At 39.9% G+C, this 72,089-nt stretch overlaps 2 pseudogenes; both read left to right on the forward strand.

Annotated features, from left to right (window-relative positions):
* Positions 1–7,976: 7,976 nt before the first annotated feature.
* Positions 7,977–38,143, forward strand: LOC149256568 (uncharacterized; annotated as a pseudogene).
* A 2,070-nt stretch (positions 38,144–40,213) lies between these two features.
* Positions 40,214–44,033, forward strand: LOC149256569 (uncharacterized; annotated as a pseudogene).
* The last annotated feature ends 28,056 nt before the right edge of the window (positions 44,034–72,089 follow it).

A 72,089-nucleotide genomic window follows, 5' to 3' on the forward strand; every position in this document is an offset into this window, starting at 1 on the left:
AGGTTGATTAATTGATGCCAACATTATTGGCTTGTTTGGGCCTGACCCAGGTTCAGAAGAGTTATTTAGCCAAAAAAATCCCATAGCTACTGGCCCTTTCGGCAACAGCTTGCAGAGCGCGGACTGATGTCTCACCCGAGGTAGCAGGGGAGGGTCCTAGAACCAGGTTTCCGCACCCTAAGGATGTCTAGATCTGTACTGGAGGGTTCACACATGTTCTATAACTCGACGATGCTTGACCTTTGCGTTGATCCAGGGTGATTATAATTTTCTTATTCATGTGCTATTCTACTTGAAGGAAGCAATTATGATTTAGAACTATTCAATAGGGTCTTTAAGCAAACATTTAATCAATATAATTTATTTGCGCACAAAATGAACCCAAATTCGCATACATTCATCACATTTGCATTAACCAGATATAGAAAGGTAAACTATAAAGATAGATGCGCGATAATACAGAATTACAGAAGAAAATTTTTCTTTATTATTATTCTTCACCAATACATCCAGATCTACCCTGTGCACTTAGCTGTAGGAGTCCGCGCACACAGCTGCGGACTTTCTAGTCCTCTGTGCACACAACTGTAAAGCCTCTACCTCCTACCTAATCCTCGACTCGAACTTACAAACGGTTTCAATATTTCTACTTCAAGTACCCATTACGTTTCATGCCAAAAGAAATGCCTTTCCCTCATAGGGCCGCGCTCTATTTATACCCTTTCCTGGCCCATGATCCCTATGCGGGCCAACTCTATTTACATTACTTTTTATTATTTTTGAGCGAACTACCCTTTGACTCAATCTATTATACTTCGTGCTCAGCATATTGTGGAATTTTTACAATATATAAATCTTACTTCTTAGGCTTTATACCCAAAAAACCTTACGCGGGACCTCCGCTACCTAACAGTCCCCCAACACAATCATGATGACTCGTCCCAAGTCACTTGTCGGTGCAACTAGACACTCTGCATTGGCTTCGCGGTTTGCTCCCAGTGAGTGACGGTCATCATCCTAGTACTCCTTCGTTGTCTCCTGCAACACTTCATCCATCGCCTACTTCAGTGTTTCTACCACATCTTGCAACTGATGATGCTCATTCTACTCTACTGGGTTAACATAGAACACCCCCTCTGAGGATTTTAACACAAGCGAGGGAGCTGCCTACAGGACCGTCCGATACCAATCCAGCCATTTCCGACCTTCGTATCCTCTCTTTGCATCGTCTACTGCAGCCTGGGTTGCTATTTTGCAAGACCCTGGCTACTATCCACAAGATCCCAAACTTCAAGGGACATCAGAGACGACTTATTAAGTGCATATCTACCCGTGGTTCCCATTTTTCTAGCCTTTCATTTTTTTGTTGTAGTGCACTGGCCTGCCCCTGGGCGAGGTGATGGCCTTCGGACCAATTCTGCTTCGTGTTCCCTCTTGTTTGGTACATCTCCTGCTGGTGATGCTACAGTTTTCACCCCCTAATCCTTAGAGAGTCTGAACTCGCCATCAGCATGATTACTACCTTCGGGTGCATGGATAATGAAAAGCTCCATTGGTGTTTTTGAACTATAGGCCACCGAGTGGAGTTCCCTTGGTAATTTATAAGCCCTGTGAAATTAAAATGCAGTGATTGTCACTCGTTTCTGTGTGTGTCACTAGCCCGTGTGGAATCGGTGGCCATTTTTTCCATATCTGGCTCGTACTATATCTCTTAATGTCCCACCACCCACTCCGTTTTGCCATGTTGCCAACATCTTGTCATGAATAGTGATATCAACAGTCATCATTTTGGTCGGCACATTCGCGTGAGCCTCCTCGCGCCACCATGACCCCTGTGTTTGCTGAAATTCTTGCACACCATGGTACTCGCGCATTTGTCCCCCAGGCTGCTTTATCGTCCTGCGCTCTCTTTCAACTGGTTGGAGTGGTGAGACTATCTTCTCCTTGGCTAGTCAAGTGGTCGACCCGCCCGTGTAGAGCTTTAGGAAACTGCCATTCACTCTTCTTGGAAATGGGTCTCCATTGAGTTTAGCCAGTTGAACCATGCCTCCATCGATAACTTCTTTGACAACATAGGGTCCCAACTAGTGAATGCGGAGTTTTCTTGGGAATTTTTCGAACTTACTATCAGATAGTAAGACTAGATCATTCTCCTTGAAGGTGCGCACCTTGATATGGCGATCATGCCATGCTTTCTCACACTGTTTCTATACCTGCTCATGGAATCCAGCAAGAAACTATTCCTCCTCCAATTCTTCTAGCTATGCAAGCCTCTCTTACAATGCCCCACGGTCTGCCATACCTGTGATTGCCGCAATTCGTAGACTAGGCAAAATATATTCCATAGGCATAATGGCCTCTTGGCCATAAACTAACCGAAACGTTGTTTGGCCTGTCAGCTTCTTGCATGTGGTTCTGTATGCCCATAACACAACAGGAATTTGCAAATCCCAGTCATTTCGTCACGCATTGCAAACTTTTGTCAACACAGTTTCCAAAATTTTGTTGAAGGCCTCAATAGTCCCATTTGCTTGTGGATGGTAGGGTGTACTCTGTTGGTGATAGATCTGGAATTCCTCAGTGAGTGTGCTGATCGTTTCATTCAAAAAATGTGTTCCCCTATCGCTCATGAGAATTTTGGGGCAGCCAAACCTAGTCAGTACATTTTCGAACAAGAATTTTGCCGCTATCACTGTCGTACAATCTTTAACTAGCTATTCCTCAGCCCATCGGGTTAAATATTCAGTCACAGTGATGATATAGCGCACGTCCATCTTTCCTCATAGTTCAATAGTCCCGACAAAGTCAATCGCCCATTTCTCAAACGGCTGTAGCATCATCTGTGGCTGAAGTGGCATTTCATCCCTTTGCAACGTCTTGCCCATCCGTTGACATACATTGTAGGCTCGACAGTATGCCTTCGAATCTTGATGTAGAGTGGGGCACCCTAATCCTGCGTGAAGAATCTTCTGGGTTGTGGCATGGCCCACATAATGTTCGCTAGCAACCCCTCCATGTGCTTCGGCCAGGATCTATCCGCGCTCAAATTCAAGTACATATCTCCGCAATATTTCATCATTACCCATCTTGTAGAGGTGGCCTGAAATTACGATAAAATCTGCTATGCGTATCACCAATTCCTTCTTTTGCTGGACATAATACCCTTGTGGCGTAGTGACTGTAGTTAAAAAGTGGATTATATCTTCAAAGTGGCCATCTACAATATGCACAACATATAATTGAGTGTCTGGAAGTCCTTCTTCTAGATTTGTTGGATCTTCACTGGTCTCAATTTGGAATAGATGATTTGGACCTACATTCAGACATCCTGGCTCTACAACAACCTCAAAATCATATTCTTGTAACAACAGCAACCATCGACAAATGCGCCCCCCCAACACAGGCTTATTCACTAGGTACATGAGCGTAGAGTGATCCGTGTACATCTTAAAGTGTCCTCCGAGCAAATAGTGACAGAACTTCTGGAGCGCGTATACCATCGCTAATCTCTTTGGCTCAGTAGTGGAGTAATTCTTCTTTGCCTTGGAAAACCTGCGGCTTGCGAATGCAATCAGATGGTCCAGTCCCTCCACTCCTATTTGAGTGAGTACCACTCCCATTGTGATACAAGATGCGTCCACATGCACATGAAACTCGATGTCCCATTTTAGAAATACCAATATAGGAGTAGAAGCCATTCTCTCCTTAAGTGTCTCTAGGTTTCTGTTGCATTCCTCATTCTAGTAATAAGTAGCATCCTTTTTTAGCAATTGCTCCATCAGAGCCATAATCTAGGCATAGATTTTGATGAACTTCGATAGTAGATTGTGTGTCCTAACATAGCGCGTAGTTGCTTTACATTGTGTGGTGCTTGACGATTCAATATGATAGTGATTTTTGTCAGATCCACCATTAGTCCTTTCTTACAAACCACATGGCCTAGTAAGTTTCCGAAAGGGATGATAAAAGTACACTTCTTTAAGTTGAGTGCAATGTGGTGTCATCGGTAGGTATCCAACATTAATTGTAAGCTCGCGACATGCTTCTTAACCAAGCCAAAGATGGTCCAGTTATCCAGGTAGACTTCTAAGAAGTTGTGGATAAACTCCTTGAATGCGGTTACCACAATACGGGAAAATATCGTGGGCACATTCTTCAGTCCAAAGGGCATTACTGTATACTAAAAACAACCCCATTCAGTAGCGAATGTTATCTTGCTCCAATATTTGGGCGCAATCTTGATCTGATGGTACCCAGAGAACTCATCTATGAAGGAGTATGCTTCCTACTCGCCCACATTTTCTAGTACCTCATCTGTAATGGGTGTTGGAACGAATCATTAACACAAGAATCATTGAGCTTTCGTAGAGCCACACAGATACAGATCTCCCCCTTCTCTTTCTTCTCCTGTACAACCATAGGGCTTACCCAATCGGACTCTTCAACCGGTTCAATAAGTCCTGCTGCCAACATCTTATACAATTCCTCACGAAATTTTTCTTTGTATTTTGGATTCAATCGATATGGTTGCTGCTTCACTGGCTTTGCATTTGGCTTCAAAGTTTTCTTCATCATCCCTAGGTCTCTTAGAATCCCTTTTAACTCTGTCATTCTTATAGGAAATAAATTGCAGTATTCACGGAGTAGTTCGATGACCTTTTCCACCGTGTTGTCGTCCTAGTAGTCCCCAAGCATGGCATACTTCGGCTCTTCCTCTGTTCTGATATTTACTTGCCTTGTTTTCAATGGCACCATGATGTCCAGATCTTTTATCTCAGGGCCGTGCACCTTATGATTCCCTTCGGATTCTGGGATATTGATGTTACGCGGGTCATCCTCATCATCTTCTACTTGTACATTATAACATGCTAAGGCCTGGTTCAACTGTCGCGACCAGTCTGATGACCCGACTTCTTCTGGTTGCGGCAGTGTTCTAAATATAGTGGCTTTTACTAGCTATAATGTGTCGTCTAGAGTATCCATCCATTGGTATTCAAAGAGAAAAGTCGACAAAAACCCTTAGCGTAGGATATCCCATTCGCTAGTGCCATGCCGGAGCTCTGTTTCCGTATACCAGTTTCTTGGAATGACATCCAGGGTATGATAAAATAAGTGCACCCATTATGGCTGAGGCTCCACACCATAATCTCAGGTCCAATTGGTCAGGTGCATGTGTGGATCATCTCTTCCATTTTGTTTCACCATTATTCGTAGCTCGGGCTTCCAAAATCTTATCTGCATCATGCGCCTGTAGCTTCGCCAATCTTCGAAGGTTCCTACATGGGTATCCCACCATCGCAAAGGTGTCATGCGCAATGCCCATTTTAGTGCGTCGAACCATTGGTACTCTGGTACTATGCTTTCGAACTTATCCAGGAATTCCTCTACTACTGTCAGCCTCTCATACGTTGGTAGTTCGTGGTTCTGAACTTTAACGGAATACAAGGATTTCATCATCATATTATAGTGTAATGTGGTTGCCTTATTCACCTTGTTGCGCCATTGTTCGTCCTCCTCATCTGAATCATTGGCATAACCCCACGAGAATCTTTGCTCCTCTGTTGCAGCAAGTTTGTAGATACTATCTAATACATCGCCCCTCTCTTCGCTACACGCCGGTTCTATGTAGCACGGTCCATTTGTTGGGTCCAGCAGAACAACGACCCAGAGCAACTTCTTCTTGAATATCATCTTCCTTTGTTTGAGATTAATAACCCCATTCATATCAATGGCCCAGTCTATCCCTAGAAACGCAAGATACGGACTATGTTCGTCCATAATTTCAATAACTTCAAAATCTGTTTGGGTACTTATGCCATCAATGTCTACTGTAACCCCTTGCAGCCTTCCCATGGGCAAGATCTTCTGTTGGTTGGCCAGCCGCAATTGGATAGGAGACCATTGTAGTGTAGGCTTACCCATGCGCTCCCAAGTCTGTTTAGGCAATACGTTTGCATCAGAACCCAGGTCCAGAATGACCTGATCCATCTCGTAGTTGCCAATTTGCACTGTTAGCCGCATTTCCTGATCTATCTGCGATGCATGTCTTCCTATTTTCTGGACTACGTGAGGTTCACCCCACCCTGTGCATCTATTAATCACTTCCTGCAACCCTTTAACTACCCAGTTGTCGTGAAGAAGTTTTAGGCATGTCTCTAAGAAGGTAGTCATCATCGAGGGATCCCGAGTTGGCTCAGGCGGATCCCTACTACCTTGAGTAGAGACGTCCGTGAAGCTTTCCCTAGCTTCCATATTAGTCTTCCCATCAACCTTTCCTGTAGCTGCGCCACGTCATAATATCCTGTTGACCATGGGTTTTTAGTCGCAAGGTTCAGATCTCATCATCTACACATTTTGCATTGTTGTAGGAGGTGCTGCCTTCTTTTCACGAATCTGTGCTATTAGCATGGGGCAATCTAGCAGCCCGTGATCAAATTGCTCATAATATGGACATGATATTTGGGTTGGATTGGTACAATCTTGCACATAATGTCCCAGCCCTCCACAGTTGTAATAGATTAGCTGCCCACGACCCCTTCCTAGTCCCATTCCACCCCGTCCTTGACCCCGTCCTAGGAACCCACCACACCCAATCGTTGCAGCTAGATCCTGACCTCGCCCCTCAGTCTGAATTCTATAGGCAGGTTCCTGGTCCATCAACATTCGATAACTATGGCAATCCCTTTCCTCATGACCCACTGATCTACAAAAGTTGCAAAAGAGCTGCTGGGGGGTCTGGTTGTATTTTGGTAATAGATGACAATTATCCATGTTGTGCTTTCCTCCTACCTGACAGATTGCACACCAGAGCAGGGTGACCACGCTCGGCCCTATTTATGCCTCTGGTCGCAATGGTGTCGGTCCCCCTGTGACCACAAAATTCACCGACACTAGACAATGATCCTTATCGTGTCCCTGGCCTCTGCACTTGATGCACCATACTTCCTCCCGGATTTCTGAACACGGTGTCTGGTCATGTTTTAACTTTTGTATCTCCAAACACAAATTTTGGACCTACGCTTGGATTTTCTGAACTCCCAACCCTGGGTCTTGTACTGGGGTTTTGTGCAGCCGCATTGCTGCTTCCAGCGCTTCCGCTTGGGTTGAGATCTTTTGTTATGACAAAGCCGTCTTTAGATATGGCATTAACGATGTGACGAACCAAGTACAGTGTTGTGCATCTGTCAGGGTCATGTTGTCCTCGTGAATGGTGCTTTTCAACCTTTGATCTAGATCCCATAGAGTCTCACCAGGCATCATCGTGATCTCTTTGAATCCTGTGACCGACTTTGCTTCTGTCTTTGGCTGGCTACTTCTTTTTCAATTCAGTATGGATATCTACTATCCCTGTTGTTGGGTTGGTGCTTGAATACTTCATGTACCATGTTAGTGCCTGATCCTACAGTGTGATGACTAAGATGGATTTATTGATGTTATCATCCATGACTTACTGCACGTTCCATACTGATGTTAGCACAAACCAAAATTGTTTCAGGTCTTCGCCTACAGCTTCCTTAAATAGAGGTAACTGAATTGCATTCACCATTGCTACTCTTAATATATCATCATCCCTAGTTCTCTCAAAATTTTCAACATGCATTCTCTGTTGGGTCCCCACGTTCCACACCTAAACACCGTTTAGGCAGATCCTGGTCCTAGCAATGGAACCATTTGTTGGCTTGTTTGGGCCTAACCCAGGTTCGGAAGAGTTATTTAGCCAAACAAATCCCGCAGCTACTAGTCCTTTCGGCAATAGCATGTGGAGCATGGACTAAGTTCTCAACCAAGCTAGCAGGGGAGGGTGCTGGTACCAGGTTTCCACACCCTAGGGATGTCTAGATGTGTATTGGAGGGTTCACGCACTGTTCTATAATTCCATGCTGCTTGACGTTCGCGCTGATCCAGGGTGATTATAATTTTATTATTCATGCACTATTCTACTTGAAGGAAGCAATTATGATTCAGAACTATTCAACATGGTCTTTAAGCAAACATTTAATCAACATAATTTATTTGTGCACAAAATGAACCTAGATTCACATACATTCATCGCATTTGCATTAACCAGATATAGAAAGGTAAACCATAAAGACATATGCGTGATAATACAGAATTACGGAAGCAAAATTTTCTTTATTATTATTCTTCACCAATACATCCAGATCTACCCTGCGCACTCAACTGCAGGGGTCCGCGCACACAGCTACAGACTTTCTAGGTCTTTGCGCACACAGTTATAGAGCCTCTACCTCCTACCTAACCCTCGACTCAGAATTACTGATGCTTTCTATCTTTCTACTTCAAGTACCCATTACGTTTCATGCCAAAAGAACTGCCTTTCCCTCATAGAGTCGCACTCTATTTATACCCTTTCCTAGCTCGCGATCCCTGCGGCAACTGATTCTATTTACATTGCTTTTTATTTTTTTCGGGCGGACTACCCTTTGAATCAAAATATTATACTTCGCGCTCTGCATATTGTGGAATTTTTACAATATCTAAATCTTACTTCTTGGGCTTTCTACCCCAAAACCCTTACGCGGGACCTCCGCTACCCATCAAACACGGCTAACCTGATGAATTAATTTCAACAGTTGTTTTTACAAACTGTTTCTTCTATGCAGGCATCACCGTTTGTAGCTACACCTTCCCAACCAACATCTATAAATGCCATCCAAGCTTCTAATCCAAAAGGAAACAAACAATCCGATGGGAAGAAGAAAAGACGAGGTAGGAAAAAGGGACAGGATGGGAAGGGAACTGCAAACAAACCCGACAATGATGTGAGAGGGGTTAAGAAAGAGTCCAAGAAAAAAATAAAATTTCCATGCAGGTATGCAACTAGGATCATTTGACTCATCTCATCCCTAAGATCCAAGATGCTCAGTGCTTGTTAGTGCAGCAGGGGTCCTCTAGCTCCCATGCTGTCCTCACTAACCCTTTTCCCCAAGGGCAACAATTACTTACTGGTGCAAACTCAAATGTAGATACCTGCACAGGGGGAAACCAGGAAGGGGATAATTCATCAAATGTCTTCATGATGAGCTTGGATATGGACGTCGCTACATGATCGTGTGATTATAGGGAATCAAAATCATCTAAGGCTAAGTTTTCTTTCGATGCCTTAGAGTTGCTCCATATTGATAGGCTGTCTGTTGAGTCTATACCTCAGGTGCCAAAAAGCTCCACAAAGCACTTGACCATTACTCCTAATGCTAGGGTAGCCCAGAAATATTCGATTGAAATATCTCACTCAAAGTCCTTGTGCTATGTCAGTGTTAGAGGTACTCCATTCATGCCCTGCTCAGAGGAGTGTATTACTCTAGGAAATCAGAGCAGTAGGTCCAAAAACTTCTCTTGTGCTCATTTTTGATATGTCAAACATCAAAAAGAGACTTCCCCATCATATGGATTTTTAGATAAAGTATACATACCGAAACACCAACATCTTTTGAACTATTATCGATGAGGGAGATTCCACATGTGTGATGTCGATGTTGGGGGATTATTCTAGCCTTTCCCATTTGTGCTGGGGGAAGGTGGTAAATATTGAGGTAGAAATAGTTGAATTGAATATGGATTACAACCTCCTCTTAGGCAAGAATTGTATTTACGAGATGGATGCCATAGTTTCATCATTATTTCGCATCCTTTGTTTTCCTCATGAGGGGAGGATTGTGAAAGTTGATCAGATGGAGTATTCTCCTTGTGACTCCCACACATCTTATTATTCTACTGTTCCATTAGTTAACAATCCTAGGCAACCTATAGAGAATTTAGGAGTTGGGATGTAATCTTGTTTAATGGGTATTTTTATTCTTCCTTCTCCTATAGCTAGAATCAATTCTATTTCATCCTCCAAGTGGCCTTCTCAAAGAGAGTCCTTTCGAACTCATTATTTTTCGAATCCTTGTCCTTTACCTTCATATAACACCACATTAGATGGAGGGCAGGTAGGTGGAATGGCATGTCCTATGTCTGAAACATAAAATTCTTATCAGTCCATTGTTAACTTTGCCGACTCCCATCCTACTCCTTTCTCACCAGAAGAGTTAAATGGAGATGTGGCTCCAACCTAGACCCTAGATTCAACTTCAGCTCAAGATTACTTAGATACTATCTTACCATCTAAGGAATAAATTATAGAAGCAATGATGGGTTTTGATAGACCATGTGATGATTTACATCATCGTTCATATTTCCTCCCTCATTTGTGAGAAATTGAGTCAAGTTTGGCTAGTCCTTCTACTAGTGATGTTCATATAGTTTTAAACCCTTTGGCCCTAGCACAGTTTTCTGCCAATGGTAACATGTCTGTTATCTCACAAACTTTACCAGTGAACATCTCTAGGAATCCTAACATAATCGAAAATGTCTTCATTGAAGTTGACTGTTCCCTTAAAGAAATTCAAATTTATACCAATCTCTTCAAAGAGTTTCATGATATTTTCACTTGGTCATATGAGGAAATGCCTGAAATAGATCCATCTATAGTCCAGCATGAGATCAAGACATATGAAAATGCTAAACCTATTCATCAAAAACTTCGACTGGTGAATCCTAGAAAATATATAGTTATTAAAGTTGAAGTTGAAAATCTACTAAAGGTGGGTTTTATATACCCCGTTCCTCTAACTGAGTGGATCTCTAATCTAGTCCCCATAGACCAAAGGCAAGGAATGATCTGAGTATGTTTTGACTTTATGGATATAAATAAGGCTTGTCTGAAAGATAATTACCCCAGGCCTATTATTGATCAAATTATTGATGAATGTGTGGGTAATGAAATTTTTTCATTCATGGATGGATTCTCTGGTCACAATAAAATTACTATCCGTCCAGAAGATCAGCACAAGACAACCTTTATTTGTCATTGGGGTACGTTTGCATAAAAAAAGATACCTTTTGGCCTCAAAAATGCTAGAGCCACTTTTCAGTGGGCCATGTCTTATGCTTTTCACAACATCAAGCATGCTATCGAAGCATATTTGGATGATCTAGCTGCTTATTCTCGAAATAGAATTGATCATCCTGAGCACCTTCAGTTGATCTTTGAGTGGTGCCATTTTTATAAAATTTGGTTGAATCTGAATAAGTGCGTTTTTGTAGTCACATCGGGTCGGTTGTTAGGATTCATCACGTCACCAGAGGGCATTCGTGTCAATCCCTTAAAGGTTGAGGCAATACTTCAATTGCCTCCCCCGTCTTCCATACGTCAACTTCAAAGTCTCCAAGGAAAGGCAAATTTCTTGAGGAGATTCATAGCCAATTACACCGAGATCACAACACTATTTATGCGTTTTCTTAAGAAAGGAGTCCCATTTTTATGGGATGATTTCACGCAACGATATTTTGATGCTTTGAAAAAATAATTAACCTCTGCTCCATTGTTGAGTCCACCCAATTATAGCAGAGATTTGCTCTTGTATCTCGCTGCAGCAGAATCAATCATTGGTATGGTTTTGGTTTAGGAAGATGATGCCTTCTATGAGAATGTAATCTACTACCTAAGTCGAGGCTTTTGTAGCTATCCATGCTATCCAGCGTCTTCGGCATTACATTCCGCTTCAAAAAACGTTCGTCTTAGCAACCTTCAATCCATTTCAGTTTGTTCTCAGTAGGCGAGTGATTGGGGGAAAATATAATCGATGGATTGTCATTTTGCAAGAATTCGATCTCGAATTCATGTCGGCTAAATCTAAAAAATATTTAGTATTTGCAGAGTTCATATTATAGCTTCCTTGTGAGGAAGAAATCATTCACGAGGAAACTTTTCCTGATGAATACTTATTTCTTATTTCTTCACAAGATCCTTGGTATGGGGATATCATTATATATCTCTAGACTTTGAAGTTTCCGCCCGATTTTTCCGAAGATGACTTTAGAAAGTTGCATCACCTTGCTAATAATTATGTTATTATAGGTGATACATTATATCTTCATGGGATTGATTCAATCCTTAGGCTTTTCTTAACTCTAGAAAAAACTGAGTCATTTCTTAATGATTACCACAATGGAGCTTGTGGCACTCATCTATCTAGGCTTGCAGCAACCCAAAAAATTTCGCGAGCAGGTTACTTTTGGCCTTTGATATTCAAAGATTGTATTGAAGTGGTCAAAAGATGCCATCCTTATCAAGTCTATACTCGGAAAATGCGTGCACATCCAGCTCTGCTTTTCCCTATTATCACGGTCGATTCTTTCATGAAGTGGGGCCTTCGACAAGAAATCACAAGTATATCATAGTGGCCGTAGACTACTTTACGAATTGGGCTGAGGCCATGCCTAGTTTTAATAATGACAGTGAAACAACAACCTTGTTTCTCTTCAATCAAGTTATTTCCCGATTCGGTATCCCTAAAGAGATTGTCACTAATCATGGCAGTCATTTCCAAAATCAAATGATGTCCAAATTGGCTCTCAAGTTGGGTTTCCGGTAGGAGCATTCATCTCTGTATTATCCTCAAGCCAATGGGCAGGTTGAAGCTGTGAACAAATCCCTTAAAATCATCCTACAAAGGATGATTAATAAAGCTAGATCCAATTGGCACATCATGTTGTATCCGACACTTTGGGCATACCGAATGTCAGTTAAGACTACCACTGGCTTTACTCCTTTTCAACTGGTTTACGAGTTGGAATCTATCTTTCCTATTGAATGTGAAATTCCTTCCCTTAAACTAGTTGTTGAACTTCTTCTAGAGACTTCTAGTCTCGAGGAGTGCCTCGTTCATTTGGAGCATATTGATGAGAAGTGTCGAGACGCCACCACAACAAATAAAGCCCATAAAAAGAGGGTAAAAACTCAATATGGTAAAGCTAACCATTCTAGAATTTTTTTTTGAAGGTGACCTTGTCCTGGTCTAGGATTAAGACAAAGATGCCTTTGGGGCAGGCAAGTTTAAGTCTATGTGGTATGGTCCCTTTATAGTCAAGGGAGTTTTGAAAAAGGGAGCTTATGAATTATTTGACTTTGAAGGAAACAAGTTGGTAGAGCCCAAAAATGGGCTCTACCTTAAGAAGTACTTTGCTTAGGCTTCAGATAAGCACTTACTTGTTTGTATATATTGTATGTTTGTACATATCTATCTATCAGTTTTAGTGATGTTGATATTTTTTATTTGCTTTGGAAGGTATTGACGGACAATTTAGTATATCTAGGATTCACCAATGGTGCGAGTAGGCATACCTAGAACCTTGCATCTGCGGCTTGGGTGATATACTATCCATCTGGTCAATTGATGGTTTCGAGAGGAGTATGTATCGGTCCTGGTTTAAATAATATTGCCAAATATACTGCTATTATTATTTTTTTATCCAAAGCAATATCTCTTGTTATTGATTCGTTAGTGGTTTATTTAGACTCACAACTAGTGGTATCTCAGCCGAATAACATTTATCAGGTACAATATCCTTATTTGTATTGCCAATTTATGAGAGTACGATTGTTGCAATGATCATTTATTTATATCACATATGTTCGCATTCCACGATCAGAAAATTCATCAGCAAATTCTATTACTATTCAAGCATTGGACTGGCATATAAATCATTCATCAAATTAAAAGCATAAAAAATAATCAAAGTATCATTTGTATATATGATCATCATAAAATCGCATGTATATAGATAGACCGTTTGTGTCCAAAATAATATACAGAAATTAGGACAAAATGCCCTACAAAATTTGGGCTTATGCCCATCATCATGTCTAATCATAAAAAGATCTGATCATCTATCTGGTTGGCTTAGGATGAGCAGCTAGAAAATAAACAATGGCCTTGGCTACAAGCTAGAAGACTCACACCCAGTCCCATGTGTTGGATACCTATAGTAATAGGTTTCATATTTCATGATTGATTATCGAAAATCCAAATATGCTCTGCTTTGTTACTACAAAGATCCCATATTTCCGGGAAATCAGAGGTGTGTGAAATTACTTCAGATATTGAGGACCTTATTACATTTTTGTGGATGATTCAACAGTCTAATCTGGATCATGCCATGTTTCAATTTTGAGTTGTAGAATAGAGAAAGAAGTCTGTCCAAACAGCTTAATCTTGGCAGATAAGTAGTTCAGGTAGAGAAACAAAGGTTCCCAAAAGCCTAATCTGGGACCTTGGAAGAGATAAGGGTAGAAACAGATAGAGTAAAAAAAAGGAAAAAGCCAAAGAAAAGAAAAGGCAATTGAGGGTTGCAAGTCTAAGTGCCCCTCCAAGAAAAAACTAAAAAATGTTAGGTGAAATAGTTGGGTAGGCAGTTGTGGTTGCAGAAAGGACAGGTTCACCATTACATAGTTGTCAAAGATATTTTGCCAAGGCAATGGACATATCAGCAGAAAAGGTGGTGAATTTCATGGATTCACAGCAGAAAGCATCACTAACTTCACTTTTTCCCCCTTACTCCATCATTAACATCCCCTTTCTCAAAGATCCCCCTCCTTCACTTCACTAACTCCTAATTCTACTATTTAACTCCCTATTCTACCCCTTGCCCTAATAATAATAACACTAAGGTGTATAAAGCCCTAAATGTTATATATTCCCTCCCCTAGGCATAATAGCCGAGAAATCTGCAAAGAGGGATCATAGTGGCATCTGGCCACCATGGTGAACCTATCTCCGATACTCTCCCTTTGCTGCAGATCATTTCCCCTCAAAAAATACCTTTGCATGGGTAAAAACCCCTCTTTAAACCCCTCTAGCCCACAAAACCCTCTGCAAACCTTACAAAAATCAAATCCCGCTTTCGGCACATTCCCAAAGGCAAGCGCGGGTGGGCAGAAAAAACATTTGAAAAACTATGCCAAAACCCATAAACGTTAAATTTTCCGCCGCCCTATCCGCCGTGCACCTTACACCTCCGCCAGCCGTCGGATCAAGCCCTCCAGATCCGACGGCCCATAACAATATCGGAACGCCGTCCACGTCCGCGCGTTAACTCCCGAGAACATGACGTTGCGCCTCGTCATGCCTCTGCCACGCGTCGCCCGTTAGACCGTCTCGGAGCTCCCTCTGACACCCTGGGCGCCGTACTCTAACCGCCCCGAGAGACCGTGACGGTTAGAGCCTTAACCGTAACCTTCACGGCTTAACCTCCGCCCGTCCGCTATTGACCGTTCTGCCACGTCCAGCTCACCGCTGACTGGACTGCCACCTCACCCCCGTTGACCTGTCGTCTTCAGCCACGTCCTCCCCGATGACGTCAGCTGACGTCACATCACCGTGACCCACCAATGACGTCATGCTGACGTCATCATAAAAAAGCGCCAAATGGGTAAAAAACTCATATTAACCGAATTTTGCGCGTTTTTTACCATTTCACTGTTATTTCGTCTGTACACTCTGCTCAGCCATTTCTGCCTGGATTTCCGCCAACCGGTACGATTAGCCCAAGCGACCACGTCAGCAGCTGCAGTACACCTTGCCACGACCTCTGCACGTCAAATTACAGGTATTTACCCTGCCCTGCCCTCCATACGGCCTGCGTTCTGCTCTAATCTGCTCACAAGCATAATAGGACCGTAAAACAGACTTTTTCACCGCTAGAACCGGGTTATATCTCCACCATTGTCTCTGTGAAGTCCAAAAAATTCCCTGCAGAGTTGTAACAAACTGCAATTCATCTAAAAACCCCTCAGCTCTGCGTTTCCCCGGCAAATTCACTGCTAAATACCTCCGAACTACTACCAGAAGCTCACTTAGGCCCCAAAGAGGCTCTGTTACCAATTACCAGCAGTATTTCAATTTCTAGCTGGTAAATTCCCCTCTGACAATTCAAAAAATCAAGTTATTTTCCCACTGAGGGCAGTCTGCAGTCTGTTTTTGCCAGTCACTTGTCAAATTGCAATATTTGCCCATTCAGAAGCTATGGAGACCCCTATTGCATTAAATATCAAGCCTATCAATGCTCCTCACCGAGAACTAGCATGGCAAGCCCTGGGAGACATGGATTACCAGATGTTGGACTGGTTTCCTATGGGAACTAAGTATAATATCCAAATGTTAAATGAACTGAGAGCCCAGCACATGAGTGGAGCAGATATCCTGGGAATTTGGGAATCAAATTTGCCCATATACAACCTTCCCCAAGTTAATCCCATGCCAGAGCTTATCTACAGTTGCCAAGAGCGCTATGACCCCAGCCAAAGGGCAGTCATTAGCCCCACAGGCCTAGTCCTGTTTCAGATCACTCCAGAGAGTATAAATCAGATGCTGCATTTCCATACAGCCAAGAAGTTGACCCCTCTTTCCATGCAAGATTTGATAAAGAGAGGAAATAACCTGTCTAATGACCAGATTGTGAAGATTAACCAGCTATTTGTCACACCTAGCTCTGAAGCAGTCAGAACCCCTCCCATTGGATACCAATACCTGAATGAGTTGGGCAGGATGATGGTGGACTTGATTGGCTATGTCCTAGGATTCAGAGGACTAGAAGATGTAGATGACTGCATATTGGCAATGCTGTCCATATTTGCCCCAGGTAAGCCTCCAGCTATCCACTATGATTATGCAACTTATATAGCTGAGAAGATTCATGACCAGTTCATGAACTTGAAGAGGGAGAGGCTGTTCAGATACACCTCCTACATATACCATCTGTTCTTGTTCAACCAGCCAGCTACCTTCTCTGTCCCTTTGAGGCCACTCAACGCCCAAGGAACCCCAAGATCAGTTGTTTTTTGGACCCCTGTGTTCCATCGTACCTCACTATCACCTTATACATACTGTGAGTTTATTGATTTATTTGTTCATCCAGCCCTAGCAGTGCTGCAAGGTGCCCCTTCTCTTAGACTGACCGATGACATGAAAAGAATTCTTCATTTGAACAAGCTTTACAACATCGGCAACTGGTACTTCTACCAGAATCACACAGTCATTAGGGTGTATGGATGTGAATTAAATCCATTTAGGCTGCCAAGGTACGTTCCCATGAGACTGTTTGCCTTAGAATATTTCAGGCAATTTGGGAACTCAGATTACCTACACTTTCAGAGTAAAAACAAGAAATCACAGTTGAAAGTGAGAAATCAGCTAGGTCCCTTCTTATACAACAGGAAGGAAGAAGGCTGGAAAGAGGCAGACAGGATCCTGGAAGGACTCCAGTTGAAAACTAGTTTTGAGTGGATTCCATATGACCCTAACCACTCTATTTCCCTCAGGAGGATCAGGTATAAGTTAGGCAACTATGCTCATGCCAGATTACCTGAAATTGAAAAATATGCAAATGCACCAGATTGGGAAGAGGGCACATTAGTAGAGCAAATGACTAATGAAGAAATACTTGAGCAAGAGGCTAGAAATGTCCAAAAACAAGCTGACTTGGAAACTTGTGGACAGGTGCCTATTTCCTACAGGAGGCAAATTGGGGCAGCCACCACAACACCAGCAACACAACAGCGAGCTGCCGAGCAGACAACCCAAGCAGCAAGCAAGGACAAAGGCAAACAGGTGGAACAACCACCTATATTAACAGAAGAACAGGTTGACACCTTGCTACAGCAGCAAGAAGAAATGGAAGAACGGGAGTTGGGGCAGCAACAAGATAAACCACAAACTAGTGGGCAGCAGCCATTACAGCAAAATAAAGAGACAGATTTGCCCGGTTCTACAGAACAGCAGCCCCAAACAGAGTTGCCTCCAAGAACAGACATCAATGTGGACAGCTCAGTCCTCCAAACACCTCAGAAGGAGGACTTAACCAGAAAGAGAGAAAGAGAGACTCCCCAGACTTCATCCTTTATCAGAGGAGAGAAGAGACAAAGATTGAATGACTCCCAAGAGGAGGACATAGCAGTAAGGCAGGCCATGGGCATGGGCCCACCCAGTGGAGAACTCTCGGCCAGCTCATCTCAAAGAGGACCAGATATGACAATGGGAGGAGAGGTCAGCTCTTCTGGTCAGCATAGAGAGGGGCACTCAAGTATAAAGCAGCAGTTCATAGAAATCAAGAGAAGGAGTGATCCCATAAAAGTGCAACTCTATGATCACTTGTTAAAACTAGCTCCCAGCAACCAGCAGAGACTAATGTCTGCTTTTGATGTGAGTGAGGGAAAAATGATAATGAGCCATTTCATGCCCACAACTCTACATCCTCAGTCCACCTCAGACTATTTGAGAACAAATATGGAGGTTCTGGCTAAAGATATTCACCCCATGGATAAGATAGAGTTACACAAACAAACGGGTGAAATGGTGTATGCCTCCCTGGCAGATGAGACACTGGAAAATTACAAGTTAAAGAGCAGCCTAGACAATACATCATCCCAGCTAGAATTGGAACGAGCATCCTCACAGGCCAAGGACAACAGGATCAAATCCTTGGAGGAGGTAATCATAGAGATAGGACATGATCCCAAGGATGTCAAAGGCATCCAAGAACTGCTGAAAATAAGGGATGCAGACATGGCAGCCCTAAGAAAGAAAATCAAACTCCCGGCCACCATCCATCCACAAACAGATGAAGTTGCCCAGCAACGGCAAGAAAAAGATACCACAGACCTGCTGGTATCCTTATACAAAGAGCTGGTTAGGACTCAAGACCAGCTAGGACAAACTGAAGCTGCAAAGGCAGCACTACAAGAAGCCATGAAACAGAAAGGGGAAGGTCAATCCTCCCAGCCTCCTCCATTAATAATAAATCTTGAGGAAACACCTCCGATCATCACTCCTCCTCCTCAGCAAACAGGAGCTACAGCACCATCCACAGCCCCCACAACAACATCAGAGCAAGCTGCTAGCTTAGACATGCAGAAGCTACAAGCAGAGATCCGAGCTATGGAAGCTCAAATGAAAGAGCTGGATGGGCTCAAACAGAACTTGGCTAATGTTAATGAGAAATTTGATAAAAGCAAATAAAATGAGGCAACCAAGGAGAGAGAGGTGAAAACCCTTAAGAGAAGGATTGCTGAGCTGGAAAAAGAGATTGCACTGGAAAGGGTGACAGCTGATATGAAAGCAGTGTTGTGGAGCAACATTGGGAGATCCATTGCCAAACAGTGGCAATACATTGAAACCATGGATGAACAAATGGTGCTCATCACCAAAGCAAACAAGGAAATACAGAGAGCAAGGGCAAGCCTTGGGCACATGCCAGAAGCAGCTACCAGGATGATCAATATCCTGAATTATAAAACCAGCACTCAATTGGCTAGCATGGGAATCAACAACAGGACAGAAACAATTGCCATAGCCAAGAGAGTTGTTACATTGAGAAACTTGATTGGAACCTTGGAGAGAAGAACACAGGACATGCAAACAGAAATTAACAGGTTCCTGGAGAAGTTTGTAACACTGCAGAACAGAGGCCTCCCCAACATTTTGAGCAGCGTGGGAAGACTGCTCACCCTGGACAACTATAACAAGAGAATTGATGCCCATGCAGTAGCAGAGATTGCAAAACCTCCCAGCACTTCAAAGGAGCCAGGGCCAGCTACAGGGCAAATGATGTATGACAGAGTGGAGAACCTGTTTTTTCTCATGAATGAGATAGAGCATCTGTTTGATACACCACCCAATTTCTTCAAGTTCACAGAAGCAGATGAGACTCTAGGGGCAATTTTGGCACATCAACTGCCCACACAGGATGTCTGGAGGCATTTGACCCAGACAATTTTGACAGGCCAGAACCAATAGCGCAGAAGGAAGAAGCAGGTACATACAGTGACAATTTTGGGAATTAATACCCACATGAAAAGGCAGAGGCTGAGCCAACTCAGCCAGACCAGTCACTCGCCACCAGCAGCAGTCAAAGTCACAGCTGACAGGTCCGAGACATAGTGTACCAGCCTACAGTCGGGTTTTCTATGCATTAACTCCAAATATTCAGACCGACTTAGCTATTCTTATAAAGCTAAATATCTTCTGACAGAGCATTAAGATGCCTGTGCTGTGTATTAAATGTGTAATAAATTTTCGACATAATATCTTAGATAGTTGGTGAGAATGTAAAGACTGAGATAACGCAGAACTCAGATATTTCTGTAGACCACCGCTAGTATATATAGACCCTTCACAGATGCTGAAGAGGTTGCTGGAATTTTCTCTTGGATAACTTCCATCTGCTGTAATATTTTCAGAGAATTAATACAAAGGAGGAATGGAACTTCCAGAAGTTTGGTGTGTTTGATATCTTGTGGTGAAGGATGCATGTTACAGGATTCCATGGGTGTTGCATAAAACTATAAGTATTCTCAAATCTCTTTGTCGTGTCTGTTTTGAGTCTTTTGTTCTCTTTACTGTTCTTATGTTTACACTTGATAGCAAGGTGAAAGGATAGTACCAGGATTTAACTATGTTTACCCTGGACTCAAACTGAGCTATTATAAATGTTTTCCTCTTATACAGTAACAGAATTGTAATTCTTAAATGCTGCAATTCAAAACTGTGTTTTTATTATAACAGTCATTCTCAGGGATTCAACTTTGCCCCTAAGACCTCTGTTTTCTCTTCTTAAAGCTATCTGTTGGGAACACATAGATAAATAGTGGAAATTCTTGAATGCTTTCACTATTCGTGCTACCTGTTTCCAGTCTTTTAATCAAAAATCTGTTCTATTAAACTCCCAAATGGCCCTGTAAGTCCCATCTTTCATCTCAAAACTTCAAACACATACAGCTACAGACTCCATTGCCCAATGGTACTCAACTTCTCAGAAAACTACTTCACTAGAACCTAAAAGGAATTTCACCAACCAAACATAAACAAAACACAGTGCATAATAGCTAGCCTAAAACCCTACAACAAACAGTTACAAATCATAAAGAGAGAGCCCTCTCTGATCACTGTTAGGCTAGAAGCGGTGATCCAAAGATTGGTTAGTGGTTACCCCGGCCGTATTCCCTTGGGAGTCATAGGGAACAACCTGGGTGTTAACATAATTGGCGACTCCACTGGGGACTTAAGACTATTCAATCACGATCTATTTTCCAAAGCTTTCATCAAGCCTGAAACTAGCCGAGACATCTTAGGACTGTTTCTCAGTCTCAAGGAAGAGCTAACTAGGGAAACTTATCCTAGCCTTGAAACATATATAGTCATTCCAGAGTTCTTATTTTGCCCTTGTAAATACAAAAGTTCTATATAAAATTCTGAAAGAACACTTAGAAGCTGGCTCCTAAAAGAAACCCAAGGCACACTAGGGCACACCCTGACCCTGACCAACCCATCATTGTTGATAACCCAAATATCATCCCAAAGAACATAAGGAAACAGCACAAGCAGGATAAACCTGCTGATTCAGATATAAGGTCAGACCAACCCATCCTCATTCCCACTCCTTGCAAAGTCCTTTTTCGTTCCACACCCAATTCCCCTAGTTCATCTTCAACCCCTCAAAGTCCTACCTTTCCATCTTCACCATCTGCACATACTCACTCAACCAGTTCTCCACTTGTTACCCATCCTATTAACCCCAGTACACCTGTAATCCCAGTTGTCCCATTTGTTCCTATCAACCCTATTAATCCTATAAACATGGCTAACAGATATGCACCATTGCAGATTCCAGCCAATGCTCCAGCCCTACCCCAAGATTATCAAACCAGACTCTCATTTTTTGATTCCCATGGCCCTTTGACAGCCATCCAGCATGCTAAAAAGATGCAAGACCACTTTGAGACCTATGAAATTGATGATGATAGTGTCAGGATGAGAATTTTTGTCCAAAGCCTAACTGGGGATGTCAGAACTTGGTTTAGATCCTTGAATGCAAATTCCATTGCAACCTCTGAAGTTCTATACCAGGAATTTACCAACAGATGGGAGAAAAAGAGAGATCCACACCATATACTGGGTGAATATAACACTATTAAAAGAGGTCCCCAAGAAACGGTGTTGGAGTATTGTGCTAGGTTTAACAACATATACAATGCTATTCCCCAGAACTTAAGGCCCCCTCCTGATTTGGCCCTTTATAACTTCCCTGATGGTTTTGACTCTGATATGGCCTATCAGTTGAGAGAAAGAGACCCTCCAACCCTTGCAGAAGCCCAAAGACTTGCAGTCACTGTAGAGGCCAACCTAATTGCCAAAAGAAACAGGGCAAAGCTGGAAAAGAAGGTTGGTTTCAAAGAAGAGCCCTCGGGCTTTGATCAGAAGTTGGATGCAATACTAAACAGCATGAAAAGACTAGGTGAGAGAGTGGAATCAGTAGAAAGAAAGTCATCCTGGGAAGCGCCACAAAACAATACTCCTAGAAACCCAAATTTTAGGAGAACACAAAACCCCAATACAGGAAAAACAGGTGCTGACCAAGATATCAGACCACCTTTTCAAGAAAATTATGCAGAAACTTCCTCGGCTAATCAGCTCAATGAAGATCCTGAGATCAATTTAATAGGGCTGGATGGTAAAAGCCATGTTTTCCTAACACAAGAAGACCATGATGAGGATGAAGACAAAACATTCCAAACACAATCAGGAGAATCCTTTGACTTTAAGCAAGGATATGATACTGCTGTCTATGAAGTCCATAAGCAGTACAAACTAAGAAGTCGGACTGTAAATGCAAATCAGCCTGAAAAGGTAAAGGAGAAACAGCAATCTAAAGAAGCCTCAGTCACTGAACCTAATGACAAAACAAACTTGCCTGCAAAGGAAGTAGTGGTTGAGGAGGTCACTGAATTTCTGTCCACACCACAAGAGCCCACAGCAACCTCATCCTCTCACCCAAATCCGAACATCACCCCTCAAGACATGGACATGGGGGGCAGGTTCCAAAATCAAGATGAAATTCAACCAGAAGATTCATTGAACAAGGAAAGGACTGCTGTCCGTGACCCTAAAATTCAGGTGGATAAACCCTTTGACCTAGGAACAGAGATTGGCAAGTTAAAAATAGCAATTCCCCTTTTAGAGCTAGCCAAGCATGACATATATAAGCAACAGATCAAGAAATCCCTTCAGCTCACCAACAACAGAGATGATGTAAATGTGCTAGATGACACTCCAGAATTACTGTTTGGTCCAGAGGTAGATGGAAAAACAGTAGTCACAGGGGTCTTACCTTTTTATGTCAGTTTGCACGTTCATGATAAAATACTGCACAATGCAATGTTTGACTCAGGTGCATCTCATAACCTCATGCCTAAAGCAGTCATGGAAAGATTAAATTTGGATATAACAAGACCATACAAAGACCTGTTTTCTTTTGATTCTAGTCAAGTCAAATGCTTGGGCCTGATTAAGGATTTGTGTGTGTCCTTGGTTCAATTTCCCAACAAAACCATTTTAATGGATGTTGTTGTTGCCGATATCCCACCCAAATATGGAATGCTCTTATCAAGATCATGGGGAGCCAAGCTCCAAGGCTCCCTGCAATTAGACATGTCATATGCAACCATCTCTGTCTTTGGGCAACCCAAGAGACTTTATAGGGAAACACTCATGAAATACATGGTCAGCAGTGAAGAAAAGCCTCAAAATTTTCCAATATATGCTGTCCATTCAGACGTAGACTCTTACATCCTCTTTAATGACAGCATAGGCTTCTCGGGCAGTCACATTAGCACGGAGACATTTAAACCAGAGCAAAACATCCATCAAACAAGTGGCACCTGCAAAAATTTAATCAGCCCAACAATACCCATTCACCCTCCTTTAGTTGTCAAAAATTGTCAAACAACTGATGAAATTATCCTAGGAGACAAATGGGAGAAGAAACCCCAACTCATGCTCACACTGCCATCCCATGAACAGAACCTCAAGTCTCCTGAACAGCAAGATAGTCTGTGGATCCTAGAGTTTGATGGCTCAGTTAACAAGTTAGGGGCAGGAGCTGGAGTATGGATACATAACAAAGAGAAAGCCTGTGCACAAGGCAGAGCATATAGACTGAACTTTAAATGCACTAACAACATGGCAGAATATGAAGCTCTGCTACTAGGTCTCAAGATTGCTAAATCATTACAAGCACATAGCCTCTCAATCATGGGGGACTCTGATCTAGTAATTCAACAAGTAAAAGGGGATTTTGTCACCAATGACAAAAGATTAAGGTCCTACAGGTCTGCTGTAATTGAAATACTAGAAACTTTCTCCGAGTTTGTTCTCACAAAGATTCCAAGGGGCCACAATCTCCATGCTCACAGCTTGGCAACATTTGCCAGCACCTTCAAATTCCCACTACAACCCAACAATTGTTTCACAGCAGAAGTCAAATATAGGCCTTCTATTCCAAACAATGTCAAAGAATGGCAAGTATTTGAGAATGATAGGCAAATAAACAACTTTTTAACTTTGCAACAAGAGTTTACAGGATTAAATATTGACCTTGAGACAGCAAGTCAATCTCAAATTGTTGATGGAGCAAGTCAATCACAATTACAGTTTCAGCAATCTGCTCACCCAATGTCACCTAGGACAGCAAAACAACTACTCAGTCCAACCATTTTCAACAAAGAAAACATTCAGCAAATTCACCAAATTGATTGTGAAGAGCTGGGCAGTGCTGAAGATGAAATCATACAACTCAAAGACAATCTTCTTCCAGCAGGCCTTACCCCACTAGAGGACATTTTTGACTCAAATGATGTCCCCAGGAAACCAAAGATGCAGCCATTAGATGCAACAATTGAAGAATGTAATATTGGCACTATGGAAAAGCCTAAGATAGTCAAGCTGTCCGCCTCTTTGCCCCCCGATCAAAAGCCCAAATATGTTGATCTCTTTAAAGAATTCCAAGATGTCTTTGCCTGGGGATATGAAGACTTGAAGTCTTATGATACCTCTGTTATACAGCACACCATTCCCCTCAAGCCTAATCAAAAACCATTCAAACAAAAATTGAGGAGAATCAATCCTGTACTTCTTCCTTCCATTGAAAAGGAATTACAAAAAATGTTCAAAGCTGGGATCATAGCACCAATCAGGTTTTCTGAGTGGATTTCAAATTTGGTCCCTACAAGAAAGAAAACTGGTGAGATAAGACTCTGTGTAGACTTAAGGAATTTGAACCTAGTGTCACTCAAAGACAACTATCCCTTACCCAAAATGGACCACATCCTTCAAAGAGTAGTGGGAGCCTCAAGAATATCATTGTTGGATGGTTTCTCAGGTTTCAATCAAATCCTGGTACACCCTGACGATCAAGACAAAACTGCATTTACTACCCCATGGGGTACTTTCAAGTATGTGAAAATGCCCTTTGGATTGAAAAATGCAGGGGCAACATTTCAAAGAGCAATGGACATTGCTTTTGCAAAAGAAATTCATGATTTCTTGGTCATTTACTTAGATGATCTTACACCCTTCTCAAAATCTGACCAAGAACATTTGAAACATTTAAGACAGATTTTCATAACATGCAGAAAATATGGCATTTCCTTAAACCCCAAGAAGTCTTTATTTGGTTTGGAAGAAGGGAAACTTTTAGGACACATCATTTCAAAAGATGGCATAAGAATTGATCCAGATAGGATACAAGCGATCCTACAAATGCCTCACCCTAGGAATGTCAAAGAGTTGCAAGGATTCTTAGGAAAACTCAATTTTTTAAGAAGGTTCATCCCAAATTTAGCAGAATTGATCAGACTGCTAAACAATATGCTAAAGAAAGATTCAAAGGTTAAGTGGACTGTGGAAGCAAAGCAAGCCTTTGAAAGCATAAAACTGGCTTTAACCCAAACCCCGGTATTAACTAATCCTCAGTTTGACAAAGACTTTATTATTTTTTCTTTTGCTTCCCAGCATACTATTGCTGCTGTTTTATTGCAGAAAAATGATCAAGGGAATGAAAAGCCCATTGCCTTCTTCAGCAGAGCTCTTAGAGATGCTCCTTTGAAATACCAAATAATGGAAAAACAAGCCTATGCATTAATCAAAGCTATCAAAGATTTTAGGATCTATATCCTTTACTCTCATGTTGTGGCTTATGTACCGAGTCCTATTGTCAAAGACATTCTCACCCAAGAAAATTTAGAGGGTAGAAGAGGAAAATGGATTGCAAACATACTTGAATTTGACATTGAAATAAAGCCTACAAAGTTAATAAAAGGGCAAGGTTTGGCTAAGTTAATGACAGAATCAAATTTCCAAGCCTTAGATATCAACCAACTGGACAGTGAAACAGAGCTGGCGACTCCAAAGATCAACGTAGCCTTTGAACAATCTCCATGGTACTCTGATATCTGTTATGTGTTACAAAACCTGTGTGCTCCCCCAGGACTGTCCAGAACTAAGTCTAGGTTCCTAAAAATGAAAACATCCAAATTTTGTGTGTTAGATGAGAATCTACTCTGGAAAAACCATGAAGGTATTTTGCTGCACTGTCTTCTTGAGAATGAAACTGATAAAATTATGCAAGAATTCCATGCTGGAGACTGTGGTGGACATCTGTACTGGAAATCCACTGTGGACAAGATATTAAGGGCTGGTTATTACTGGCCCACTATGTTCTCAGATATGAAGAAATTCACAACATCATGCCACAAGTGCCAACTGTTTGAAGGCAAAAGACAGCTGCTGCCACTTCCTTTGAGGCCCATTTCAACAGAAAGACCTTTTCAACAATGGGGCTTGGATTTCATTGGAGAAATTCACCCCTCATCTTCAGGACAACACAGATGGATTTTGACTGCAACAGACTACTTCACCAAGTGGATTGAAGCTGCCCCATGCAGACAAGCAAATGATTTAGTAATCATTCAATTTTTGGAAAACAATATACTGGCTAGATTTGGCTGCCCAGAAAAGATAATAACAGACAATGCTGCTGCCTTCAAATCCAAGAAAATGATAAATTTCTGTCATAAATTTCACATTACTTTGGGCCATTCTACAGCTTACTATCCTCAGGGAAATGGTCTTGCTGAATCATCAAACAAAAGTTTGATAAACATCATAAAGAAAGTGCTAGAAGAGAACAAAAAGAACTGGCACAAGAAGCTAGTAAATGCTTTATGGGCAGACAGATTAACCACCAAAAGATCAATTGGGACCAGCCCATATCAGTTAGTTTATGGATTAGAGGCCAGATTTCCTTCATCACTAGGGGTGCCAGTTATGAAACTTCTACAAGAAAGTCAAGCAGAGCCAAATGACATGCAAAGAAGGATCAACCAGATAATCTGTTTACAGCAAACCAGAGAACAAGTTTTCAGCAGAGTGCAAATACTACAGGAAAAACTTAAAAAGGCCTTTGACAGAAGAACCAAAGCAGAAGATTTCAATATGGGAGACAAAGTTCTAAAGTGGGATGCAAGAAGAGAAGACAAAGGGAAACATGGGAAGTTTGATTCTTTATGGAAAGGACCATTTGCTGTCCAAGCAGTGCAAGGTAATAACACTTATTTCCTTAAAAGCTTGACTGTGACTGAACTAGATGAAGGTCCTGTCAATGGCAGGATGCTGAAGCACTATTATGATGGTTCAATATGATAAGGATCCAAAGGTTCATTGTATATATGCAATTGTACATATTCTTTTTTTTTTTTATATATTGTATAAAGAGGTTTTCCCAAGTGCTGCAACTAGCAGCAACAGGCAGATAATATCAGAGGTTCCCCAAGAAAGAAGCACACTATTTTGACAGGTTACATGTATCAGAGCTCAAAGATTAAGATGGACAATCGAGCAACAAGGCAATCTGACCTGCTGTTCTTGGTCTTTCAAAAGAAAAACCATCCCCATATGGAGCCACTGTTGGATACCTATAGTAATAGGTTTCATATTTCATGATTGATTATCGAAAATCCAAATATGCTCTGCTTTGTTACTACAAAGATCCCATATTTCCGGGAAATCAGAGGTGTGTGAAATTACTTCAGATATTGAGGACCTTATTACATTTTTGTGGATGATTCAACAGTCTAATCTGGATCATGCCATGTTTCAATTTTGAGTTGTAGAATAGAGAAAGAAGTCTGTCCAAACAGCTTAATCTTGGCAGATAAGTAGTTCAGGTAGAGAAACAAAGGTTCCCAAAAGCCTAATCTGGGACCTTGGAAGAGATAAGGGTAGAAACAGATAGAGTAAAAAAAAGGAAAAAGCCAAAGAAAAGAAAAGGCAATTGAGGGTTGCAAGTCTAAGTGCCCCTCCAAGAAAAAACTAAAAAATGTTAGGTGAAATAGTTGGGTAGGCAGTTGTGGTTGCAGAAAGGACAGGTTCACCATTACATAGTTGTCAAAGATATTTTGCCAAGGCAATGGACATATCAGCAGAAAAGGTGGTGAATTTCATGGATTCACAGCAGAAAGCATCACTAACTTCACTTTTTCCCCCTTACTCCATCATTAACATCCCCTTTCTCAAAGATTCCCCTCCTTCACTTCACTAACTCCTAATTCTACTATTTAACTCCCTATTCTACCCCTTGCCCTAATAATAATAACACTAAGGTGTATAAAGCCCTAAATGTTATATATTCCCTCCCCTAGGCATAATAGCCGAGAAATCTGCAAAGAGGGATCATAGTGGCATCTGGCCACCATGGTGAACCTATCTCCGATACTCTCCCTTTGCTGCAGATCATTTCCCCTCAAAAAATACCTTTGCATGGGTAAAAACCCCTCTTTAAACCCCTCTAGCCCACAAAACCCTCTGCAAACCTTACAAAAATCAAATCCCGCTTTCGGCACATTCCCAAAGGCAAGCGCGGGTGGGCAGAAAAAACATTTGAAAAACTATGCCAAAACCCATAAACGTTAAATTTTCCGCCGCCCTATCCGCCGTGCACCTTACACCTCCGCCAGCCGTCGGATCAAGCCCTCCAGATCCGACGGCCCATAACAATATCGGAACGCCGTCCACGTCCGCGCGTTAACTCCCGAGAACATGACGTTGCGCCTCGTCATGCCTCTGCCACGCGTCGCCCGTTAGACCGTCTCGGAGCTCCCTCTGACACCCTGGGCGCCGTACTCTAACCGCCCCGAGAGACCGTGACGGTTAGAGCCTTAACCGTAACCTTCACGGCTTAACCTCCGCCCGTCCGCTATTGACCGTTCTGCCACGTCCAGCTCACCGCTGACTGGACTGCCACCTCACCCCCGTTGACCTGTCGTCTTCAGCCACGTCCTCCCCGATGACGTCAGCTGACGTCACATCACCGTGACCCACCAATGACGTCATGCTGACGTCATCATAAAAAAGCGCCAAATGGGTAAAAAACTCATATTAACCGAATTTTGCGCGTTTTTTACCATTTCACTGTTATTTCGTCTGTACACTCTGCTCAGCCATTTCTGCCTGGATTTCCGCCAACCGGTACAATTAGCCCAAGCGACCACGTCAGCAGCTGCAGTACACCTTGCCACGACCTCTGCACGTCGAATTACAGGTATTTACCCTGCCCTGCCCTCCATACGGCCTGCATTCTGCTCTAATCTGCTCACAAGCATAATAGGACCGTAAAACAGACTTTTTCACCGCTAGAACCGGGTTATATCTCCACCATTGTCTCTGTGAAGTCCAAAAATTCCCTGCAGAGTTGTAACAAACTGCAATTCATCTAAAAACCCCTCAGCTCTGCGTTTCCCGGCAAATTCACTGCTAAATACCTCCGAACTACTACCAGAAGCTCACTTAGGCCCCAAAGAGGCTCTGTTACCAATTACCAGCAGTATTTCAATTTCTAGCTGGTAAATTCCCCTCTGACAATTCAAAAAATCAAGTTATTTTCCCACTGAGGGCAGTCTGCAGTCTGTTTTTGCCAGTCACTTGTCAAATTGCAATATTTGCCCATTCAGAAGCTATGGAGACCCCTATTGCATTAAATATCAAGCCTATCAATGCTCCTCACCGAGAACTAGCATGGCAAGCCCTGGGAGACATGGATTACCAGATGTTGGACTGGTTTCCTATGGGAACTAAGTATAATATCCAAATGTTAAATGAACTGAGAGCCCAGCACATGAGTGGAGCAGATATCCTGGGAATTTGGGAATCAAATTTGCCCATATACAACCTTCCCCAAGTTAATCCCATGCCAGAGCTTATCTACAGTTGCCAAGAGCGCTATGACCCCAGCCAAAGGGCAGTCATTAGCCCCACAGGCCTAGTCCTGTTTCAGATCACTCCAGAGAGTATAAATCAGATGCTGCATTTCCATACAGCCAAGAAGTTGACCCCTCTTTCCATGCAAGATTTGATAAAGAGAGGAAATAACCTGTCTAATGACCAGATTGTGAAGATTAACCAGCTATTTGTCACACCTAGCTCTGAAGCAGTCAGAACCCCTCCCATTGGATACCAATACCTGAATGAGTTGGGCAGGATGATGGTGGACTTGATTGGCTATGTCCTAGGATTCAGAGGACTAGAAGATGTAGATGACTGCATATTGGCAATGCTGTCCATATTTGCCCCAGGTAAGCCTCCAGCTATCCACTATGATTATGCAACTTATATAGCTGAGAAGATTCATGACCAGTTCATGAACTTGAAGAGGGAGAGGCTGTTCAGATACACCTCCTACATATACCATCTGTTCTTGTTCAACCAGCCAGCTACCTTCTCTGTCCCTTTGAGGCCACTCAACGCCCAAGGAACCCCAAGATCAGTTGTTTTTTGGACCCCTGTGTTCCATCGTACCTCACTATCACCTTATACATACTGTGAGTTTATTGATTTATTTGTTCATCCAGCCCTAGCAGTGCTGCAAGGTGCCCCTTCTCCTAGACTGACCGATGACATGAAAAGAATTCTTCATTTGAACAAGCTTTACAACATCGGCAACTGGTACTTCTACCAGAATCACACAGTCATTAGGGTGTATGGATGTGAATTAAATCCATTTAGGCTGCCAAGGTACGTTCCCATGAGACTGTTTGCCTTAGAATATTTCAGGCAATTTGGGAACTCAGATTACCTACACTTTCAGAGTAAAAACAAGAAATCACAGTTGAAAGTGAGAAATCAGCTAGGTCCCTTCTTATACAACAGGAAGGAAGAAGGCTGGAAAGAGGCAGACAGGATCCTGGAAGGACTCCAGTTGAAAACTAGTTTTGAGTGGATTCCATATGACCCTAACCACTCTATTTCCCTCAGGAGGATCAGGTATAAGTTAGGCAACTATGCTCATGCCAGATTACCTGAAATTGAAAAATATGCAAATGCACCAGATTGGGAAGAGGGCACATTAGTAGAGCAAATGACTAATGAAGAAATACTTGAGCAAGAGGCTAGAAATGTCCAAAAACAAGCTGACTTGGAAACTTGTGGACAGGTGCCTATTTCCTACAGGAGGCAAATTGGGGCAGCCACCACAACACCAGCAACACAACAGCGAGCTGCCGAGCAGACAACCCAAGCAGCAAGCAAGGACAAAGGCAAACAGGTGGAACAACCACCTATATTAACAGAAGAACAGGTTGACACCTTGCTACAGCAGCAAGAAGAAATGGAAGAACGGGAGTTGGGGCAGCAACAAGATAAACCACAAACTAGTGGGCAGCAGCCATTACAGCAAAATAAAGAGACAGATTTGCCCGGTTCTACAGAACAGCAGCCCCAAACAGAGTTGCCTCCAAGAACAGACATCAATGTGGACAGCTCAGTCCTCCAAACACCTCAGAAGGAGGACTTAACCAGAAAGAGAGAAAGAGAGACTCCCCAGACTTCATCCTTTATCAGAGGAGAGAAGAGACAAAGATTGAATGACTCCCAAGAGGAGGACATAGCAGTAAGGCAGGCCATGGGCATGGGCCCACCCAGTGGAGAACTCTCGGCCAGCTCATCTCAAAGAGGACCAGATATGACAATGGGAGGAGAGGTCAGCTCTTCTGGTCAGCATAGAGAGGGGCACTCAAGTATAAAGCAGCAGTTCATAGAAATCAAGAGAAGGAGTGATCCCATAAAAGTGCAACTCTATGATCACTTGTTAAAACTAGCTCCCAGCAACCAGCAGAGACTAATGTCTGCTTTTGATGTGAGTGAGGGAAAAATGATAATGAGCCATTTCATGCCCACAACTCTACATCCTCAGTCCACCTCAGACTATTTGAGAACAAATATGGAGGTTCTGGCTAAAGATATTCACCCCATGGATAAGATAGAGTTACACAAACAAACGGGTGAAATGGTGTATGCCTCCCTGGCAGATGAGACACTGGAAAATTACAAGTTAAAGAGCAGCCTAGACAATACATCATCCCAGCTAGAATTGGAACGAGCATCCTCACAGGCCAAGGACAACAGGATCAAATCCTTGGAGGAGGTAATCATAGAGATAGGACATGATCCCAAGGATGTCAAAGGCATCCAAGAACTGCTGAAAATAAGGGATGCAGACATGGCAGCCCTAAGAAAGAAAATCAAACTCCCGGCCACCATCCATCCACAAACAGATGAAGTTGCCCAGCAACGGCAAGAAAAAGATACCACAGACCTGCTGGTATCCTTATACAAAGAGCTGGTTAGGACTCAAGACCAGCTAGGACAAACTGAAGCTGCAAAGGCAGCACTACAAGAAGCCATGAAACAGAAAGGGGAAGGTCAATCCTCCCAGCCTCCTCCATTAATAATAAATCTTGAGGAAACACCTCCGATCATCACTCCTCCTCCTCAGCAAACAGGAGCTACAGCACCATCCACAGCCCCCACAACAACATCAGAGCAAGCTGCTAGCTTAGACATGCAGAAGCTACAAGCAGAGATCCGAGCTATGGAAGCTCAAATGAAAGAGCTGGATGGGCTCAAACAGAACTTGGCTAATGTTAATGAGAAATTTGATAAAAGCAAACAAAATGAGGCAGCCAAGGAGAGAGAGGTGAAAACCCTTAAGAGAAGGATTGCTGAGCTGGAAAAAGAGCTTGCACTGGAAAGGGTGACAGCTGATATGAAAGCAGTGTTGTGGAGCAACATTGGGAGATCCATTGCCAAACAGTGGCAATACATTGAAACCATGGATGAACAAATGGTGCTCATCACCAAAGCAAACAAGGAAATACAGAGAGCAAGGGCAAGCCTTGGGCACATGCCAGAAGCAGCTACCAGGATGATCAATATCCTGAATTATAAAACCAGCACTCAATTGGCTAGCATGGGAATCAACAACAGGACAGAAACAATTGCCATAGCCAAGAGAGTTGTTACATTGAGAAACTTGATTGGAACCTTGGAGAGAAGAACACAGGACATGCAAACAGAAATTAACAGGTTCCTGGAGAAGTTTGTAACACTGCAGAACAGAGGCCTCCCCAACATTTTGAGCAGCGTGGGAAGACTGCTCACCCTGGACAACTATAACAAGAGAATTGATGCCCATGCAGTAGCAGAGATTGCAAAACCTCCCAGCACTTCAAAGGAGCCAGGGCCAGCTACAGGGCAAATGATGTATGACAGAGTGGAGAACCTGTTTTTTCTCATGAATGAGATAGAGCATCTGTTTGATACACCACCCAATTTCTTCAAGTTCACAGAAGCAGATGAGACTCTAGGGGCAATTTTGGCACATCAACTGCCCACACAGGATGTCTGGAGGCATTTGACCCAGACAATTTTGACAGGCCAGAACCAATAGCGCAGAAGGAAGAAGCAGGTACATACAGTGACAATTTTGGGAATTAATACCCACATGAAAAGGCAGAGGCTGAGCCAACTCAGCCAGACCAGTCACTCGCCACCAGCAGCAGTCAAAGTCACAGCTGACAGGTCCGAGACATAGTGTACCAGCCTACAGTCGGGTTTTCTATGCATTAACTCCAAATATTCAGACCGACTTAGCTATTCTTATAAAGCTAAATATCTTCTGACAGAGCATTAAGATGCCTGTGCTGTGTATTAAATGTGTAATAAATTTTCGACATAATATCTTAGATAGTTGGTGAGAATGTAAAGACTGAGATAACGCAGAACTCAGATATTTCTGTAGACCACCGCTAGTATATATAGACCCTTCACAGATGCTGAAGAGGTTGCTGGAATTTTCTCTTGGATAACTTCCATCTGCTGTAATATTTTCAGAGAATTAATACAAAGGAGGAATGGAACTTCCAGAAGTTTGGTGTGTTTGATATCTTGTGGTGAAGGATGCATGTTACAGGATCCCATGGGTGTTGCATAAAACTATAAGTATTCTCAAATCTCTTTGTCGTGTCTGTTTTGAGTCTTTTGTTCTCTTTACTGTTCTTATGTTTACACTTGATAGCAAGGTGAAAGGATAGTACCAGGATTTAACTATGTTTACCCTGGACTCAAACTGAGCTATTATAAATGTTTTCCTCTTATACAGTAACAGAATTGTAATTCTTAAATGCTGCAATTCAAAACTGTGTTTTTATTATAACAGTCATTCTCAGGGATTCAACTTTGCCCCTAAGACCTCTGTTTTCTCTTCTTAAAGCTATCTGTTGGGAACACATAGATAAATAGTGGAAATTCTTGAATGCTTTCACTATTCGTGCTACCTGTTTCCAGTCTTTTAATCAAAAATCTGTTCTATTAAACTCCCAAATGGCCCTGTAAGTCCCATCTTTCATCTCAAAACTTCAAACACATACAGCTACAGACTCCATTGCCCAATGGTACTCAACTTCTCAGAAAACTACTTCACTAGAACCTAAAAGGAATTTCACCAACCAAACATAAACAAAACACAGTGCATAATAGCTAGCCTAAAACCCTACAACAAACAGTTACAAATCATAAAGAGAGAGCCCTCTCTGATCACTGTTAGGCTAGAAGCGGTGATCCAAAGATTGGTTAGTGGTTACCCCGGCCGTATTCCCTTGGGAGTCATAGGGAACAACCTGGGTGTTAACACCATGGTACTCCTTCCACGCGGCCCTACAGCGCCTTGAGTAAGTCATCTCTCGATATCATGGGTACTTGGTGAGTCAGCATCACCAAGTTCCTCTAAACAACATGGAGAGCTTTCTTCGTCTGAGCTATGGCCCCTTCGACATCTATTCCATGATGCCTATGTCAGGGAAATCCACTAGGTCTCACTGGCCCCACATATGAAACATGATCATATATTTTGTAAGTGTCTTGTCTCATAAAAAAACATTTTTAAGTTCATTTATAATAAAAATCCAAAAAATCTTAATAAATTCAAAAAAAAAAATTGTTACCTATGGCACCTCATGTTGCATCTCGTGGTAATACTAAATCTGCATCTCCTCGGAAATCCATTCCAGCATAGGGGTAGTGATCGACTGCGATGACTTGTTGATCCCACCATGTGAAAAAATCGTCGGGAAAAGTCATCCTTGGGGACTTCACCACCCCCTAGGCATTTCATCAAGTCAGCCCATCTGCCCATCCAAGGATCGCTCGGGCTGCTGATGGTTGATAGCACTGTGGGTCGAAGCCCAGACACTTTCTCAAAGAAGAACGAGCATAAGCTTGTGTTGTACCCAAAATTCTTTGTCTAACCCTTCTGAATGGAAATCAGTTGGTTCTTCATATTGGTCATTAGAGGTGTTCACCAATCAAACACTATGCTGAGACATTTCACTGCTAGGCTCATGGATACTCGTGAGGCCTGATGTAACGCAACATAACCATTTACCCTTGAAATGGTAAATAGTAGTGTTAGTGCTCCAGGAAACTCTCTTAGGTTGTAGCTCGAAGATTCCTGGTAACATATAATCTTCAATATGGTTCTAGGAACTTATTGGGAAGGGTGATGGTTTGGTTCAAGCCAGATAACCACTTCCACTCTGTTTTCACTCTGTTAGACTCAGTCTTGTCAGTCCTCTGTCAAAGTAAAATTCACCAAGGTTCATTTCTCGTTATTTGCAGTCACCAAATGCCATTTTAGTCAACAAAGAGTCATTTAGCTCCTAGGTCTAGGGTTAGTTGATTTGGTCTTCAACCGTGTCCAACAATGCCAGCAGGGAGGTTCCTAATAAGTTTTCACTTCACAATTTTCATCACCAATAAAACTGAGAATGTTTCTTCTTCAAAACCCTGTTTTGAAGAAGAAAACGTTAAAATGGTTTGTTGTAATAAATATGTAATTTTTCAGTTCTACAGCTCTACATGCGTAGCCTCAACCCTCATTTTGCAATGTGGATTACACTCTTCATAAAGCTTCATCAAATAATGTTGGATAATCCAAGCAGGAGCATAAAATTGCAAGTCATTTTTACAATGAATTCAATTGTAACGAAGAGTCATCCAGGCATAGAACGAGAACAATTTGGTCAAATATTATTTTACAGAAGCTTGTCTGAAATTTTACGGAAGAAAGTTGGTGCAAATGTACAGTTGCAGGCAGTTCACATTTTGTTCCTCCTCTTAAATTGTCCAACGTTGTTTAAGTTATTCTGTGGCTGCAGAGAAGATATTCAAATGCATGTCAACAATAGCAATATCAGCATGAGAAATTTCAGGGATGGAAGGCACATGTGAAATGGTTTTGCAGGCTCTAGTCACCTTGCCAAACTTCATGCTAAACATCCCTGCAAACAAACAAAGAGTTTCATCATTTCAGCTCAAAAGTCCGAGATAAAACAAGAAAAACAGAGTTGAAAATGGCAGATGCATGAATGGACAAGGTAGCGCAATTAGCTTCTCAAATAGAGTCATTATTATGACATCCAATGTTAGAGTAGAGCTCTTGCTTATTGAATTGTATGACCACAAAAATAAAACCACCAAAGACAACGTTATGCAAAAAGATAGAGAGGACAGAGAATATAAACTGTGAAAATTAAAGTGAAGCTGAATTTGGAGTTTGGAGTGAAGTTCAGTGTTGAAGGGCCGAGACAGGGTGTAGAAAGTGCGCGCGGCGCATAAAAAGGAGCGCGTGGCGCATGGGATGCACGCGACGCACCGAGGAGAAATTGGCAGTGTAATTTAACACTGGCGTGGTGCATAGAATGCCTGCGGCGCATTGGACCTCTCGCACGGCGCACAGTTCCAGAACACTAGTTTTTACATTTGGTTCTACAAAAGCTCAATCTTTTATGTTTTAAATGGGTTTGCGCAACAAATGTAGCATGTAGGGACTTTCCTCATCCATGACATTTTTGTGTAATGTTTCCTTTCAATAGTACTCCCCATGAGAAGCACTGCACATTGTGTCACTGTTATGTATGTGATAGGCCTGCTCCATGTTCGCTTTGGGGCAAAGGGACTGCCAGTAATGATCACTGTCATTCTTCAGGTAAAGAAAAGAAGTGGATAAAATTAAGAAATTCCAACAAGATGTGGAAAGCCCCCTGAATGGCTATTCTAAAACTCTTTCAATGCCATACTCTCATTAGCAACACGCGGGTCTTCAATTACAGTCAGTAGAAGCAATCAAGCAGGTACAGGTGCACTTCTGCCTGTTCCTTCAAATCTCAACATTTATGCTAGACAATCATCATTATCTACAAGACCAGATCAATGCAGGTCTTTGTCTTCAAGAAGCACTGGAAACCATACTGCAAGTATAGAAATCCCATCTCGTTATATAAATTACGTGTCTAGCCAAAATAGAAGATTTGGCCAGACTGGAAGTAGATTTGGAAGTTCTGTTCAAAGAAATGCATATTTTCTGCTTGGGAGTGATTCTGATGAAAGCAATAGAAATCAAAATGATTCTTCTAAGGATCCAAATATAAATCACAACATGGAACCTTCAAGCATGCCGGAACTAACAAATATGATTACAACTCAACCTAGCACATCTGGATAGTTATCTTCTCCTTCTATTGCTCCAAAACAGGAATTACAATTATTCCCATAGCTTAGCATTTCTGCAGGGGTTTCTAATGCAATTGATAACCTTGTCCCAATGGCCTGTTGTTCATCAAACCTCAGATTTAATCACTTCAATGCCCATGGAGCAGTGTCCTTATTGTTTAGACTTTCAGAATTTCAATTGCGATTGGTTCAGCGATACTGAATATCCACCATTGCATCCTGGCGCTGAATCTTGGGTACAAACTGAAAGTGAAGTCACAATTGCATGCCAAGATTGGAATTATGTTACTGCCCAGCTTGTAACCCAAAACAATGAATCTATATGCTTGGAGAATATCCCAAAACAGAATCCTGGTAGTGATGATACTGAAACAGTTGTACTTATTACACATGGACAACAGCCAGAGTGGGCAGTGCCTATGGCTCCTCAGGCAGATGTGAGTGATACCAAGGGACAGTTTTGTTCAGAACAAAGCTTTTCTACATCTCCGACATTGGTTGATCCTTTGTGTGTTGAGCTAAGCAGATCATGTGAAACAGTGACAATGGGGAAGAACTGGCTTTATTAAGCCTGGAAAACTTTAACTGCGCATCCTCGAAAGTGGTTCAGACAGCGTTGCAGGCTTTTGCTCATATACCAGATTTGATTGTTTTGTATGGGCCAGATTCATACATGGCGTGAAATAATTCAGCACGAATGCTTTTGAGAAAATAATCCTAAAATCTCATGGAAGAGGGTCTCTTGATGGGCACTTTGCGTGTTGCAGTTCGATGGTTTACTAATTCATGAAAGAAGTTTGAAGAAACTTCCACCATGAAGCTTAAAAAAAAAAAAAATGATCAGTCAAATTCCAGCTCTCTCTTTTTTGAAAAGGATGTTTCAAGAGAAGCAGCTCCAAATGAATTGATGAACCAGTTTCAAGACACGTGGAGGAGCAAGGGATTTCCTTCTATATGTGCATGCTAGCTTATGGTTAGTGTGGTCTGAACAGTTGCAGAGGCTTGATTTTCGAAAGATGGTACTTTCATGAGCGTTTATGTGGCATGCAATGTTTGATCATGCGCCTAGTTGTCATTGAAATGTGTTCGCTGGTGATTGCAGCTAGGACCGACTGTCTATTTTTGGACTCCAATTATGATTCAAAGTATCTATGCTACAGGTGTTGTCTCTTCGTGGACTATCGAACAGTTTTCAAGTGTAACGCTCTTTTTCTTCAGAACATATGGTTCGCTTTTAATTTCTGTCAGCAATGATTAAATAACCCCCCACTTTAGGTCGATCCATTTTCCCACAGTAAATTCTATTTATTGTATGAACATTTATGTGTAAAAGGTTCGGTGTTTCTGAGGAAAGTGTGGGAGGAAAAAACCCAGCGCTTCATTGTACAGATTTGACAGAGAAATAATTGAATGGTACAACTCTGTTTCATGAGATCCTTGCAGTAGGAATTTAGCATGTGTTTCTTCTCCTGTTTTATATGTCTCTTGTTTCTATTTCATATTTCATTCATAAACGTTTTCGGCTGAATGATTTTAAAGTGAGAAAGGTAGAATCCAATTTATTGCTCTGCCTTGGGAAAGTGTTCATATTTAATGTTTTCTTTTGTTTGACAAGGATTCATATTCTATGCCCTTGTCAACCTCTCAACAGTTCACCCACTCCACAGTATTTCGAATTTGATGTTAAATCTCTTACCTATCTTGCCTCAGGAGATAATCTATGTCTTTGATTTAACTTCTCTGTTCATGCTGTCCCTTAATCCCATGCTGCCCAGAAAACCCAGTCATTTATCAAAATACCCTTGTCCTATCTATTTACTAGCCTAAAATTAGTACCCATTTTTAGTCATCTCGCACCCTATTGCTCATTTTATCGAGATTAACTGGAGAGAGCCCTCCCCTATCCTTGTAGGGCTAGCTACGAGGCTGAGCTTGGTTTGATGTTGCCTCGAGTTTTGCCTCTTTCAGCCTAAGGCAAATTCAAGTGCTAACATAGTGGCGACTCCACTGGGGAGAAAAATGGTTTGCTTGAAGACTGTCTTACCCCAACACATCTATCAAGTGCAGAGCGGATTGTTGATGGTGAACAATGATCAGACACAAGAAGACGGCTGAAATCATTCACTTGGCGACTCCATTCACTGAAGAATCTAGCAACCAATCCTTCATGGTGACTCCACTGCAGAGAGATCAGCAGCTTTGACATTTTCAAGATGGATCAGATTGCAAGAAGATACGCTCCCATGAGCCGAGATCACATCCCAGGTTTTCCAAATAAAATGCCCAAAGTAGATTGGTCAAAGAATTTGCTTGTGTTCAGAAATGTGGAATGTAATGACGCTGCTCTTCATTTGGTGAAATTTCACATTCATGTGCATAGATTAAAGATCAATTTTCCTGAAGACTGTTTGATGAAAATGTTTATGGCTACTCTGGAAGACGAAGCCCAATCTTGGTATGAAAATTTGCCCCCTGCTTCCATCTATTGTCTAAAGGATTTTCATTCAATATTCTTTGAGAAGTATAAAGAATCTTATCCATCACTAAATCTAGTTCAGGATTGTTGCAAGCATACTTATGGTTTTATTGAGAACCTTGAAAAATACTATGAGGATGATAATTTTACGGACGAAGAAATCATGGAAGCATTGTATGAAAATCTGTTTCAGCAGGCTACAAAACTCTTAGAGGAAAGTTGGCAGCAGGATCAAAATCAACAGGTTAAAGATTTCCATATGACTGAAAATGATGGAAAAAGAAGTCCTATTCCAGTTCTGGTTGAAATAAATGAGGATACGCAGGAACATGATGTTCCAATCTCCGAAAATGATGATGATAAACCAGATCGAGAGACAGATGGTGATGAGGAAAAATATGTTGTTCCGGATCTCATAGAAGAGAATGGCATGGTTGAGGCTACCTCAAACGAAGAAGGTAGAGTTACAAGCCTAACTGCCCTCATCTCATCAGAACAGAGCCTTCCTACCAAGGTAATCCAGTCAATTCATGAACAGCAAGAGGATACCTTTGTTCAAGTAAGTGAAAAGGTTCCTTTGGATGAATCTTTAGTAGATTGTAGAAATGTCATTTGTGCGCTTCAAGAATCATATGAAGTTTCTCTTCTTATGATTAATGGAAGTAATAAGGAACATGAAAACTTGGCTGTCATATCATATGAAAATGACCTACAGTACATTCACGCCCCAGAAGATCAAAACATTCAGGATTTCCATTCAGATTCTTCTTCATATGTTTCATGTGTCGAAATGTTTTTCTGAGAAGATATCTGCTCATCTACCTGTTCAGAGTTTTTTAAAGCCCAAGAGAATACTTTCACTGAAGTACATGATGAAGGAAGACCAGAATTTGAAACAAAGGACACCTTGTTTTTTCAGCATGAGATGGCAATAGCAAATCTTCACGTTTTTCATGATTCAATGGAAAATCTGTTGCAGCCAGCAGTGAAGGTGACTGTTGCAGTATTCGGTGATGAAGGAGATCATGGTAAATTAGCTTTCTGGAGACCTAGTTACAAGCATCCACTGTTGACCAGAAGATTTGATAGGAAGAATTAGTCAAGAAGCCATCTTCTTGATTGGTTGCATTAGCATTCTGATATAGTTTGAGGATATATTGCCTTGTAAGAAACACGGGTGGCCAGGTACTGCCACCCAGCTTAAAGTTTTAAGTCTAGGTCTTTGCCACTTTTGAGTTAGTTTGTTAGAGTCAAGTTTTTCAGTGATTTCAGTTTGCAGTGAGGCAGTTAAAGTCAAATTTCAGTCAATAAATTGAGTCATGTTGGTTTGTCGGAATAATGGACTCCATAGCCCAATGGACGAAGGCACTGTCTAGCTCTCCCAAAGATCTACAGTTCTTGGCACCTCCACGGAGTGGCAGCTGCCATCCCAATTGGAGCCAATGTTAGACTCAGTCTTGTCAGTCCTTTGTCAAAGTCAAATTCACCAAGGTTCATTTCTCGCCATTTGCAGTCACCAAATGCCATTTTGGTCAACAAAGAGTCATTTAGCTCCTAGGTCTAGGGTTGGTTGATTTGGTCTTCAACCGTGTCCAACAATGCCAGTAGGGAGGTTCCTAATAAGTTTTCACTTCACAATTTTCATCACCAATAAACGTGAGAATGTTTCTTCTTCAAAACCCTGTTTTGAAGAAGAAATCATTAAAATGGTTTGTTGTAATAAATATGTAATTTTTCAGTTCTACAGCTCTGCATGCACAACCTCAACCCTCATTTTGCAATGTGGATTAAACTCTTCAGAAAGCTTCATCAAATAATGTTGGATAATCCAAGCATGAGCATAAAATTGCAAGTCATTTTTACAATGAATTCAATTGTAAGGAAGAGTCATCCAGGCATAGAACGAGAACAATTTGGTCAAATATTATTTTACAGAAGCTTGTCTGAAATTTTACGGAAGAAAGTTGGTGCAAATGTACAGTTGCAGGCAGTTCACATTTTGTTCCTCCTCTTAAATTGTCCAACGTTGTTTAAGTTCTTCTGTGGCTGCAGAGAAGATATTCAAATGCATTTCAACAATAGCAATATCAGCATGAGAAATTTCAGGGATGGAAGGCACATGTGAAATGGTTTTGCAGGCTCTAGTCACCTTGCCAAACTTCATGCTAAACATCCCTGCAAACAAACAAAGAGTTTCATCATTTCAGCTAAAAAGTCTGAGATAAAACAAGTAAAACAGAGTTGAAAATGGCAGACACATGAATGGACAAGGTAGCGCAGTTAGCTTCTCAAATAGAGTCATTATTATGACATCCAATGTTAAAGCAGAGCTCTTGCTTGTTGAATTGTATGACCACAAAAATAAAACCGCCAAAGACAACGTTATGCAAAAAGATAGAGAGGACAGAGAATATAAACTGTGAAAATTCAAGTGAAAGCTGAATTTGGAGTTTGGAGAGAAGTTCAGTGTTGAAGGGCCGAGACAGGGTGTAGAAAGTGTGCGTGATGCATAAAAAGGAGCGCGCGACACATGGGATGCACGCGACGCATCGAGGAGAAATTGGCAGTGTAATTTAACACTGGCGCGGTGCATAGAATGCCCGCGGCGCATTGGGCCTCTCGCGCGGAACATAGTTCCAAAACACTAGTTTTTACATTTGGTTCTACAAAAGCTCGACCTTTTATGTTTTAAATGGGTTTGTGCAACAAATGTAGCATGTAGGTACTTTCCTCATCCATGACATTTTTGTGTAATGTTTCCTTTCAACAGTACTCCCCATGAGAAGCACTGCACACTGTGTCACTGTTATGTATGTGATAGGCCTACTCCATGTTCGCTTTGGGGCAAAGACACTGCCAGTAATGATCACTGTCATTCTTCAGACAAAGAAAAGAAGTGGATAAAATTAAGAAATTCCAACAAGATGTGGAAAGCCCCCTCAATGGCTATTCTAAACTCTTTCAATGCCATACTCTCATTAGCAACACGCGGGTCTTCAATTACATTCAGTAGAAGAAATCAAGTAGGTACAGGGGCACTTCTGCCTGTTCCTTCAAATCTCAACGTTTATGCTAGACAATCATCATTATCTACAAGATCAAATCAATTCTTTGTCTTCAAAAAAAAAAAAAAAAAAACACTGGAAACCATACTGCAAGTATAGAAATACCTTCTAGTTATATAAATTATGTGTCTAGCCAAAATAGAAGATTTGGCCAGACTAGAAGTATATTTGGAAGTTCTGTTCAAAGAAATGCATCTTTTCTGCTTGGGAGTGATTCTGATGAAAGCAATAGAAATCAAAATGATTCTTCTAAGGATCCAACTATAAATCACAACATGGAACCTTCCAGCATGCCGGAACTAACAAATATGATTACAACTCAACCTAGCACATTTGGATAGTTATCTTCTCCTTCTATTGCTCCAAAACAGGAATTACAATTATTCCCACAGCTTAGCATTTCTACAGGGGTTTCTAATGCAGTTGATAACCTTGTCCCAATGGCCTGTTGTTCGTCAAACCTCAGATTTAATCACTTCAATACCCATGGAGCAGTGTCCTTATTCTTTAGACTTTCAGAATTTCAATTGCGATTGGTTCAGCGATACTGAATATCCACCATTGCATCCTGGCGCTGAATCTTGGGTACAAACTGAAAGTGAAGTCACAGTTGCATGCCAAGATTGGAATTATGTTACTGCCTAGCTTGTAACCCAAAAAAATGAATCTATATGCTTGGAGAATATCCCAGAACAAAATCCTGGTAGTGATGATACTGAAACAGTTGTACTTATTACACATGGACAACAGCCAGAGTGGGCAGTGCCTATGGCTCCTCAGGCAAATGTGAGTGATACCAAGGGACAGTTTTGTTCAGAACAAAGCTTTTCTACATCTCTGACATTGGTTGATCCTTTGTGTGTTGAGTTAAGCAGATCATGTGAAACAGTGACAATGGGGAAGAACTGGCTTTATTAAGCCTGGCAAACTTTAACTGCGCATCCTCGAAAGTGGTTCAGCTAGTGTTGCAGGCTTTTGCTCATATACTAGATTTGACTATTTGGTATGGGCCAGATTCATACATGGCATGAAATAATTCAGCACGAATGCTTTTGAGAAAATAATCCTAAAATCTCTTGGAAGAGGGTCGCCTGATGGGCACTTTGCGTGTTGCAGTTCGATGGTTTACTAATTCATGAAAGCAGTTTGAAGAAACTTCCACCATGAAGCTTTAAAAAAAAAAAAAAAAAAACGATCAGTCAAATTCTAGCTCTCTCTTCTTTGAAAAGGATGTTTCAACAGAAGCAGCTCCAAATGAATTGATGAACCAGTTTCAAGACACATGGAGGAGCAAGGGATTCCCTTGTATATGTGCGTGCTAGCTTATGGTTAACGTGGTCTGAACAGTTGCAGAGGCTTGATTTTCGAAAGATGGTACTTTCACAAGCGTTTATGTGGCATGCAATGTTTGATCATGCGCCTAGTTTTCATTGATATGTGTTCGTTGGTGATTGCAGCTGGGACCGATGGTCTATTTTTGGACTCCAGTTATGATTCAAAGTATCTACGCTACAGGTGTTGCCTCTTCGTGGACTATCAAACATTTTTCAAGTGTAACGCTCTTTTTCTTCAGAACAGATGGTTGGCTTTTAATTTCTGTCAGCAATGGTTAAATAACCCCCCACTTTAGGTCGATCCATTTTCCCACAGTAAAGTCTATTTATTGTATGAAAATTTATGTGTAAAAGGTTCAGAGTTTCTGAGGAATGTGTGGGAGGAAAAAACCTAGCGCTTCATTGTACAGATTTGACAGAGAAATAATTGAATGGTACAACTCTATTTCATGAGATCCTTGCAGTAGGAATTTAGTATGTGTTTCTTCTCCTATTTTATACATCTCTTGTTTCTGTTTCATATTTCATTCATAAACGTTTTCAGCTGAATGCTTTTAAAGTGAGAAAGGCAGAATGCAATTTATTGCTCTGCCTTGGGAAAGTGTTCATATTTAATGTTTTCTTCTATTTGACAAGGATTCATCTTCTATGCTCTTGTCAACCTCTCAAGAGTTCACCCACTCCACAGTATTTTGAATTTGATGTTAAATCTCTTGCCTATCTTGCCTTAGGAGATAATCTGTGTCTTTGATTTAACTTCTCTGTTCATGCTGTCCCTTAATCCCACACTGCCTAGAAAACCTACTCATTTATCAAAATACCCTTGTCCTATCTATTTACTAGCCTAAAATCAATACCCATTTTTAGTCATCTCGCACCCTATTGCTCATTTTATCGAGATTGACTGGAGAGAGCCCTCTCCTGTCCTCGTAGGGCTAGCTACGAGGCTGAGCTTGGTTTGATGTTGCCTCGAGTTTTCCCTCTTTCAGCCTGAGGTAGATTCGAGCGCTAACACACTCTAGTAATGCATGAACACCCTTAGAATACAAGGCTTTAGACCACCAATGCTCAACAATTTGGGAATTAGGTGAATATACGAAGAATACTAACCACACCAGCAGATGCATATAGAATGTAAGATGGCCAGTTGCAACTAGTAAAGAAACTTGCAAATCTAATCTATCAATGCAGAGATAAGATGACAGTTATCTTGCATTAGATACAGAAGAAATCTGAGTGACCTACTCATTGATACATTCGATTGTCTAATCCAGAGATAAGATGACAGTTATCTAGCATTAGATGTAGAAGAAATCATGAATACAACACTTCAGGCACAAGCTTACAACAGAGGAGAAATAGGCATTCAACAATTAACAACAAAAGAAGCTTGCATTGCTGAAAATGAAGATGAGATGCAGCAAGTTACAGAATATCTATAGTCTCCAGAAGTTTAACCTAAACACAATTGACAACCTTGATTACATCTTTCTTTCAGCTATTTATAGTCTATCATTACAATGGCCCTCAGCCATTTAGGGATGGAGGGGTCTTAATTGACTACCAACTACCATTAACTGTCTAATAGCGTCTTTGAACGTAGTTGCTTTCTCCACTACGAAAACCTGATCAGTTCTAGTAATGTACTGTCCTGCCAGGTGGTCGGATTAATTATAGCAGTGGAGCTAAATGACTGTTTAATTTGGTTGCTGAGTCGTGTTGTACCCTTTTCTCCTTCGGCCATGTTCTTCTTTTAATTTAGTTTTGTGGTCAGATCATTGCCCGACTGACAGAGTCGGCCATCTTCTTATTCGTGCAATAGACAAGATGTTGGGTATGGAGTGCATGGGCGAATGGATGGTCATGAATAATCACGAATGGTGGTCATCGAATCAAGGGAGATGTACAGTGGAGATCGTTTTTGGAGGCTAGCAGTCATGATGGGAGTGTAATATGTCCGGGCCATTGGATCTTCAAGAAAGCAGATCAGACGGTTATTAGATGGCGGAGATGCATGGTTGATATCACCCGGGGGTCGTTTGATTTGAGTGAAAACATAATTTATCGGGCGGGCATCGGGCAGTAAGCGGAAAGTGTCAGAACTCTGCCGATGCCATTCAGTGGATGACATGTAGCAGCGAAGGAGAGAGAGAAACCCCGCTCATCTGGCGGGTACTCTTCATGCTAGTTGTCCGCATGATATGGGCACTGACCATTAGATCTGGGGGGTTGATCTAACGGTGGAGAGCTGTCAGGCATGTTATGTGTCTCGGATGAGGCGTGGGCCATTGGATCAGTGGGGAAAGATCAATGGTAGAGAGCGGCGAAAGTATGAGGTGTCCTCGGGAATCGTGCTATGGGTGTGCATGGCGGAGGGGTAAGGTTTTATGGGGGGTTTTTGGCTAATTTTCTTGGGGCTAAGGTTAGAGGGGCTTTGTCAGGATTTGAAGGTTAATTTAGGAAACGAAAAGGGTAAAGTGTGAGCGAGGTAAGAGAAGAAGGGGAATAATGGCCCATGTGGGACCCCTTTAAGAACAACAAAGCAGCTTGAATCCTCATTTGACCTTCACAAAGTCAGGACTGCACTTCAGGGCTAACACTGGCTCCTTCTGGGGATGAAATCCTCCCTGTGAGGTTTCAAGAATTGTAGACCATTGCCTTTCCTGTATGCAGCAAAATCATAAATATTACCTAGTGTTCCATTCGGCATGGAGTCTATCTAAGCCTACACTAAAACTTTGAAAAATAACATATTTGCAATACTAAGGCCTGAAAGCCTTAAACAAAATAAACTTTTAAAAACTGCCCATTGACTGGGCCATCAAAAAAAATTTCTCCTTCCAAAATTTGCAGCATGAAAGTATTGTTCTCCTGGACCTGAGAGATGAAAAATGGTCCTGTCCATAGAGCATCGAATTTACCATGATTGCCTTTCTTTTCCTTCAGTGCATCCCATTTTAGCACCCAATCACCAACCTAAAAATTGTCCATCTTTTCTTTTCTACCGAAAGCTTCCTTGATTTCCCATTGGTGTTTTGCAGACCTCTCAATCAGTTGATCTCTGATTTGATGAACTTCAGCCAAGTCACTCATCCTCCTTTCCATGTCACTTATCTCATTCTACTCTTCTTGCAAGAATTTGGCCATAGGGAGGATCAATTGGATTGGAAAAATAACCTCAGTGCCATATACCAGCTTGAATGGAGAATTCCCTGTGGACTTCTTGATGGTAACCCTGTCAGCCCACAATGCAAACTTTAGTTTGGTATCCCAACTCCGCTTGTTGTCTTCCAGCAGCTTTTTGATCATCCTTACTAGGCTTTTATTGGATGATTCTTCTAGGCCATTACCTATGAGGTGGAATGCACTAATTTAATGCCCATTGATTCACACATGTCGCCCAACTCCTTTGCCCTAAAAGTTGTTGCATTGTCTGTAACCAATTTGGTTGGGCAACCAAACCTAGTGAAAATGTTTTTTGTCAAGAATTTCATGACAAGATGGTGATCAACTTTCTTAGTGGGGATGGCCTCAATCCATTTGGTAAAATAATTAGTGGCTACTAAAATCCATCTATGCTAGCCACTGGAATGTGGATTACTCTCCCCTATGAAATCCAAACCCCACTACTGGAAAGGGCCACTCATATGTATTGGCATCAGGGGCAAGGATTTCAGTTGTTGCCTTCCTATAAACCTCTGGCACTTGTCACAAGATTTCACAAATGAAAACCCATCAGAGAAAAGAGTGGGCCAATAATATCCAGCTCTCAAGATCTTGTGGGCTGTGGTTTTCCAATAATGATGTCCTCCAAAGATGCTAGAATGGAACTGGTGCATAAATTCCACTGATTGTTCCTTGTCTAGACATCTTAAGAGGATTCCAGATGGGTCCCTCCAATAAACTAGGTTTTTATTAATACAAAACTTGGTTTCTTTGAGCTTGATGGTTGTAGCTTGACTTGAGCTAAGCCTTGGAGGGACTTCTAGTTTCAACAGGAAATGAGCTATATTGGAATACCAATCACAAGAAGCCAAATTTTCATCCAAAGACTAATTCTACCCTCGTTCCACTATTCCTTCCCCCATCTGTCCAACATCTAAATTTGTACCCATGCAATTTATATCCAACATTCTGCAATTTTCTTCAGCCATCAGCTGGGCTAGGCCCTGGCCTTTGATAAGCTTGGGGGGCTTTACCTCTATAATGAACTCTATGAGTTTTGCAACCCATTTGGCCCTTCTTCCATCAACATTTGGCTATGTTAGGACATCCTTTACTGAAGCTGAAGGTACATAGGCAACCACTTTAGAGTGTAGAATGTAAACTCAGAATGCCTTTAAAGAATTTATGATAGCATAGGCCTACTTCTCAATAAGGTCATACCTTAATTCAGCATCTCTCAAGGTTTTTCTAAAGAAGGCCATTGGGTGTTCTACACCTTCATCATTTCTCTACAATAAGACTGCTGCAAGTGTATCATAAGAAGCAAAAGAGAAGATATGGAACTCCTTGTTATAGTCTGGGCTGATTAGAGTGGGAGCTTCCATAATAGCTAATTTGATGGCTTCAAAAGATCTTCTTGCAGCCTCTGCCCATTTTATCTCTGATCCCTTCTTTAACATGGTCCTTACAAAGTTGATCTTACCCAAAAAGGATTTAATGTCCTTCTTTGACCTTAGAACAGACAATGTCTGTATTGCTTTGACTCTTTCTGGGTCGATCTTGACACTTGTAGCAGAAACAATGTGCCCTAAAGTTTGCCTTCTTCCAGAGAAAACTATGACATCTTGGGATTTACTAAAATCCCAAAATTTCTGCACTTCAAAAACACCTTTGTCAGATGCTGCAACTGATCCTGATGACTGCTGGAGTAAATTGTTATATCATTAAGGTAAATTAGGACAAGCTTGTCCTTTTCTCCCACAAAAGCTATATCCATAGCCCTCTGAAACATGGCCCCAACATTCATCAATCCAAAAGTCATATTGGAGTACATGAAAGTGCCCCAAGGAGTAGTGAAGGTAGTCTTATCTTAATCTTCTGGATGTACATCAACTTGATTGTAACATGAAAATCCATCTAAGAAAGACATGACTTTAGCCCTTGAAAATTTTTGGAGCAAATGTTCCATTTTGGGCAGGGCGTAGTTGTCTTTCTTAGAGCATTTGTTGAGATTTCTGAAGTTGACACAAAGCCTGATTTCTCCACTTTTCTTCCTCACAACTACCAAGTTGGCTACCCACTTCAAATATCTTAGGGGAACTATGATCTTGGCAACCAACAGTTTCTCAATTTCCTTTTCAATCAAAGGAAGTAGTAGAGGGCTAATGGGTCTTAGTTTCTGCTTGAAAGGGATGGTGTCTTTCTCTAGTGGAATCTTATGCTGAATGATGTTGTTGTCATTAGTCTTAAGGTCACTATACTCCCAGGAAAAAACATCAGCAAATTGCTTCATTTGGGTGCAGTAGTCAGAACGTTGGGCAACAGACAAATGGGTGTACAAATTTATATACTTTGGATGATCTGGACTCCCTTTATTGTGTTTATGGACTGCAGACTCATTTTCTTTCTAGGTAGGTTTATAAGGTACATCATATGGTCAAAAAAATTCTCTAGAGACACCAACCCTTTAGGTATATGGTTACTAGGAAATTTTACTATGCTGTCTTGGCCAATTTTGTTTCCTAGCTGAGACTAGTGACATCCCTCCATGGCTTCATTCTCTTGATCAATTTGCATTTCAGAGAATTCATCAATGACCTGTAGAAACCTATTGACTTCATCATCATCCTCAAAAAATTTCCAGTACTTGACATTGTCGGGCAAGGATGGTCTATATTTCACTTGGACTTCATAAGTCAATCTAGGGGGTAAAGGAGGAACAAACATACTATCAGACACAACAAGGGAGTCAACAAGTTAATTCTTAACTCCGGGAATATATGAGATACAAAAGCTACTAAAAGAATCTTTGAGCCTCCATATTGCATCCCTGTATGCTTTCAGCCTTGGGTGATTTGCTTGGAAAGTCTGGTTCACCTGTTGAATAATAAGGTTTGGATTCCAAACACCTTCAGATGTTTGATGCCCATTTCTTTAGCAACATTCAAGCACAATATCAAATCCTCATACTCTGCTATATTGTTGGTGACCTAAAAAGTGATCTTGAAAGATAGATGTATGCATTCTTGAGTTGGGAATATCAGCACTACACCTACTCCTGCAACGTCCCTAGAGCAAGCTCCATCAAAGAACATGTCCCAAATTTGTGGACCTTCCTTCTCCATGACCTGGCATACTAGTTTCTTGAGCTGCACTGAGGCCAGTTAGGATTCCTCAATTTGGAGAATACATGCTCCAAAATCAGTGTCCATAGCATAAATGGGATGATTAGTGGGATTCTTTTCATCAATGATAATATATGCTAACTAAGCTTCCCTGTGTAGCTCCTACTTTAACCTCCAAAAACTAGAACAGTAGCATAAGACAAATCATTCTTCAATGTCCCACCTAATCTCTTAATCCATCCTCTGGAAAGTAACATGCCAAACTTAGGAGGGACATCTGCTACCACAATATCCATCGTCATGCTCTTCATGGGCAGCTGGGACAAGGTGATGGCTAGATCTTTGATTAAACCCAAACATTTCACCTTTCTTGAGTAAAAAGAGAACAAGTCATGATAGGGTCTAGTGATGTCAAGGCCTAACTCATCCATGACAGCCTTTGGAATTAGATTATGGCTGGCACCTGTGTCCAGCAGACAATTGTGAAGGGTTTTGTCATGAATAGTCAAGGAGACATAGAATGATGGGGAATTGTCATCGGAAGGTTCAGTCATTGGGCTAAGCACAACTGCATGTTTATCATCTTGCAAATTTACATAGTCATTTTATGCTTGTGTGGCTTTGAGCGCAAGGGCATCAAGGATGGGTTTCTTAAAGGCCTCATTCTTTACTAGTTCTATCAGAGGTACAGATATTTTCAGCTTCTGGATTTCTGATTCAAAACTGAAAGGGGTAGGGGACTTGTTAGGACCTCTTACCCATGGAAAATTTTAGGGGCGAATTTTTGCCCTTGGGCAAAATTAAGTGGTTTTATATTTTTATTGGGCAAATATTTTGTATCACAGTACATTGTTACAAATCACCTCAAATTTATTTTATAAAAAAATTAGGTATGGAGATTAGCCCACCTTATTTTAAGGGAGAGAGTGAAAAAAGTAAGTTTAGCCCTTGAAATTACGAGTTAAAACCTTCCATTCGCCCTAATTTTCAAGAAACGTTATTTATGATAGTTATTTCACCCTCCACATTTGGTGTAAAAAAAGGTTTTTTTCTTTCATTTTCCCGTATTTCATGGTATTGGGGTTAGTTAGAGAAAACGACCTTATTTTTTTGGAACAAATGGTCGCAAAAGAATAATTCATTTTATTTAAAAATTCAAGTCTCTTATTTTCATGTTTATTTAAAGATTGAATAATGTTCTTGCCATATTCCAAGTTTGCATATGTTTAGTCATAATCATATAAAGAATAATGGAAAACATTTTTTTATATTTACTCCATAAGTCACCTTATATTTACTTGTAAATAAACAAAAATATAAATAAATTGGAGTATGGTAAATAAATAAAACTTTTGTACTTACTCCAAAGGTATGGTAAATAAATATAAATATAAATAAACTAGAGGTATGGTAAATAAATAAAACCTCTTTTTATACCTAGTCCATAACCCTCTCTCTATTTAAGAAGGCTCAAAAAAGAGGTTATTTAAGTGAATCCTATGGGCCAAATACCAAATTTATAAAAGAGGTATGGTAAATTAATAAAAATATAAATAAATGAGAGGTATGGTAAATAAATAAAATATTTTTTTATATTTACTCCAGAAGTCACATTATATTTAAGAACACTCAAAAAATGTGTTATATTTAGGTGAAGCCTATGGGCCAAGTACTATGGGTCAAATACCAAGGGCCAAAGTATTATTAATACCATGTGACAAAAACATTAATAACCCTAATATTAGTATTAATAAGAAAATGATGGCACAGGGTATTGACCCATGGTATTCACGTGGAATGTAGGCTATTTAAAGGGGGACTTAAACCAGCATAGATCCATCTTTACTTTGGATCTACTAAGCCCCGGGAGGGATCAAATATCATGATATGCAAACTAGCATAGAAAGAGAAAATATTTGATCCCCGAGCTTGGTAGATCAAGGGTAAAAATCGATCTTGTAATTTAATTTCACATTTTAGTTTTGTTAAAATAAAAAAAGATAAAATAAAAATCAGTTATTAATTTTATTAATTTTTATAAATTACTAATAGTAGTTTTTAAGCTCCAGGTTTATGATAACCCATGGTAATACCATGGTATTCATGTGAGTATAGACTATTTAAAGGGGAAATTCTATCAGCTTAGATCCATCTTAATTCTGGGTCTACCAAGTTCCTGAGAGGGATAAATAGATTTCATCCCTCCAAGAGTGGTAGAAGTGGAGTTAAGATGGATATAGGTTGGTTTTTTCGATAATGAAGATATTAAATAGACTTAGGAAATTATATTATAAAAAACATCTTAAGTGAATGGTTAGAGCTACATTTAGTCACTCCACAAAATTTAGTTAAAAATACCAATATCTCCATTAATATTGGTTTTTCTGATTTAACAAAAAAAATCAAAACAGTGAAATATTATCACTCTTTCTGCATCACCCTCACAGAAGAGAGATAGTCAGTGCCCAGATTTCTTACCATTTTTCAAACGTTCTCAATATGATATCTTCATGAAAAATTTAAGGTACTGATGTTGGATTATTTGTTTGAAAAATATGCTGGTTTGTACAACCTTTCATGTTCTCTGTTATTCTTAATTTATCGTAATGATCTATAGGGGTTGGGCCAGTACTCGAAAAATATGTTGGTTTGTACAACCTTTCATCTTCTGTGTTTTTCTTAATTTTTCGTAATGATCTGTAGGGGTTGGACCAGTGCACCATATTGTCCTAAAAGGCGGAGATTGTGCACCAAAAAGGAAATTAATCCACATGTTACAACGTTGTTAAAAAATGCAAGACGTATGAAGGTAGTGAATTATGCTAATAAGCAATTAAAATTGGGAGAGACATAATTAAATTTTATTATTTAATTGAAGGTTTCCAATTAAAATAATAATAAATCTATCAGTATATATTAATATATTGATTGGAAGGCTTCTGACAATGGTCACTTCTTTACATTAGATCCCATTCAGGCCTTTGGGATACCTACTACTTTCTTATATTATATAGTTGGGGCTTGCTACTTGTTGGCGTGTTGGGGTAAACAAAATGTGTTTTTTTTTTTTTATTGTCTCACAGTTGGAGTCTATGGAATAAGAAAGAAATTTGATAGCTTGACAAAAGTGGTACAAAATATGGTTTTTTTTTTTTTATATCTCGTAGTTGGACTTTATGGAATAAGAAAGAAATTTGATGGCTTGACAAAAGTGGTAGAGAAAAGATTAATCTCTCCTACCTTGACAGAACTAGTGGTCAAGATCAACACCTACAAGAACTTTGCTGTGGAATATTATCAAAATTAATAGAAGGATATGAAAGAGTGTACAGTGAGAACAACATGGCCACTGAAACTTGCAACATTGTTTGTAGGAAGAGAAAATTATGTTTCTTTTTTCCAAACATGTATGTTAGAACATTACAATTTAATGAATATGTTTTCCTATTATCATATATGGTTTCATACTTTAACAAAACATTCGCCAAGACTTCATTTTTTATTATTCAGTGAAAGATTTGCCAAGATCTTACAAGATTTTATAATTCAGTGATAGATTAGCCATGAATTTACAAGATAATATAATCCGCTGAGAGATTCGCCAAAAAAATTATATATACATATTATATTATTGATAAAATTGCCTCCAATTTTTCCTATGAATCATGGGGATTCACCATTTATTATACATATAAATTTAGGGTGGTTCTTAAAATTTTCCCTGCTCTTACCTCTTGAGTTGGGGCTTTTAGGCTGATGTGATCAGCTGCTAGTCATTTTTGCTTACTAACTTGCTATTCTGCAGGGACAAAAGTTCTTTGGACAGGGGTCTCCTTGGCATTGTTCATCTTCGACCTCAGATTGTATCTTTGCTGATCTTCTGTTTGTAGAATAGCTTCACCGTCCCACTCTTGGTTGATCTGGTCCTTAAGCAATGCCTCCTCATAGGCAGCTAATGTCAAAAATGAAGCACTACCTTTGTGTTCCATGTAGTGGATCTCATCCTCTTCATCAAACCACTTCTCCTCCATGACTACATTCTGGAAAGGAGTCTTCACCTTCTGTTCTTCATTGGCCTCTTTACGCCTTTGCATGATCTGCAATTATTCATTTTCTCTCCTATATGGATTTGGATTTCTAGGAGTAGATGTATTAGCAACTCTTCCTTTCCCTGGGTGTTTCTCTACCTTTGACTTGGAGATTTTAGAGGCTGGGGATTCTATCATCTTGGTCATTTTATCTATCTTGGGGTTTGAGGATGAAGAAGATTCACCCCTCTGTCTCCTTTGGTCAACATGTCCCTTGAGTTTCACTGCAGCCATGATGTTGGATTCTACCTCTAAGGCTGCATCCTACATTTCGGCCAGAGAAGCACATCTTCTTTCTCTCAATAGCAGGCAGAAGTGAGAATCAAAGGCATTGGCATAGGTGAGCTTGGAAGAGGTGCGAGTAGGTTTCACTTCAGCTGGTATCTTGCTGTACATGCGGTTGAACCTGTTATTGAAATCAGACAATGACACCCAATTTTCCCTTTTTAGGTTGCCAAACTCAATATGATAATAGAGTAGATCTTTTTTATCATCCCAATGTTTTAAGAACACATCATCTAAGGTCTCAATATCTATTATAGATCTAGGGGTCAATTCTCTGAACCATTTTATTGCCTCTCCATCTAGGCTTTGGACAAATACTCTCATCCATACATCATCTTCACTAATATCTAGGTTATCAGCATAGCTATAGAATGACTCAAGATGTTCTTCAGCTGTAACCCCTTCAGTCCCGGTGAACTTAGGCATGTATTTATGATATTCTCCAGTAGGCATTGCATTCAAAGGAGTGGGCAGTACTAGAGGTCCATACCTAGCAGCTATGATTCTCTCCATTTTCCATGGCTATGGTGGATGGAAGAGCGCTGGCAGTCTGGATGATAGAGAGTTAAGGAGTGACCGACATGACTAAAGGAATATGAGGGATAAGAGGTGAATTTTCCTTTGGGCTAAAAGCAAGAGGAGAACCTAAAGAATAAGGAGCTTTATGAATCTCTTAAATTTTTTCTTCACAACTAGTGTTAGAGGCTATACTCTCAACATGTATTTATTCTATTACTAGCTTTTCTTTCAGGGATATGGAGGATTGTTTAGGTTTAGTTGTTCCTGATGCTCCTTTCTGTGATATCTTTCTTCATTTGATGATCTTTTCAGGGTTAGGTACTGGGTCAGCTGGTAACTTCTGAGGATTTATCTGAGTATGCCTCACAAACTGAGCCAGAACTATGATGTGGAGTCACCAAAAGGCTCAGCCTCCAGTAGAGTCACCATATAGATGATTACAACCAAAAATGTGTCTAGACTTTGTCTATCATTAGAACTAGATCTGTGTCGTTCTCCCAGGGAAGATGAGCTTCAATCTCCTCTCCCCAACAATGACGCCAATTATGTTAGTGCTCCAGAAAACTCTCCTAGGTTGTAGCTCGGAGATGCCTGGTAACAAATAATATTCAATATGGTTCTAGGAACTTATTGGTATGGGTGATGGTTTGGTTCAAGCCATATAACCACTTTGACTTTGTTTTCACTCCAGACATGCATGAACACCCTTAGACTACAATGCTTTAGACCACCAATGCTCAACAATTTGGGAATTAGGTGAATAGATGAAGAATACTAACCACACCAATAGATTCATACAGAATGCAAGATGGCCAACTGCAACTAGTAAAGAAACTTGCAAATCTAATCTATCAATGCAGAGATAAGATGTCAGTTATCTTACATTAGATACAGAAGAAGCCTGAGTGACCTACTCACTAATACAATCAATTGTCTATTCCAGAGATAATATGACAGTTATCTAGCATTAGATGTAGAAGAAATCATGCATACAACACTTCAGACACAAGCTTAGAACAGAGGAGAAATGGGCATTGAGCAATTAACAGAAAAAGAAGCTTGCATTACTGAAAATGAAGATGAGACGCTTCAAGTTACAGAATATCTACAGTCTCTAGAAGTTGAATCAAAACACAATTGCCAAGCTTGATTACATCTCGCTTTCGACTATTTATAGTCTATCATTATAATGGCCCTCAGCCGTTTATGGATGGAGGGGTGTTAATTGACTACCAACTACCATTAATTGTCTGATAGCATCTTTGAACGTAGTTGATTTCTCCACTATGAAAACCTGATCAGTTCTGGTACTATGCTATCCTGCTAGGTGGTCAAATTAATTATAGCAGTGGAGCTCCATGACTATTTAATTTGGTTGCTGAGTTGTGTTGTATCCTTTTCTCCTTCGGCCATCTTCTTATTCATGCAATAGACAAGACGTGGGGTATGGAGTGCATGGGCAGATGCACGGCCATGAATAATCGTGAATGGTGGTCGTCGGATCAAGGGAGATGTGCGGTGGAGATCATTTTTGGAGGCTAGCGGTCACGATGTGAGTGGAATATGTCCAGGCCGTTGGATCTTCAGGTAGGCGGATCAGATGGTTATTGAGAAACAGAGATGTGTAGGTGATATCACCCAGGGGTGGTTTAATTTGAGTGAAAACAAATTTTATTGGGTGGGCATCAGGCAGTAAGCAAAAAGTGTCAGAACTTGCCCGATGCCATTCAGTGGATGACACGTGGCAGTGGAGGAGAGAGAGAAACTACCCTCATTGGGCAGGTACTCTTCGTGCTAGTTGGCTGTGTGATATGGGCACTGACCATTAGATTTGGCTGGGGTGGTCTAATGGTGGAGAGCTATCGGGCATGTTATGTGTCTCAAGTGAGGTGTGGGCCATTGGATCGGTGAGGAAAGATTAATGACAGAGAGCAACGAAAGTATGAGGTGTCCTCAGGAATCGTGCTATGGGCGCGCATGGCAGAGGGGTATGGTTTTATGGGGGGCTTTTGGCTAATTCGCTTGGGGCTAAGGTTAGAGGGGCTTTTTTTGGATTTGAAGGTTAATTTAGGAAACGGAAAGGGTAAAGTGTGAGCAAGGTAAGAGAAGAAGGGGAATAATGGCCCGTGTGGGACCCTTTTAAGAATAGTAAAGTAGCCTGAATCCTCATTTGACCTTCACAAAGTCAGCATTGCACTTCAGAGCTAACAAGTAGAATTTTCAAAGACAAGCTCTCTACATTCTTCATTGGAATATGACTTCCAATATTTTCAGGATGACCGAGATAGTATATGTGGACGTAGTATTCTACACTAAGACTACTCCTTGTCGTGCCAGTAGAATGCACTGCCTCTCCCCTTCGAGAAAGACCGGTAATGAAGTAAATATCTTCGATCTCGATGCTTATGGGAATCTGATCAATCATGAACGCATCATCCTCTACACTCCAGTAATGAATCAACAACTCAAGCAACCCTATGCTGGCTTTCATATTTGGAATTTTAAAGAATTTTAGCAAGCCACAACCTCTTAAAGCATCCCAGGCATTTTGGTCCTCCATTACTTGCTTATCAATAGCACTATGCTCCCTTTCTCGCTAGGTGATCGTCATTCTGCCCAAAAAAGATGTTTGAAATCATTAGATTTATGTTCTAATTTTTTTACTCGCACACACAGGTTTCCTTTTTACACAATTGTGTGTAGGGCCCTTGTATACATGGGTTACCTGTATTCAACCCACGTGTACACAGAGTTGAAATTTTTAACACATTTTTGTGCGGTCAAAATTTGAAAACAACATCTAAAAAGTATAACAAATGATTAAAAGAATGATAAAAGGGTTACCTCGAAGTTTTGGAGCGATTTGTATGGTTTAAATGGACGAAGGAAAGTTGTTTGAGTTTGTCTCCACATTTCCTTGCTCAAAACACAAATGACATAAATGTGAGCCCAAAATTCCTTATATAGGTTGCAAAATCAAAATTACTTTTCAAAATTTCATTTTTATCTTATGGAATTTTTGACCTTTTGGCTTGGAGTGTCGGGAATGGGTTGTCCTTACAGGAAATTTTGGATACTTCTTAGAGAAAGTGTTTTGGTCCCATGACCGTAGACCCGTCATGGCAGGTATCGTTTTCTTATTGGCATATAGGTTAGGGAATACCACATTCCGCTGCATTTTTCATACTAGCCTCCATACTGTGATATGTTTGCCATAGGGTAGACCCCATCGTGTCTTGGTTCACAAACCATTTTCACTCGCTGACTTCAATATCATGACACGATTGTAGACCCAACATTTACATGGGCATCTTAGTTAGATCCTCGCCGACATTTGTTGCCCATGCTGCTATATTGAGTAGGTTTGGGAGTCCTCTTTAGTCCCGCCATCACTAATGCGTTGAAGACTCATTCTCGTCCTTCTACGCTATTTTCTAGCCTTATACCGTAGAGGCCCCTTTGTGTTGAGTTGTACTGCTTCATTACATATTGAGTATTTGTGCCTTTTGGCCTTGAGCCGACTTCACTTGGACTCTTGTTTAAGCCACCTATCGACCATGTTTTCTGCAAAATGAACCTTGCAATCACTTAGCCCACCATTTTACCCGTGGAAAGAGCATTCCTTTGAGTGTCTTGGACCAGTTTCACCTCCTTGCATTAAGCATAGGAATGTTCTCCTCCCAGGAACTAGAACATCTACTTTTTCGACACTTGTTCTTTCCACTGTACTATAGCATTCTTTTATTCTTTTTTCAAGCTTCCTATAAAAGAAAAGGATAAAAAAATTATATATTCCAAAAAGAGCAGGAACGGGACATTATTTCCATATTGGATGGCAGCTAGAATCAGTTGTGCCGCCTCTGAACAAAGCACTCAAAAGTAAGTCTTTCCTCCATTGGGATGGGATTTAGTTTGACTTAGGAGAGCCTTAACCTTGTTATTGATTTAGTACTCCTCTGATTGGTTACCTCTTCCAATCATATGGAGAGTTTTCTTATGCCTCCAGCATGACAAACTTATACAAAGTTATCATATGCTGTCATATAGTCACAATTGAGTCATGCTTTTGTTCAAGGGAAGTAAACTTGAGTCAGCCTCTCTATGGTGTCTCTTGACCTATTTTTCAGTCATCCATCCCTATTTGTCAGCGTCATGTTCATTATCACATTAGTTTTATTGGTCCTTTGCTTGTGCCGATTTGAGAAGGTCTCCATTGACTTCTTGTTAGCGGGTCTTGCTCTTGTCGACTATGAAAATTTTCTCTGAGGGCATATCTAGAGCCGCACCCTGGCCCTATTTTCATTATTGATAGGTCACCTTGCGCTCAGCATCGATTAGTATCATGGGTCTTTTACTGAGTGGTTTCCCTTGTGTTTGACATTAGCTTTCATTATCACGCATTGGGATTCATCTAGTGCCTTGGTTTCCATTTGACCCTATTGGTGGATTCCTCACCTCTGTGTCAGCTTTCATTATTGGTTGGTTCAAAGGGATTTTATCGTGCACTAGCCACATCTTGTGTACGTTGGAAATGTTCTTTGGTTGGGTTACTACATCTTTGTTCATCCGATTCCTTCCACATTATTGGCATACGGGTTATACTCATGCTAGATTGATGAAGGATGCCTTAATGCCTTCCTTCTAGTGGATCCTTTCCCATTGACTTCAGCTCATTTCTCTGGGAAAGACATCTAGAGTCCATTTGGAAGTACCTTAGGGTTTTCAGTCATTAGTGGCAGATTCCTTCGCTATTGACAGTGGGAAAACACCGTTGTCTCTTGATTGATAGATTATTTCAAGTGTTCAACTACAACTCATTTATTTGCACTTGTTAGATTATACTGAGTACCTTGACTCTCATCGTCATTATTGATGAGTAGCCTTGTGTTTGCTAACGGTATACATCAATGACTGGTAATCAAATGATTTCTCACATGGTCGACTTCAAATAATTCATTCCCATTGTGTAGAAATGTACCACAATGGTCGGTGAATACCTTGGGTTTGCATCAGCATGTCTTAGTTCACGTCAGTTGCTATTAGTTGATGCCATCCACCTTATATGTTGCAGTTCCTTACAGCGCCATCTTATATGTTCGCACCCGAGTTGTAGTGTAGTACCATTTATCCCATCATGTTCACTTGGTACTATTTGGATCAGTTTCTTGACTTCAGTGATCAGTTTCATACTTCAACATCATTGATCAACTCTTTATATGTGATATTCAGACATGTATTTTCTTGATTGTGATCAGATGATCCATTATGTATTTGCATTTCCTTTATACTTGTATGCATATTTCATCCACTTTTTTACCTAAAATGCAGACATGCCTTACTATTTCTGACCATGGGTATGCCCACCTCAGACAATAGTTTCTTTCTAATCTCTTTCACTGGCTTGGTAGGCTGAATTCTAGTGAACTCCTCCTCGGTCTCGGCATGATTCCTTCCACACACGTAATACATCTCGGCCATCATGTACCCATTTTGACCTCATATATTAGGGGGCATCTATTGTAGAACCATTTACCACTCTTGGTAGATCTAATGCTCTGATTATGGCCTAGGGCAACCCCTCCTTCGACACTTGGTCCAAAATAAAAAATAAAAAAGTGTTTGATTCCCTATGCGCTAATTTTCCCTGTGATAAAAGTGTGTACACATGGGTCAGAATATACCCAACTCGCATACATATGTTAAAACACTTAAAAAAATTAAATTCCTTAATTTCAGGCAGATTTCACATGTTTTGCCTGTTACTCACCTCCTATTTGCTGTGGCCCAACTGTTTCCCAACTGAAAAAACTAATTTGGATAAGTATAAATAAACCTCCATGCGAAGGCCTTAAGAGAGAAGATATGAGATATTGATACTATAGTGAGATTATCCCTTATCAACTCTAACAAATCCCTAGGACTCTTGCACTCCCCAAAGCTTCAGTAAACCCTTGATTCCTTTTTGTAGATATCCTTCATCTTGCTTGAGATATCCTTGTATTGGTGATGGAGGAAGATTACTCAAGGCTAGGAAAGGACAGATCCGATTGTTGCCACAGAAGGACTTAGGTCGTATTTTTCCACTTTACTTGTAGCTAACTTCAATAAAAGGAATGTTGTTTTTTTTCCAATATTAAATGTATTTATGCATCAAGTTATGTTGTAATTCATTTATGAATCTCGTATTGATGTATAATTGGTCATTCATTTATATGATTTAAGGTTAATATCATGAACATGATTTATATTTCTACTATTGTATATGTTCCATTTGAATAATTCTTAGGTTTCATGAACATCAGGAGAAGCTGATGGTTTGCAACCTACGGGATCTACCCAAACATAGGACATCAGGGTAAGGACACTCCTATACAGTTGAGTAGAATAAGAATTTAGGTTGATTGCCTGAGCATTTCTTGTTGGGGTTTTCCCTCTGCTCTATTGGGGTTCTAAACCCAAAGCCTTAGAGTGGTATCACTTGCAACAATGCATTTTCCCCTCAAGGGCGACGTTTCCTTGGCACAGTACCTACATCTGGTGTCCAGTGTTTATGTGCTATTTCTTTGGTAATTGCTTGATGAACTAAAATAAACAAGATATAAAGAATCATAGTAACAAATCAAGAAAATCACAAGTAATTATAAATAATGAGTAAATATTTTTTCCTTTCGAATTTTATAACACCGTCTAGGATATATATTTGGAACTACAACCTGTCTTCCCTCTTGGTAGAAAAACTGGTGCATGAAACTATAAATTATGTTCAAATTATGCAACTGCCCTTGTAACTTCTTTCTCCTTTCAAGGCTATTTTACATTATGTTGACTCATATTTTTTGCACTCCCTTAGCTAAACAAACCATTTTACATTTACCATAACATATCAAAAATAACCTATTGTAAAAAATATAAATTGATTAGGTCATATTTTGAGGTATAATTAGGGTTTGTTCAACAAAATTAGGGTTTTGAATATTTATCTGCCCTATGAAGTAAAATGATAATTTCTCCATAACTTCTATAGCTTGAGCAAGGAGGTCTAACTATCCTAGCTTCTTTTCATCCTTCTGGTAGCTTCTTGTATGATTTTTTTATCCTTTAGGGTTTTTTTCTCCTTTCTGTCAGGATGTTATGTTTTCCTTTGATTTTTGCCCTTTTTTCTACACTTTGAAGTTTGCATAGTTTCTTCATCTTCATCAATAATCATTATCTACTTTAGCTTAGGTTTTTCTTCTTTTAAAAGCAATCTCAGTTTGTTTGTAGGGCGAGTGTGAGGTTTTCTGGAGTAAATCCTAGATTTTGCTTCAGCTTCTTCATCCCCTATTTCTATCCTATGTTTGCCTTTTTCACTTTGTGTTGTTCTCTGTTTTTCCTCCTCTGCTTCTAACATCAAATTTTGTTGTCTTCTTGTCATTCTTTAATAGACCCTAACCTATATTTACTTTACCAGGTTTTCAACATGTTCAACATGATGGCTAGGTTCTCGTTTTGTTTCCTAAGCTAGGGTTTGTGTAGAAAATTTATTTTGGCCTCTCCTTGGTCTTTTAGGTGCAAGTGGTCTTACGTTTCTCTGTCTCAACTTCTCCACCTGCTTATTTAGCTCATGAGTATATAATATTTTAATTAGGTCATGATGACAAATATATTAAGGTTGCAAGTTAGTTCTGGTCCTTCCTTTGGTGCACATTCTTAGAAAACTTTGCTGAAGGAAATAGGGAAAATTTATCTTGGAAAAACCTGGTAAATTACATAAAGACCTCATATGATACAAATAGGCTTTAGAATACTTGCCTTCACAGGTGAAGAAGATATGCATGGTCCTAAGGGCATTGTACCATTCAGGATTCAACATATCTAGGAGGACTTCAACATTTTAGTCTTGATTCTGACATTCTTCTTTCAAGAAGAAATTCAAGTCCACATTCTGCAACCTCTACTTAAACCAATTCTCACCCTCAGTTGGAAAAGATGTGGCCTCTCTATTAGATTTTTGAGTGACTGGAAACTGTAGGATTCTAATTCTTGCCATGTTACTATCAAAAGAATAGACAAAGTCATGGAACAAACTCAAAATTTTCTCGTTGAAGCGCTGGAACACTGGTTCCCATCCTGCAGTTCTGGAAAGGGACAACATCTATGGATACACCTCAAAATACATCCCATCAGGCTCAAATAACTTCACATTAAATGATCAACCCAATGTGTAAGGACTATGATGATGTAAGCAACTTTCCCAACCTTTAATTACCCTGGTCGAACATGGAAACCACTCGAGAACCGTCCTATGCATTGTAAACAAAATTATGGGTTTGTTGGAAATTACCATTATAGGGTAAACAGGGAAAATCATGGTTTGATTTTAAACATCTCTCTTGGGATTCAAAATGATGATAATTGTCACATCATGGATGAAAAGGGATAGGGATTTGTGAAAAAATGCTTGGGTACTTGAAATAATGGAGTTGGAAGCTCGAAAACCTAAATTTTAAATTTTTCAGTGAGCGCTATGAAAATATTTCGCAGTGCAAACTGTAAGCTTGCGATAAGATAATTCACTATGGAAAACATAGGATAAGATTAACATTAGGTGGAAATACATGATTAGACATTTCCCTAGGCTTAGATATCAATTTACCCAAAAAAATTATAAGTTCCTTTACATAACCATCACTTTGGAACTGAACTGATAAAAATTTCCTTTGGACCTTTAGGGAAAGGTCAAAACCTGATGCTAATAGGATATGCATTGGGTTGATCATTTTTTTGAAAAGAATGAGAGGCATCATAACATAATTTACATGTCATGGTAATTATTAATCTAAAAATTAATTAATACTAATTTCTAGTTTAAAACTAATTAAGATACTTAATGATTTAAGATATCTGGTCTAAATGATGGAAGAGAGTACGTTTTATGATACCCTCATAGAATTATATCAAGTCATTTCTAGAATGGTTTTGTAATATAGTAAAGGTCTAGGTGATATTCGATATGCCCAATTTATGATAATTTACAACAAAACTTTTAACACTAAAAATTATGGTTGTGCACAAAAAACCATTTTACTAATATCTCGACTAAATTATGTTTTATTGGTTAAACTAATCATGATTAGCATTAATTTAAAATATCATATATTGGATGAACCTTTTAACATAATGATTTAATATGGTTAGTTGATATTGGATATGAATTTTTGTAGGTGATGTAACCATGATGTAAACAAAAGTGATGTGGCAGTGCCACCTCGATGACATGTGTCTTCCACAATAAGTCAAAATAATCAACAAAAGGGGAAAAAATGATTGACACATGCCACTGGATACATCAGTGTAGCCACATCTAAGACGACATGTGAAAATTGGGTCTGAGTTGGCATATCATTTTCTCACAGTATTGCTAAGTTATTTGTTTTAAATAGCATCGTCAATACTTGATGTGGAATACCTCCAATATCAGGTGAGAAAAGTACCTCTATCGATTTTCATTAACATAATCCATTACATGTCAGGGACATTTTGCAGGAAAACAAAATCTTGGATATTAAATTTGTGATTTGAAAAATTAATCAACAACTGAGATCTCATACACATTATGGGACCTAATGGGATATTGATGTGTTTTCATGTCACACATTAAATAGAATGATTCTAAAATAGTAAACCTTTTCTTAGTCATAATGTTGCAACTCTTCATCTTGTAGGGCTACAAGGATGGTTTATTTTTATGAATGGGGAGAATAAAAGGGAAAACATCAAAAGGGAAGAAATTGCTAATGTTCATCTTCTCATTAGATAGACATATGTCTCAACTTCACCTAGAATTTTACATAATGAAAAATAAACGTCCTATGATAAGGATATCACTATTTCACTTGACATATCTCAATTACTTTTGTTTATCATTATTCCTTATTCACATCATTTATCTATTTTCCATTTTCACAACTAAGTATTATCCCTATGCATAATCAATTTATCTCTTCTATTTTTACTTATTCATGTATGTGAATATTTGCCATAATTAGTTATTTTCCACATTATGTAGTAGTATTCCCCCTCTTCATATTTCTCTACACATAACCATTTTATTCTATTCCATAATTAACCATTTTGAAGGACGTGTGGAAAATTTTTCATGCTACATCTTGCAAACATGGTCACCTCTACGCAACCCTCACTTCCACATAAGCATTTTCTCTACACATTTCTCACACTCTATGTTCTATTACTTAGTTGTTTCTACCTTCATTCCTTATCTCCAAACATTTGTTTTATCACTTTTCCAATTTTACCAATATTTAATTTTACTTCTCACACTTATCTTATTTACCAATTTCTTGCATGCCACCTTCCCATTATTAATATTTCTCATAACATTTCTATACTGAGTTCTTCTGGAATATCTCCTTATGAAACTTGTTAGACGAATGGACATATTTCAAGGTAACATTTGGAAGATAGTGATTGAACAAAAATGACTAGAAAATGACATAACATGATGATTGGGCAATGAGATGGCTACCAAAAACTACACCATGCATGGGCTACACAAGATCTCATGATTCTTACTACTTCACATACAAGTAATATGAGGCTCCCATTTACTTAAAAATAATTTTGAATGCATTCCCATAATGGATGTTCAGTTGTTAAGGTGGAGTTATAAATAAAAAACAAAATATTTTTGTGAAGTAAATCAACGGTTGCTTGGTCACTTTGTGTAGATCAATGGTGGCTAAGTTAGGAACTTCTGGAGACCAAATTTAGTTCTATATGTTCATTTTTCATAAATGAGAGTTTATTGGAAAGATATAAGAATGAATAGCACAACATGAGTCATTTATATGATTAAAATTTTAGATATCAACATAGAAAATTAAAAGAACACTTCTCACCAATTTTGAGCCTATCAGCAAATTATTTTTGAAAATGATTTACAAAAATGGAAATGTGGAATATATGGAGTGGGACGAAGTATGGGGGATGAATTTCATATTTCTAAAAGTAGATATGTATTCATTTAAAAAATATGGTGGAAAGACCTGACCATCAAGAAATTGAAAGATAAAGTCAACATTATAAGGGAAGAAAATCACGGGCACAAAGCAGTTGTTGAAGAGAGAGGATTCATTCCACTTGTGATCCTTCTGCAATTTTGTGAGTTTTTATTTTTATTTCAATAATGTGTTGTGGGAGGCATTTGATGTATTTCAATAATACCTACATTGTATCTAAAGTATAAATCGATATGGTCAATATGTACATGTAGATATGATTTTCGTTGGGGATTTAAATGATGTGGTATAGATATATACACACATTACATTTAGTTGTTGGTTTAAAAGCATTTAGTTATGCAACTATTATTATATCACGTGATATATATATATATATATATATATATATATATATATATATATATATATATATATATATATATATATATATATATATATATATATATATATATATATATATTTATTTATTTATTTATTTATTTATTTATTGTCCAATTAAAATTGGTTTATGCATTTTTTATATATGTGTATATAAATATCCATGCATTTGTTTATACATATGTATGTGAACCTATTTGTTTAAGTATCAAATATTTGTTTATGCATGATTCATATATATATAAACACATTTGTTTATAAAAATGTGTATATTTGCACACAAATATATAAACAAATAGGTGTACATACGTATGCATAAACAAATGCATGGGTATTTATACATAAATATATAAACAAATGCATCGATGAAATTTTATTGCAATATATATATACACAAATACCATTTTATATGATACTTTTTTTGCATAAGTAAATGTTTATAAACCAACCATTAAATTTGGTACATGTATATATCTATACCACATCATTAAACTCCCAAATAAAATCATATATCTATATGTATAAATGACTGCATATATATAAAATCCACCTAAGAGCGAGGTGGTATACTGACACTAATGTGATTAATATTATTAATATCACTTCTCCTTTAAGTGATATGTTACTTTGTCCCACTTGGATATCTATCAATGAATACTTAAATTTTTGAAGAAGCTCTCACCAAGCTAGTCCTGATAAACATGTTAATAATTAGTTCCACAAAATTTTATATATTGGTATTTTTGCAACTTGGTATGTTGATTATCATTTAGAAATTTAAATAAAGATGTCATTAACACTTCCCATAACCCACAAAATTATAAGTGTTATTATAGGTAGTGTTACACGTGGCACCCACATGGTATTATCATGCGTGCTTAAGCGTGGGCCCCACTTGGCCCTTCTCGATGATGCTTTGTGATATTCCCCTGTCATGTCAATTTTTGGGTTCTCAAATACTAGAGTGGTTTTACACCAATGGTTTTCAATTCTAGAACCCCCTTTTCTAACTCATGATAGCCTAGGGGGCTTCTAGGTAAATATAGGTAGTTGACTGACCCCTTCCATGATCACTCCAACACAATATGGCATCCTTTTAAATGTGGGACGCTCGATGTGAATACCTGTCAGCACCCCCCCCCCCCCCCCCCCCACCAAAGTTAGCTCACAATGGAAAAGGGGGGTATGGAATGCAGAGGGTCATTTATATGGCCATACTTTGATCAAAGGGTAATTATATGAGTCATGGATAGTTCTTTTAGTTGATGACCCTATCAAATGAGAAAGGCTTCACAATTGTTTTTGTCACCATTCCAATGCAACAATTGATTCTAGGTACATCAATGATGATGACGAGCAATGGGTGGTGGCAAGGTTTCACACTAGAATCATGGCCAAGCCAACCTCTTCTTCATCGAGATGCCCATATTACATAATCAAACTTTCAGTGGTGGACGTTGGGTGATGTTAAGGTCACATGGAACCCTAACAAATCATTATGAGGGGGACCCACCTCCACATCTAGGTCATGCTACCCAAGACCATCATTGCCCCGACATTCATTCTTAAGTGAAGCAAAGGAAGCTATGAGTGGTGTGAGGTGTTAAGGATCCATGTGGTCACTACCATGTAGGCTCACCATGGGACCCACCAAGTCCCTCCCTTCAACATCATGCAATAAGAGAATGTTACATCCATTTCAAAGGAAATATGGGGGTGTTGGGTCCCTATGATAGTAGTGATTACCCCATTACTATTGTAGTTGTACCCCTTATTAATATTGTTGTGCCCCTATTGTCCCCATATTGTTATTACTGTGCCCCATAGAATCCCTCTATTTTTATTTTTGTGGCTTTATATTATTATTGTTAGGTCAGCTAGGTTATATTGTGACTCCTTAGACTCCTATATATAGAAAGACAACAAAGGAAGTATCTGCATCCGTAGTGAAGGCAAAGGAATGAGAAGCAAGGGTGATAGCAGCACAACCAAGAGCAGAGGCCAGATTTTCCATCTTTTCAAGTAGGAAAATGACTGAGTTGATTAGGGAAATGACTGAAATAGATTCTCTATGTTGCGGTACCCTGACTCCATCAGGGAAGAGTAATCAGAGAAGGGGTCCAACCCTAAGCTTATCTCTGTGACCATAATGAATAGAATATCTAATGTTGCGAACTTAAACCTGCGAACTAACTAACCAGGGATCCCACCTGCCCACCAACTACGGAGCCCCGAGGCATACTCCTTCAATCCGCTGAAACTAACATGTCACGTCTTTAGGTCATAATAAGGTTTTGAAGTCAGTAAGGTACGTAGTCGCTTGTCCGCATCGGGCAAGGTCTGGCAGGGTTTGCTTGACGTTAGGAAAGCAAGGACCCATGGAGGTTTTGTCATTTTGGATCATCGAAGAATTGTTAATTTATGTAATGTAAAGGAAGTTGTCCCCTCAAAGAGGCTGAATTCTAAGGTGTTGATCTATCTTTTCTATCTTTTTCTTGAGCAGGTTTCATAACATTTGGTATCAGATCTTTGGATTCTAGGGTTTCGCTGCTCCAAATAGGTCATCATGGCATTTTCGCTATAACTTTTTTTCGTCAATGTTTCAGAAGCTAAAAAAAAAACCCATTTGAGAAGACATCGCACTGAAGCTTGGATCCGAATTTCAGAGCTTTTCGCTCTATATTTGCAGAGATATGATCTGAGGAAGTTGGTATTTTTGCAGACTACTAAATTACATTCCAAACAGGTGACCCGGGAAAAATCGTCATAACTTTCTCTCTAAGCATCAGATTTAAATTTCATAAGAAGGTATAGAAAGAGGATGGACTGTAGTTTCTTTTATATATTTTTCAGTGCCAAAGGTCAAAACAGTGACTCGTGGTAGATCGTACAAGTTCGCTCTACTGGACTAGTCTATAATCAGGTCACTGTGGGAGATTTTTCATAACTCTTCCTTGTAGGATCCAATTTGGATCACACTAGTGGCATTGAAAATAGCATACAGAGGGCTACCATATGTCACAATTTCAGAACTAGATGATTCGAAAGTACAGAGATACATCAGAGGCAATATCGAGCTCCTACCAAGTGAAAAATGGTGTGTAGATTTTTTTTTTAAGTTTTTCTTAAGCTTGGTTTGAAAATTTATTTTGAAGGAATTCAAAGGGTTTAGTAGAGAATTATTATCGGTAACCGATTCCCTGAGGAAAGAAAATGGAAACACCTAGTAAGCAACCTGAAAGCTCTAGCATGACTCATGAAGACGAGGAAGAAATGCTACATGATATATCAAAATTACAAGACCAGGTGCAACAAGTGTCACTCTCACAAAAGCTAATAGAAGCTAAGATAAAGGGCATGAAAGCTAAGATGGACAATTTGAAGATAGATTTGAAGATAGACATGGTAGATTTGAATACAGATTTGACAAATTTTCTACAAGAAATACTTACTAATGGTGAAAACGTAGTAAAGGAAACTTATGATGCGAAGAAAAGAAATGTTAATCATGATTTCATAGACTCTAATGTGGGATCGAAGACCCACCATATTCCAAAAATCGATATGAGGAAGTTTGATGGCAAGGATCCCATAACATGGATATTATAGATGGAGCAATTTTTCGATCTCAATAATGTGCAAAACACACAAAAGTTACGTATTGCAACTTTATATTTGGAACCAAATCAGTTTGTATGGTATCAATGGCTTTGCTCTCGTAAACAAATTATCACTCGGGAAATTTTTATGGGAGAATTGATAGCACATTATGAGGATAAAAAAAGAAACACTTTTTTTAGCCAATTGATAAGTTTCAAACAAAAGGGTTCAATAATGGAGCACATTGAGGAGTTCCAAAAATTGAACATAAGGGTAAAAAATATTCCAGAGGAGCATAGGATTGATGTGTTCATAGGGAATTTAAAGGATAATATTCAACATAATGTTCACGTTTGGGAACCCCATTCATTAGAGAAGGCATTCAGAATAGCAAGAAAAATGGAAAGCAAAATTATGGCAACCAGGAAGCATACCACTCACAACTATAAATATGGAAGTGTTGTTGCCCCTAGTCTTCCACAACCTATAAGGTTGACACCACAGCAATTGGAAGAAAAAAGAGCAAAAGGGATTTGTTACAGTTGTGATAGCAAATACACTAAAGGTCATAAGTGTGCTGAGAAGAAATTATTCTACATAGATTGTGAAGAGGAAGAAGAAAATGAGCAAGAAAGGTCAAAAGAAGAGGATATACTCCAGGAACAAAGCCTAGATAAAGAAGAAATGAATCTGACCATATATTGTAATGCATTGGCGGGAATTACCACTCCTCAAACCATCAAGATAGAAGGACAAATAAAGAAGAAAAAGGTAATAGTGTTGATTGATTCAGGAAGTACCCACAATTTTATTCATTGTAAGGTAGCAAAGGAATTGAATTGCTTCTTATATCTAGCACCAGAGTGTCAAGTGATGGTTGCAAATGGAGGAACAACAAATTTCTCTGGAAAGTTCCATAATATCAAGCTATCCATGGGAGAATATGTATCGACTAGCCCAATTGTTATGCTCTTAACCTGCAAAAAGATACCCAAATACAAAATATGTGAAGAAAGATACCCAGAACTGTTAGGACTCCAAATTGACCACTTTTGACCTTGTATTTTTGCTATAATATTACCCTCTTCAGTCCATAAGTTGAAAGCCTTGATTATATAATGACCTAATCATTCCAAGGTATGAAGTAACTCTCCTCATTACTATATGTTTAATCATTCATTACATATTCATGTTATCTTTATAATTAATCTTTGAGAAGCTAACCAAGTTGCTAAGTAACCGTTGAACTGTCTAAAGTCTGCAGAAATTATAGTTCGTAGTTACTGCAACACCAAAAACAGCAACTACGCAGTTGCTGCAACACTAGCAACAACAACTATCTAAAACAGGGAAAACGTTATTTTGCAACAACTGGAACACTGGAAATGACAAGCGGAAACAACAACTATCAGAAGATCGGCAGAGTCCATGCTGACACAGCACGATCATCAACTGTCCA

The sequence above is a fragment of the Pinus tabuliformis genome, chromosome 7 (genome assembly GCF_031772625.1).
Source record: "Pinus tabuliformis cultivar Carrire ecotype Pingquan chromosome 7, CPIR1, whole genome shotgun sequence".
Classification (NCBI taxonomy): Eukaryota; Viridiplantae; Streptophyta; class Pinopsida; order Pinales; family Pinaceae; genus Pinus; species Pinus tabuliformis.